Below are 72,089 nucleotides of genomic sequence, written 5' to 3'. Positions count from 1 at the left end.
CATTCCGTATTCCCAATTTCTCCGCCTCCGCCGTATCTGCTCCCAGGAGGACCAGTTCCACCACAGAACACACCAGATGGCCTCCTTCTTTAGAGACCGCAATTTCCCTTCCCACGTGGTTAAAGATGCCCTCCAACGCATCTCGTCCACATCCCGTACCTCCGCCCTCAGACCCCACCCCTCCAACCGTAACAAGGACAGAACGCCCCTGGTGCTCACCTTCCACTCTACAAACCTTCGCATCAACCAAATCATCCGCTGACATTTCCGCCACCTCCAAAAGACCCCACCACCAGGGATATATTTCCCTCCCCACCCCTTTCCGCCTTCCGCAAAGACCGTTCCCTCCATGACTACCTGGTGAGGTCCACACCCCCCTACGATCTACCCTCCCATTCTGGCACTTTCCCCTGCCACCGCAGGAACTGTAAAACCTGTGCCCACACCTCCTCCCTCACCTCTATCCAAGGCCCTAAAGGAGCCTTCCACATCCAAAGTTTCACCTGCACATCCACTAATATCATTTATTGTATCCGTTGCTCCCGATGTGGTCTCCTCTACATTGGGGAGACTGGGCGCCTCCTAGCAGAGCGCTTTAGGGAACATCTCCGAGACACCCGCACCAATCAACCAAACCGCCGCGTGGCCCAACATTTCAACTCCCCCTCCCACTCTGCCGAGGACATGGAGGTCCTGGGCCTCCTTCACCGCCGCTCCCTCACCACCAGACGCCTGGAGGAAGAACGCCTCATCTTCCGCCTCGGAACACTTCAACCCCAGGGCATCAATGTGGACTTCAACAGCTTCCTCGTTTCCCCTTCCCCCACCTCATCCTAGTTTCAAACTTCCAGCTCAGTTACTGTCTCCTTGACTTGTCTGACCTGCCTATCTTCTTGTCTACCTATCCACTCCACCCTCTCCTCCTTGACCTATCACCTTCATCTCCTCCCCACTCACCCATTGTACTCTATGCTACTTTCTCCCCACCCCCACCCTCCTCTAGCTTATCTCTCCACGCTTCAGGCTCACTGCCTTTATTCCTGATGAAGGGCTTTTGCCCGAAACGTTGATTTCGCTGCTCATTGGATGCTGCCTGAAACTGCTGTGCTCTTCCAGCACCACTAATCCAGTATTTGGATTTCAGCATCTGCAGTCATTGTTTTTACCTTGATCTTTGAGGGGCCCTATTCTCTCTCTAGTTACCCTTTTGTCCTTAATATATTTGTAAAAACCCTTTGGACTCTCCTTAATTCTATTTGCCAACGCTATCTCATGCCCCCCCTTTGCCCTCCTGATTTCCCTCTTAAGTATCTCCTACTGCCTTGATACCCTTCTAAGGATTCACTCGATCTATCTTGTCTAAACCTGACATATGCTTCCTTCTTTTTCTTAACCAAACCCTCAATTTCTTTTCGTCATCCAGCATTCCCTATACCTACCAGCCTTCCCTTTCACCCTGACAGGAATATACTTTCTCTGGATTCTTTTTATCTTATTTCTGAAGGCTTCCCATTTTCCAGCCGTCCCTTTACCTGCGAACATCTGCCTCCAATCAGCTTTCAAAAGTCCTTGCCTAATACCGTCAAAATTGGCCTTTCTCCAATTTAGAACTTCAACTTTTAGATCTGGTCTAACCTTTTCCATCACTATTTAAAAACGAATAGAATTATGGTCACTGGCCTCAAAGTGCTCCCCCACTGACACCTCAGTCACCTGCCCTGCCTTATTTCCCAAGAGTAGGTCAAGTTTTGCACCTTCTCTAGTAGGTACATCCACACACTGAATCAGAAAATTGTCTTGTACACACTTAAGAAATTCCTCTCCATCTAAACCTTTAACACTATGGCAGTCTCAGTTGATGTTTGGAAAGTTAAAATCCCCTACCATAACTACCCTATTATTCTTACAGATAGATGAGATCTCCTTACAAGTTTGTTTCTCAATTTCCCTCTGACTATTGGGGGGGGGGGTCTATAATACAATCCCAATAAAGTGACCATCCCTTCCTTATTTCTCAGTTCCACCCAGATAACTTCCCTGGATGTATTTCCGGGAATATCCTCCCTCAGCACAGCTGTAATGCTATCCCTTATCAAAAATGCCACTCCCTCTCCTCTCTTGCCTCCCTTTCTATCCTTCCTGTAGCATTTGTATCCTGGAACATTAAGCTGCCAGTCCTGCCCATCCCTGAGCCATGTTTCCGTAACTGCTATGATATCCCAGTCCCATGTTCCTAACCATGCCCTGAGATCATCTGCCTTTCCTGTTAGGCCCCTTGCATTGAAATAAATGCAGTTTAATTTATTAGTCCTACCTTGTCCCTGCCTGCCCTGACTGTTTGACTCACTTCTGTTCTCAGCTGCACCCGTCTCAGGTCGATCTCTTTCCTCACTATCTCCCTGGGTCCCACCCCCCACCTTACTAGTTTAAATCCTCCCAAGCAGTTCTAGCAAATTTCCCTGCCAGTATATTAGTCCCCTTCCAATTTAGGTCCAATCCGTCCTTTTTGTACAGGTCACTTCTATCCCAAACGAGATTCCGATGATCCAAAAATGTGAATCCTTCTCCCATACACCAGCTCCTCAGCCATGCATTCATCTGCTCTATCCTCCTATTCCTGCCCTCACTAGCTCGTAGCACTGGGAGTAATCCAGATATTACTACCCTTGGGGACCTCCTCTTTAAATTTCTGCCCAACTCTCTGTCATCTCCCTTCAGATTCTCCACGTTTTCCCTTCCAATGTCTTCTTTTTTGTTCAAGGTCTTTATTGAAACGCCATGTTTAAATCCCCTAATCATACTTCTGCCCCTGGCATAGTATCTAAAGAGCTCTTAACATCAGAAATTACATCTTATGTCACTGTAGCAAAGGTATATCTTTGCTCCTCTTCCTTCTTGCCCTGTTTGCTGGCACATCACCCACCTTTGAAGCCTTTTCATATCATTCAGATACGACTGCTCTCACATTCTAATTGCATGTATCATGTGCAATGGCTTCTCGGTGGTGACCCCCAATGGTTTATCTTTGCCCCTTTCCCCGTCCATCCCAGCCCCACCCCCCAAAATCCCCAATGCAGGCTTTCCAGTGGCAACATCTCTGAAAACAAGATATCAGTTTCCATGTGTGCAGTGAATGTAACAAAGTCAGTCAAGTGGACCTCAGAATATGAGTTACCTCATTGGGTTAGTTAATCTGATCCAATCAGGGAGCTCTGGCTGACAGATATAAACAGGAGTGGTTGGGGAAAAATAAGCACTACCGCAGTTAGGCGGTAGTGTGGGGGTTAAATTTACAAAAAGGAAAAATGGTGAGTACAAAGAAAAAAAAGAAAAAAAAGAAAAGAAAGAAGAAGAAAAAAAAAGAACAGGAATGTCTGATCACAAAAGAGAGAGAGAAAAAAATAAATAAATAAACAGGAGTGGTTGGGGAAAAATAAGCACTACTGCAGTTAGGCGGTAGTGTGGGGGTTGGAGAGAAAAAAAAAGAAAAAAAAAGACAAAAAAATATAAAAAGGGGAGTGTCCAAATCTATGTTGATTTAATCCCTACCCTCCCCTTCACCTTTTTGATCACACAGCATTGCCCTTTGGTTTGAAGGGCAGTGCTTGTCACTGACCACTCGGGTGTTTTGCCTATCTTGGGAAGTTGGATCTGTGTGTGTACGTGCAAGGACTCTCCCTGTTGCTGCTTGGGGCCTGCCTCCCTGCTGCTGCCTGGGACTTGCCTTGGGGCCCCTCCCCAGGACCTCCACCACTGCTGCTGCTACTGTTGCCTGAGGAGAGGCCTGTCTCCACTGCTGCTGCTGCTGCCCAAGGCCTGCCTCCACCATCGCTGCCTGGGACTCGCCTTGGGGCCCCTCCCCAGGACCTCCACCTCCACTGTTGCTGCTGTTGCCTGAGGCCCACCTCCACCACTGCTGCCTTGGGCTCGGTTTTGGGGCTGCCTGGGACTTTCCTTGGGGACCCTCCCCAACAGGTCTGCCCCACACCACAGCGACCGAGGGCCTACCTGGGACTCGCCTGAGGCCTGCCTCGACCGCTGTTGTCACCTGAGGCAGGTCTCCACCGTCGCTGCCTGGGACTCTCCCAGCGATCCCCACCACTGCTGCTGCCAGAGGACCGACTCCACCACCAGCAGCAGAGGATGGCGAGCCCGAAGGTCGCGGGGCCCAGCCGCACCTACGCCGGGGTAGCCGCTGCCTTAGGCTTGGCTGGCCCAGCCCCGGCTGCAAACCACACCCCCTTCAGGCAACTGACCAAACGCCTGGGGGTCAAGGCCTATCCCCACCCGAACATGACCATCGAGGCCTGCAGCAAGGCCATGGCTAGTGTGGTCGGCCCACTGGCCATCGTCGCAGCGGCCTGGATGTATGAGAAGGCCGTGTTTTTCCTTAGGACTGAGCAGGCGGTCCACCTGACCGTGGAGAGGGGGCTCGCTGTGGGCGGGACACACTTGCCCGTCGACCCTCTGGAGGTTACGGCCCAGAGGGTCGTGATCTCCAACGTCCCGCCCTTCATTGCCAGCGAGCTCCTTCTCCCCCACCTCACCACCTTGGGGGAGATCCGGTCAGGGATCCAACCGCTCCTGCTTGGTCTGAAGGACCCCGCCCTCCGGCACGTCTACTCCTTCCGTCGCCAGGTGTTTATTTGCCTGGCCCGGGAGGAGGTCACGGAGGGCTCGTTTACCCTCCTCCACGAGAGCGCGGCCTACCGCGCCTTCTGGACGGCGGACGGCGTGCGGTGCCACCTGTGCCACGAGGTGGGGCACATCAGAAAAAACTGCCCCACCCAGAAGGCCGCCCAGCCCTCGCCAACGGCTGACGACGGTGCCGCCGCACCCACTCCCCCTCCCCCAAAGTCAACACCACAGGCCCCGGCACCGGAGCCTGAGCCAGAGGCTTCCGATCCTCCAGCCTCCGGCAGGGAGGGGGGTGAGCGTCCAGCCGGCCGGAAGGCGCTCAGGAAGGCGCGACGCGTCAGGCCCGCCCACGGGGAGACCACCCCATCCCCATCCCCATCCCCATCCCCATCCCCATCCCCGACACCCAGCCCACGACCTGCCCCGCCCCGGCACGACAATGCCCTTGCGGCTGTGCCAGCGTCGCCCCAGCGCGGGAACCCTGACCCCCAAACCCCCGAACCCGTACCCGTACCCGTACCCGACCCTGACCCCACAGACCCCACATCTACCCCCCACCCCGATGGAGAAACCCCTGGGGCTGCGACGCCTGCCCCAGGCCCTGCAACACCTGGCCCCGGGGAGCCCGAGCCCGAGCCCGAGCCCCACCCTGGCACTAACCTGGGGGGGACCACCGCTGCCCGACCTCCCGCGGCGACCGTCTCTCCGGGCCCCGGAGAGGGAACTGGGCCCCTGCCCTGCCCTGCCCTGCCCTGCCCTGCCCGCCGTCACCTGATAGACCAGGGGCGGGGCAGGAAGTGACACGGCTGACCCTCCCCACCCTGGCCACGCCCCCTGCCTTCCCCCAGCCAATCGTATTCTGGGAAAGGCTGGGGGGTGGGGCCTCAGGCCCCATGACCACCAAGGCGGGCGGGGAGGAAAAGGCCCATAAATCCCCCCCTGTCTCTCTGGGGAAGAGGGGCTGGCCCTTGGGAGGGGAGAGACAGTCCTGCAGCGCGCCGGCGGCGCTGCCCCTCTCCGGGGGACGGGCCCACGGGACCCCCCAACGATCCCGCACCGCGGCCTGGCCTGGCCTGCCCAATACCAACGACGAGGGCCGCGGTGCGGGCGTCGACACAGGACCCTTTACTGGGTCGCCGAGCAGCGGAGGGGAGGTAGGTGTTATCCCCGCTCCTCCCTCCCAGACTGTTTTTCCGGGAGCCTTGGCCCTGGGGGATGACCTTTTCCCCGAGGAGCCAGGCGTCCCGGTGTCGGGAGGAGAGCAGGGCCCCGAGCCTCCGCCGCCCGACGACCCGAACTCGGGGCGTTCCGGGACGGGGTGCGCCGAGGAAGGTACCGCCGGTGACCCTGGGGGTGGGGTCGCCGGGGGTTCGAGGCCTGTTGGCGGCGCCGGACCAGCCCCCATCCTCTCGGTGGGGGAGGGGTCGGCGACCGAGGGCGACCTCCCGGAGGGGGGTTCGGGATCGGTGGCGGACACCGGGGACGACGCGGACTCCGTCTGCAGTGACGTTTTTGAGTCCCGGGTGCCCCCCCGCCGATCTCCCCCTCATCCCCCTCGAGGAACTCCGGGAATTTGTCGAGGAAACTCGAGGTCGCCGGGATAGAGCCCAGCTGGCTCTCGACCGCTGGAGCTCTTATGAAAAAGTTTATTGGTCGGCCCACGCTGCTCGCCAGGCGCCTGGGCTCGACGTCAACGAGCGAAAGCGAGTCAGGAACTTCCTGGGGGCACTCCTGGTGAGGGCGAGGGACTCCTGTGCCCCTCCCTCGTCCTCCAAGTAATTGTATTTGTTTTTAAACTGTACTGGTGGTGGTAGCACAACGCTTCCGACATGGAGACAACTATAGCCAGCCTCAACATCAATGGCAGCAGGGAGTCACAGCGCAGATTCCAGACCCTCTCGGTCCTTCGGGACGGGAGGTATGCGGTGTGCTTCCAGCAAGAAACCCACACTACCCCGGGAGACGAAGCCACCTGGCTCCTGGAGTGGCGAGGGGGGGTCTACATGAGTCACCTCACCCGCAGATCTGGCGGGGTGGCATCCTGTTGGCCCCGCATTTTCAGCAGGAGATCTTGGGGGTCAGGGAGCCAGTGCCAGGCCGTTTGCTTCACCTGACGGTTCGGCTGGGGGGCGCGGTGCTTCACTTGGTGAACGTATACGCTCCCCGGGCCGAGGCAAGCGAGCTTCTTTCAAGAACTGTCCGCTCATCTGGCTTCCATCGACGAGAACCAGTGCGTCGTCCTCGGGGGAGATTTTAACTGCGTCCTCGAGGGCAGGGACCACGGCGGTGCCCGCACTGGCTGTGCGTCGGGGAAGAGGTTGGGGGACTTGGTCGAGTCCTTCGACCTGGTGGACGTCTGGCGGAATCTCCATCCCGACTCCATCGCCTTCACCTTTGTGAGGCCTGGGGTCGGAGCGTCCAGAATCGACCGCCTGTACGTTTCGCGGGCGTACGCCTCCTGTTTTCCGAAGGCCTCCACGCGGCAGGTGTCGTGCACGGACCATCACCTGGTGTGGGCGGAACTCCTTCCGTTCGGCGCCAGGCTCGGCTCCGCGTACTGGCACTTTAACAACCTGCTGCTGGAGGACGAGCGGTTCCGGGACTCGTTTCGTTGTTTCTGGGCCGGCTGGAGAAGGAAGCGGGGAAGCTTCCCCTCCCTGAGGCTATGGTGGGACGTGGGCAAGGCTCACGTCCGCGTCTTCTGTCAGGAGTACGCGAGGGGGTCGACCAAGAGGCGGAAATCCAGGATCGTGGAGTTGGAGAGGGAGATGCTCGACCTGGAGTCACGCCTCGGTCAGCCCGACGCGGACCCGGCCCTGCGCGGGGTGTACGAAGAGAAGAAGGCCGCGCTCCGGGACCTGCAGCTCGTCGGGGCTCGGGGCGCGTACGTGAGGTCGCGGATCCAGCTCCTTCAGGACCTGGACCGCGGCTCCCCCTTCTTCTACTCGCTGGAAAAAAGGCGCGGCACCCGTCAGCAGCTCCTTGTGCTGCTGGCTGACGACGGGTCCCTCGTCTCGGATCCGGAGGGCGTCAGGGCCCACGTCCGAAACTATTACACGGCTCTGTTCTCTCCGGATCCGTCCAGCGAGGACGCTCGCAGAGTTCTGTGGGAGGACCTGCCGCAGCTCAGCCCGGAGGACGCCGGAAGGCTCGACGCTCCCGTCACTTTAGAGGAGCTGACCGTCGCTCTCGAGGGGCAAAACCCCGGGGCTGGACGGGCTGACTGTGGAGTTCTTCAGGGCGTTCTGGGGCGTCCTGGGGAACGACTACGCACAGGTCCTGGCGGAGTGTCTAAATGCCGGACAGCTGCCCCTTTCTTGGCGCAGGGCGGTCATCGTCCTGCTGCCGAAGAAAGGGGACCTTCGTTCCTTAAAGAACTGGCGTCCGGTCTCCCTCCTCAGCACGGACTACAAAATCTTCGCCAGGGTGTTGTCTTCTCGCCTGGCCTCCGTGCTGGCCCACATGATTCACCCGGACCAGTCCTACACGGTCCCGGGCCGGAGGATACACGACAACGTCCACCTGGTCCGGGACCTGATCCATTTCTGTCGACGGGCTGGTCTGCCGAGCGCCTTCCTGTCTCTCGACCAGGAGAAGGCGTTCGACAGGGTCGATCACGAGTACCTGCTTGGGACTCTGCGGGCGTTCGGGTTCGGGACGCGGTTCGTCGCCCGGATCCGACATTTGTACGCCGCCGCAGAGTGTCTGGTTAAAGTTAACGGGTCCCTGACGGCGCCCCTTCGCTTCGGGAGAGGAGTGCGTCAAGGTTGCCCCCTGTCCGGCCAGCTGTATTCCCTGTGCGTGGAGCCTTTCCTGCGTCTCTTGCGGAGGAGGTTGTCGGGGCTGGTTCTGCGCAGCACGGGCACGGGGGTGGTCCTCTCGGCCTACGCCGACGACGTGCTCCTCACTTTCACCGACCCGGCTGACCTGGGGAGGATGCGCGAGTGCCAGGCCGTGTACTCTGCGGCGTCTTCCGCCAGGATCAACTGGGCCAAGTGTTCCGGACTACTGGTCGGTCCGTGGCGGGTGGACTCTCTGCCGGAGGAGTTACGGGGGTTCAGCTGGAGCACCACCCATCTCCTCTACCTGGGGGTCTACCTCAGCCCGGCTGAGGAATCCTGGCCGGCCAACTGGCAGGAGCTGGAGGCCAAAGTCTCGGCTCGCCTAGGCCGCTGGACAGGACTGCTCCGAGTGCTATCTTACAGGAGTCGAGTGCTGGTCATAAACCAGCTGGTGACCGCCATGCTGTGGTACCGGCTGGTCACTTTGGTCCCTCCTCCTGGCTTTGTCGCTGACATCCAGAGAACGTTGGTCGACTTCTTCTGGGACAAAAAGATGCACTGGGTCGCCGCGCAGGTTCTGAGTCTCCCTATCGAGGAGGGCGGTCAGTCGCTGGTGTGCGTCCGCACCCAGGTCGCGACGTTCCGCCTTCAGACCTTGCGGCGATACCTTTACGTCGAGCCTCCTCCTAGGTGGTGCGCCCTGGCGACGTATTTTTTTCCACCAGGTGCGTAACCTCAACTACGACACGCAGCTCTTGTTCGTCGACTGTGACGGTTTGGAGGTCGCCCTCAAGGTGCTGCCTGTCTTTTACCAGGACCTGATCACTGTCTGGAACATGGTCGAATCGCGTCGCGCCTACCCTCCGGCTGGAGTAGCGGCTGTCGTCAGGGAGCCGTTGCTCAGGAATCCGCACCTCCGTACTCGCGGGTTCGAGTGGCTGTCGGAGGGGAGGGCCGTGGCGGCGAGGGCGACCAGGGTCGGGGACGTGCTGGGTGCCGGGGGCCTGGGCTGGACGCTGCCGCAGGACATAGCGAGCAGGGCAGCGGTAGACGTCCGGTACGTGGCCACCGCCATCCGACGCCTTAAAACGGCGGTGCTCGGACCCGACGTAGTGCACCGGTTGGAGGACGCTCAGGTGTGCGGTGGGATCCCGTCCGCGCTCACCCCGGCCCGGACGGAATTTCACATTGGCCCCAAGGTCCCGTACTTCCCGCGGGAGCCTGTGCCCCACAACCTGAGCCGCCTCCGGAATTTTAATTTTGTTTCTTTTAAGGATATTAAAAGGAAGACCCTGTATCGACTGCTGCTGCACACCGTCCACCTCTTCTCCCTCATCCACCGTCCGGACACACCTTGGCGTGCCCATTTGCCACCGGGCGGTGGGGATCCCCAGTGGAGGGCTCTCTACGCGGGAGTCCTCCCCCTTTCTCTCGGGGATCTGGGGTGGAGGGTGCTGCACGCAGCAGTCCCCTGCAACCGCAGATTGCGGTGGTTCACGGACTCCCAGCCCAACTGCTTGTTCTGTGGCGCTGTGGAGTCCGTAGACCATGTATATATTGGGTGTGGGCGTTTGCACTCCCTTTTTGATTTTCTTAAAAAACCTTCTCCTCTGTTTCTGGCTGCACTTCAGTCCCACGCTCCTGATCTTCGGGCACCCGGTACGGAGGAGGGAGGGCAGATCCGAAGACCTCCTCGTGGGTCTGCTCCTGGGCCTGGCCAAACTGGCCATCAACAGGTCCAGGCAGCGGGCCGTGGAGGGGGTCGTTAGGGCCGACTGCCTGCCCCTCTTCTGCGGTTACGTTAGAGCCCGGGTGTCTCTGGAGAAGGAGCACGCGGTGTCCACCAACACCCTGGAGTTGTTCAGGGAGAGGTGGGTGCCGTAGGGAGTGGAGTGTATTATTTCCCTGTCCAATTGTATTTTGATTTAAACCCTGCCCTCCCCTTCACTGTTTGATCACACAGCATTGCCCACTGCCTGTCACTGGCGACTTGGGTGTTTCTTTTCTTCCTGGTGCTGGAAATTGAATAAAGATTCGTACACTTTGTGTCTTTCCCTGTGTCTCACGCCTGCACACATTCACCATTTTTAAAAAAAAGAGGAGAAAAAAAAAAGCACTACTGCAGTTAGGCAGTAGTGTGGGGGTTTTAAAAAAGCAGGAGCACCAGAGGTTCTGTTCACTTTATTTATAAAAAACAAACAGGAGTGTCAGTTCTCCTGTTACTCTGAGAGCTGGCTCTGAGAGAGCTGGATCAGTGTCAAGGACTTGCCATATGTAAATAAAGGGTAACTTGATGATGGCATCCTGGCCTCTGCGGAGTCATTTCGATAAGAATCCTGTGTCATCTCAAACTCGACAAAGCATTACAAAATATTGAAACTCCTGCCAAAACCAAAGTGTTCCTTTCAAAAAAAAAAGGAGTGTCTGACATTCTGAGAGCTGGCTCTGAGGGAACTGGATCAGTGCCCATGACACTCCACATGCAAATAAAGGGTGATGTGGTGATGGGATACCAACCTTTGTGGAATCATTTCAATGAAAATGAGAGTGGATTTGCTCTTGAAGAAATTTGCTCACGACAGTGAGGTGGAGTAAGCATTTCTGACGTCATACTGCTATTGGGGAGACTTGACTTATTCGATCCTGCATTCAAAGACTGGGCCCAGTATGTGGAAGAAATGCATTTTTTTCAGGCAAATGGCATTGGAGCAGACAAAAAGCAACAAGTAATTTTCCTGACAGGTTTTTCAGTTATTAGGTGCCAGCATTCAAGTGGTGTTCCCCAAGCTCATATACTAAAACCTTCCAAGAGTTGACAGATTTAGTGAAGGAACATTGTGACCTCAAGCCTCCTCGAATTCTGAGATGCAATTGGTTTTACTCGACAATTTGAGAAGCAGGGAATCTCTATTGGGATTTTTGACTTGGTTAAAATGATTGGCAGAAACATGTGACTTTGGTTTAAACCTAAATGAGATACTGAGAGACTGTTTGGTATGTGGGATTAAAGATGGGACCATGCAAAAGCACCTACCAACTGAAGCCCAAATGGATTTCAAACAGGCACTACAAATGGCTTTATTATTGGTAAATGCAGCAAGTGGAGTATGTGAGTTGCAGGGTATCCTGATGGAAGTGGACACCTTCACCAGTCCGACTGAGCTTGGGGAACACCACTTGAATGAAGGTAATTACATATCCTGAACAGAGGGACTCCAGGTCAGCTCACAGCAAAACCTCAAAACAAAGCCAAGCCTCAAACTGTTAAAATTTTCTTCAGGAGCTGGGCCATTGCAGCTGCTGCAAGTGTGCAGACTTGAGACAATAAAAGAATCCCACTAGATCTAAATTGAGAAAGAGAACTCATAGGCTGGTATCCAGGAGAGTGCACATCCTAGAATGTCCGCCTGCATCTGGTTTGGAACAGTTGCATTGCTTAGCAACATTCAGATTGGAACCAATCAAAATAAATGTCTAGTGGAATGGTCACCTGGTTCTAATAGATGTTGATACTCACGAGGGAGAAAGTGAGGACTGCAGATACTAGAGATCAGAGTAGAGAGTGTGGCATTGGAAAGGCACAGCAGGTCAGGCAGCATCCAAGATGGCTGTTTCAGTGATTACAGAACCAGTCTTTAATAAAATTCGCTCTGGACTCCAACCCTTAAGTTTGCGCAAGACCTCAGCTAAACTGAGTGCCTGAGTAACCTTTATATATTAAAGACATAACTTAGGTTCCAGAGTCTTATGAGAAGCAGCTGGTTCAGTTACCACTGAGCGTAACTGAAGGGACAAAATTGGTTGAGAAAGATTCACCTAGACTGGCTCAACATTTCTCGATTAGAAAATAGCTGCCTGAGTGAAGTCCTAATTAAATATCTGGACATTTCTCAGGAAGGTAGAGGAACTATCAAAGGAGCCAAGGTCACCTTGCAAGTTGATCAGGAAGCAATTCCACGATTCTGCAAGGCCTGCCCAGTGCTATTTGCATCACGGGCAAAATTTAAGACAGAAATCAGAAGACTGGAAAGCAAAGGGATCATCAAATCAGTCCAGTTTGTGGAATAGACAGCACCAATCATATTGATTGTGAAGCCCGATAGGTCAGTTCACCTTTATGGGGATTTTAAACAAACAGTAGCTGCTTTTCACAGCTGGATAAATATCCAATCCCTCACATAAAGGACTTATAAGCTGGCAGGGGAGCTGTCCTTGATGAAGCTGGACATAAGCCATGTGGACCTGCAATTACGGTTAGACAAGGATTCTCAGAAGTATACTACAATTAATATCCATAAGGGTTTGTACCAATATACGAGGGTGCCATTGGGGTATCGTCAGTCTGTGCAATGTTTCAGCAGATGATGGAGAACATTTTACAAGGCCAACACTAGGTCACCATTTATCTAGATGGCGTGCTAATAACAGAGAGGACCAATAAGTAGCACTTAGAGTGCCTGATATAGTCCTCAGATATTTTTCTCAGACAGGCATGCACCTTGGGGAAAAATGTGTGTTCTAGATACCCCAAGTCACCTACTTGGGCGACAGTGTCAATACGACTGGGTTACACCCATTGGAAGATAAACTGAGACTGATCAAAGGTGACCCAGTTCTCACATCTGTACCAGAACTCAGGTCCTTCCTTGAGCTGGAGATTTATTAAAGAAAGTTCATACATAACCTGGCCTCCATCCTGACATCACAACCATTCTCTTCCAATAGCAGCTTGACAGTCTGGACACTCCTCCATGTGCCAACCAATCAGCTTTCAAAGCAGATTCTCTTTTCATGACTCAAGGATGGAACACAATCTCAAGGAGGACAGAGAGAATGTTTAAAGGAAACTCTGAAGGCCTTGTTGAAAAGGGCATAAATTGACATTGATGACTGAGAGAACCTTGCTGCAAACTCTACCAAGTGTTCGCTCCTCATGCAACAAGCTATAATCCAGTCAGACACTAAACTGTGATGCAAGAAAGTGACAAAATCGGGTGGAGAGAGGTCAGAACCCCGTGTTGAGAAGCCCACCTTCCTCAGGACTGCTCATGCCCTCCATGACCAAAGGGCTGTGGTTCAGGGAATGTTGAAATATGTCATCCTTGTTTAGGGGGCCTGATGATGATTGTGACAGAGAATTAATATTTCAGTGAAATCACTTTTTTTGGGAAACAATGAATATTTGAACAGTAACTGCTGTTAACAGAAATAAGATTATTGGTAACTTCAGTTTTGTTTCGGTGGTGCTGATTTTGTGGAGGATTGCTGCTCACTAGTTGATGTCTCCAAACTGTCCCTTGAATAAATAATTCATTGAGATCTTGAATGTTCTGTAAACAGATAAACATTACTTTGATGTAACAGTTTTGACTAATGGGTAATATTCTGTCTTTAGAATCGAGCCCAATCCAGAGGCCCACTCAATGTCCATGTTGACACTGCAGTGCAATACCAACTGTCAAAGACACTGTTTTTCCAATGAGTTCTTAAAACAAGGGGCCATCGACCCTCTCAGTTGAAAGCAAATGATTCCATGGCCCTATCAATGAAGGGGAAGGGAGTTCACTCCAATGTGTTGGTCGATAAACATCCCTCAGTAAAATTCATTAAACAAATAACTGATCGTTATTGCTTTGCTGGTTGCGGGGCATTGCCAGGCAAATTGTTCACCATGTTTCCCCTACACTTCAAAGTACCTCGTTGGCTATAAAGTGTATTCTGACATCCTGAAGCTGTGAAAGATGGTACACAAACTAAATTCTTCCTATTCAAGGTGGAGGGTTGACACTCTTGAGGATCTTACATAGACCCTATGCCTGGACTATGCCAATGACTGATTCCAAATCATAACCTTCTAACCCAAGTGGAGCTTTATTCTGCATTGACTCAATGCTATAACTGACCTGGAATTGATCGATGCAAAATCCTCCAATACATTTGCTTACTAATCATCTGCCTTTCAATTTATGTTAACAACGAGGCAAGTTGCAAGGTTAGTTTGATAAAAAGTAGTGTTTGCAGATTTGATTATAATTTGATGTGTGTATTTTACAAGATGCCTAACAGAAACTGATTAAAATAAACTATTGCATGTTAAGCAGCATGGTTAGAGTCCAATATTGAAGGGAATGTCAAAACTTTCAACTAAGACACCAAGGACAATTTTGGGGATCTCCTGTATTTGTCCATTGCCAGTGGAAGGATGTTCTTTGCTCTTTTTTGCAAGGTTTATGAAGATTTGTAGCTCAGGTTGAGGTTTAGGGTGTAGGTTTGCTCGCTGAGCTGTAGGTTTGATATCCAGACGTTTCATTACCTGCCTAGGTAACATCATCAGTGGTTACCTCCAAGTGAAGTGAAGCTGTTGTCTCCTGTTATCCTTTCTTTCAACTGTGACGTCCAGGAATGCGAGTTTGCTGTCAGTTTCTTCCTCGGTGAACGTTATGCCTGTGAGGGTGTTGTTGATGATGTTAAATGTCCCTTCTATCTTGTTTCGTTTTGTGATGACAAAGGTGTCATCTACGTAGCGGACCCAGATATTTGGTTTGATGGTTGGTAGGGCTGTTTGTTCTAGTCTTTGCATTACCGCTTCTGCTGTGAATCCTGATAGCGGAGATCCCATGGGTGTGCCATTGGTTTGTTTGTAGATTATGTTGTTGTAGGTGAAGTGCGTGGTGAGGCACAGGTCCACTAGCTTCATGATGTTTTCGTTGGTAACGTGATTGATGGTGGTTGGGGTGTGTGTCATCACAAAACGAAACAAGATAGAAGAGACATTTAACATCATCAACAACACCCTCACAGGCATAAAGTTCACCAAGGAGGAAGAAACCGACAACAACTCGCATTCCTGGATGTCACAGTCGAAAGAAAGGACAACGGACAACTACAAACCTGCGTATACAGAAAACCGACAAACACTGACCAAATACTTAACTACACCAGCAATCGTCCCAACACACGCAAATGAAGCTGCATCAGAACACTATTCCAATGAGCCACCACACACTGCAGCACAGACGAACTTCGGAAAACAGAGGAGAACCACCTAGACAACGTATTCAAGAAGAACGGATACTCAAAAAATACAGTGCGCAGATTCCTCAGGAACAAACCACGACAAGCAGACCAAACACAACCAGAAACCCTAACCACCTTACCATACATCAAAGAAGTTTCAGAAATGACAGCCAGACTACTAAGACCCCTCAGAATCCTAGTAGCACACAAACCCACCAACACTCTCAAACAAAAACTAACAAACTTAAAAGATCCAGTACAACCCATGGACAAAACCAACGTCATCTACAAAGTTCCATGCAAGGACTGCCACAAACACCACGTAGGACAAACAGGAAGAAAGTTAGCCACCAGGATACACGAACACCAGTTAGCCACAAAAAGACACGACCCTCTCTCCCTCGTAGCCCTACACACAGATGAAAAAAACACCATTTTGACTGGGACAACACATCTATCCTGGGACAGGCGAAGCAAAGACATGCCAGAGAATTCCTAGAGGCCTGGCACTCCAACCACAACGCCATAAACAAACACATAGATCTAGATGCCATCTATCAACCCCTCAGAAAACGAACAGGAAATGACATCACCACAAACCCCAGGAACCCCATCCAGGACAGACATAAATAAAAGCAGGAGACAACAGCTTCAGTGGAGGTCGCCACTGATGATGTTACCTAGCCAGGTAATGAAACATTTGGATATCAAACCTACAGCTCAGCGAGCAAACCTACACCCTATACTTAGCTCTCCTAGCGGTGTGTGCAGTGCCACCCAATCTCACCGATGAAGAAGTATATTGTCAACAGTGGGCCTTTTCGCGCGTTTACAATCAATTAATGGTTACAGCACAGAAAGAGGCCATTCAGCCTGTCATGTGCATGCTGCTCCCTGTGAAAGCAACTCAGTTACTCTCACACTCCCCACCTTTCCTTGTAGAGTTACAAACATCTTCTCTTCAGATATTTATCCAAAGTTCTAAAAATCACAATTGCATCTGAATTTTCTTCGGCTTTGGTTTCTGAATTGCCAACTGCTCCTGTGGACCTGGCCCAAATATCATAGAATCCCCACAGTGTGGAAGCAGGCCATTTGATCCATCAAATCCACACTGACTCTCTGATGAGCATCCCATCTCCCTCCCCTATCCCTGCATTTTCCATGGCTAATCCAACTAACTATGAGACAGTGGCACTAGCCCACTGAGCCATTGTGCCGCCTAGGAACACTAATGTTATCAACAGCCTGGTTCCGACCAAGATCATGGTCTGTCAGACAACTCTCTACTGAATCCATTGATAAGAGCTTCGTTTTTCATCCTCTTCAGAAGCTTGAAGTCTTTTTTATTTGAGAGATGATAACTTTCTTCAGATTCAGAAATCTTGTGTAAATTGTGCATACTGTTCAAATACTGGTAATGCACTAACAGGAAATCATTCTCTTTCAAATAGAGAAGGTTTACACCTCAGGCTAGGAAAGGAGAATGAAGTGTCAATGATTGATGACTGTAATGATGTAATAATACCACAGTTATATACACCTAGGAATGAGTCACATCTCTAATTTACTTGCCTCATAGTGCAAAATATAAAAACAATGATTATTATAACACTAATTATATTGAAGCAATAGCTATTTTTTCAATATATTTCAAAATATGATATTCTGCAATAGCGCAATCAAAGCTTCTGTGCTCAACTTGGCACTGTTGTTTTTCTTGTTTATCACTAGCCAGCATCTTTGAGATGATTTTGGACTGTACTATTACCAAAATAAAATAAGTGACTTTTTTGTGATATAAGATGGTACAATGAAGCAAAATTTTCAGTTTGCTATGGGGGAGTTGTCATCGATATGCAATATCAGCCACTCCTTGTAAATCCTGTGACTGAAGGAAAAGATTAGTGACATTAGTGACAGTCATTGTTCCAGCCACCACACCACAACTGAGTGAATCTAAGTGCTACCATCTGTAGTGACTGTAACAAGGTCAGCCAGATGGACCTCTTAGTATATGAGTTCCCTGATTGGGGCTGTTAGTCTGGTTATATTAGGGTTATATGTGGCACAGGGCTGGCCTATTCCCAGAACTTGTGCCGTCGCAGTCACCTGGGCCATCTTCTATTTTATATGGAGATCAAAGATGGACCAGGTCCAAAGAGACTCAATGTATAAAGATCTGGGCAACGGGGGAAAAAACACACCCAATGCCACCCTCACCCTGATGGCCACCTTTGTGTGCGGCTGCATCAAGCTGTGCGTGGATCCCCGGTACACAAACACCAAGTACTGAGATTCTACCTGTCCCCCAAGTAGTTGGACAGTTCTGTATCACCTGTCCTTCGTGGAGAAGTTTATGAAGAAAAACACCTTTGACCACAAGTCCATCAGGAAGTGGTCAGCACGTAGTGTCCTTGAGACCCTTTGGGAAAAGGAGAAGGCGGATCCTATCGAGCGGTTCCCTGAGCAGACTGTCAAAGCCATTTGGCAGAATGCCTCATCGCCAGAACTTTCCAACAAGCACCAAGACATAGCTTGGCTGGTGGTGAGAAGGGCTCTGCCTGTGAGATCCTTTATGCATGCACAGACTCTCTGCCGCACCCAACGCTGCCCTTGAAGCAGCTGCGGAGGGGACGAGACTGTCATACGCCTCCTTCTGGAATGTGCCTACGCAAAGGAAATCTGGAGACGAATGCAGTGGTGTTTGTCGAGGTTTGGCCCGAGCAGCTCCGTGACACGGGACTCCGTGCTCTACAGTCTGTTCCCTGGGACGCACACCTAGACGAACATCAACTGTGACTGGGGTATCATCAACTCAGTCAAAGATGCTCTTTGATCTGTCCAAAGCCTGTTGATCTTCCAGCTGAAGGAGCTGTCCCTGACTGAGTGTTGCGGACTGGCACATTCCAAGGTCCAAGACTACGTGTTGAGGAATGTGTTGAAGCTTGGGGCAGCTGCCGCCAAGGCACGGTGGGGAAAGACCAGCATATAATGTCTGCCTGCCAAAGAAGAACAGGGGGCCCACTCAGTAAGTGGGCTCCGCTGAAGCCTCAGCTAAATATATGGATAGTAAACATACAGACCTGTAAACATACAACCTTTTGCATGAAAAGGTTGCCCCTTAGGTCCCTTTTGAATTTTTCCCCTCTCACCCTAAACTATGACCTCTAGCTCTGAACTCCCCCTACCCCAGGGAAAAGACTTTGTCTATTTACCCTATCCATGCCCCTCATGATTTTATAAACCTCTATAAGGTCACCCCTCAGCCTCCGATGCTTCAGGGAAAACAGCCCCAGCCTGTTCAGCCTCTCCCTATAGCTCAAATCCTCCAACCCTTCCCTCAGGTCCTAAGCTTTTCTGCTAATGGAAACATTTTCCCAATGCCCAATCTGTCCAGTCCGTTCAGTATTCTGTAAGTTTCAGTTAGATCCCCCCTCATCCTTCTAAATTCCACTGGGTATAGACCCAGAGTCCTCAAATGTTCCTTATATGTTAAGTCTTTCATTCCTGGGATCATTCTTGTGAACCTTCTCTGGACCCACTTCAGGGCCCATACATCCTTCCTGAGGTATAGGGCTCAAATTGCTCACAATATTCTACATGTGGTCTGATCAGAGCCTTATAAAGCCTCAGAAATACGTCCCTGATTTTATATTCTAGTCCTCTCGAAATAAATGCCAACATTGTATTTGCTTTCCTAAGTACCAAATAAACCTGCAAGTTTACTTAAGGAGACTAGGACTCCCAAGTTGCTTTACTCTTCAGATTTCTGAATTTTCTCCCCATTTAGAAAATAGCCCATGCCTCTATTCTTCCTACCAAAATGCATGACTTCACACTTTTCCACATTGTACTCCAGCTGCCACTTCTTTGCCCACTCTCCTAACCTGTCTAAATGCTTCTGCAGCCTCCCTGCCTCCTCAATACTACCTGACCCTCCACCTCTCTTTGTATCATCTGCAAATTTAGCCAGAATGCCTTCAGTTCCTTCATCTACATCATTAATGTATAAAGTGAAAAGTTATGATCCCAACACTGATCCTTGCGGAACCACTAGTCACTTGCTGTTATCCTGAGAAGGACCGTCTTTCTTTTAACCTGAGGATTTACCGGCAGCATCTGACAATTCAAACTGAAGCTGTCTCCCCTCTGAACACTTGCAAATGTTTAGAGTTCAGTTTCCTTTTATGTAAAGAATGTGTCTTATTGTGATGTAGCAATGATAATTTCCATCATCCTTTCCTTATTCATCAACAGTTACAAGAAGAATATCAAGAGTGCAAATTGAGAATACCATTTCATGCACAATTCCAGAATATCACACTTTGTAAAGTATTCAACTAATAGCTATTGTTTCCAGCAGCATTTGCACCGTAATCATTGTTATTCTTCTGATTCATACTTTAATCTGTACTGATGGATGGGAGTCCTTCTTAGCAGTTTATATCAAAAATATTATGGCTGAAAAATGTGTTGCTGGAAAAGTGCAGCAGGTCAGGCAGCATCCAAGGAGCAGGGGAATCGACGTTTCGGGAATAAGCCCTTCTTCAGGAATGGAACTAAAATATTACGTCTCATTACAATTATAAATAATTGAAATTTCAACATGAACTTGCTTTTGCCTGGGGTGTAACACTTCTATATTAAAAGGAGAGTGAGGCTCTGCTAATGCATTTGAACAGCTTGTGCAGTGTACACAGGATCAGTGGCTCCTACTAACTTAAAACAAGAAAAGTTCAAACATCTAATGAGAATGAAACAGCAAGTTTTGACTGATGTAATCAACAGAGATATTTCTGACAGGCCACTATCTCCAGCTGAACCAGATAGCTAGCAATGAGGCAGAAATGGGTACTGCAGATGCTGGAGATTTGAGTCAAGATTAGAGTGGTGCTGGAAAAGCACAGCAGGTCAGGCAGCATCTGAGGAGCAGGAAGGGCTTTTGCCCAAAACATTGATTTTCCTGCTCCGAAGATGCTGCCTGACCTGCTGTGCTTTCTCAGCACCACTCTGATCTTGACAGATAGCTAGCAATATCAGGGCTCTATTTTCTCCTGAACTGAACTCTTAATTTCATTCCCTCTCCATCAAACGTTACCTATTTCTATCACCATATTATCATCCATCTTTTACCTGAATTCATCTGTAACTGAAACCCTCATTAAGCTTTTGTTGTTAATAGCCTTGACTATTCCAATGCATTCATGATTACCTAACCATCTTCCAACCTCCACAAATTTGACATTACCTATAACTGCTGTCCATGTCCTCACTCACACCAATTCTACTTAGCTCCCAGCTATATGGCAACTGATCTACATTGGCTCCTGGTACCCTAAAACATCAAATTAAAAATTTTTGATTACCTTTGTGTTCAGGTTTGCCCTGGCAAAACTGGAATCAATGGGTATCAGGGGGCAAACACTCCGCTGGTTAGAGTCATACCTGGCACAAAGGAAGATGCTTGTGGCTGTTGGAAGTCAGTCATCTCAGCTCCAGGACATCTCTGTAGGAGTCCCTCAGGGTTGCATCCTCGGCCCAACAATTTTCAGCTACTTCATCAAAGACCTTCCCTCTGTCATTTGGTCAGAAGTCGGGATGTTCACTGCTGATTGCAGTGTTCAGCACCATTCACTCCTCCTCAGATACTGAAGCAGTCTGTGCTCACATGCAACAAGATCTGGACAATATTCAGGCTTGGGCTGACAAGTGGCAAGTAACATTCGCACCACACAAATGCCAGACAATGACCATCACCAATAAGAGACACTCCAACCACTGTCCCTTGACATTCAACGGTATTACGATCAATGAATCCCCCATTGTCAACACCCTTGGGGTTACTATTGACCAGAAACTCAACTGGATTCACCACATAAACACAGTGGCTACAAGAGCAGGTCAGAGACTAGGGATATTGTGGCAAGTAACTCACGTCCTGACACCCCAAAGTCTATCCACCAGCTACAAGGTACAAGTCAGGAGTGTGATGGAATGTTTGTAGCTGTGGTGCCAATCAAGTGGGTTGCTTTGTCCTGGATGATGTCAAGCTTCTTGAGTTTTGTTGGAGCTGCACCCATCCAGGCTATCAATGCTGGCCAGCCAGCAATACCTAAGTCCCTCCATTAGCTACCTCATATATATATGTATCCCTATCTCATTGTAACTATAAAAAAACTATAATCTTTTCCCCTTCAGACTCAATAGTAACACCAGTGCTGGAGCCCGCAATACCATTCTGGAAGGTCATTGTTGACCATAAACTGAATGGGACCAGCCAAGCTACAAGAGCAGGTCAGGGACAGTGTAGTCTTTAGTAACTCTTGATTCCTCCAATCTTTTCAGTTATCTACAAGGCACAGGTCAAGACTGTGATGGAATAATCTCCAATTGTTTGGATGAATGCAGTTCTAACATTCAAGAGATTCATGGTGATCCAGGCTGAAGTAGCAAACTTTCCTAGCACCTAATCCAGTTCCTTAGAAAGGTAAAGAGTACAGGCACATTGGAACAACTCCATTTCCAAGTTACACAACATCCAAACTTGAAATCATATTTTTGTGCTTCCTCATTGTTCCTGTGTTAAAACTGTATACTGAGCATATTGTACCTTCAATACAAGAAAGGATGAGATGCCTTTTGAGAATGTGCAGAAAAGATTGAACAGAATATCTCCAGGGATGAGGAATTTGAGATGCAAGGTTCATTTGGAGAAGCTGGGTTGTTTTTGGAGTATAGGACATTGAGCAGAATTTGAAAGAAGTGTTTTGATAAAGTAAACATGTTAATGTTGTTACAATTAGCTAATGGTATAAGGACCAGGGGACGCAGCGTGAGAGGTTTTGGCAAGAGATGCAGGTGGGATCTGAGAAAAACCTTTTTGGAGTTATAAGTGCTAATAGCCCAGAACTCGCTGCCTGAGGGAAATAAATCTGCAGGGCGACTGGGATAGAGCAGGGAATGGGAATGACTGGATTGCTTAATAGAAAACCATCCAGATTCAATGAGTCAAACTTCCTCTTCCTTTGCCATATTGACTCTGTAGATTACAGTGGTTCATGAAAGAGGCTCATCACGATCTTGTTGAGGCCATTTAGAGCTGGAAAATAAACATTGCCCTTGCCAGTGATGTCTACATACTATGACTGAATTCAACAGAAATAAACAGTAAAAGATTGAAACTTAATTTAGTCAAAGGTCTTCTTGCAGTATTACAAGGAATGGAAGCAACTATTTATTCCAGTTATCATCTTATTGAATAGTTTAAGCAAAACCTACAGGGTCCTTGTCAGATATTATGATTTGCTTTTCTGAAGAGTTTGTACATTCCAGGGACAATAACTTTGGAGTCAGTCAATACAGGTCACTGAACTTAGGTTCAGTTTGTACCAGGAATTGTAAGGATCTGTTTGTTAGTTTGTCTTTGTTTTCATCTGTGCTTTAGGCAGCTAGTGAATAATTTAGTTACTCAGGGAGTTTTGGCACAAAACAATCCATACATCTATACAAGGTATTTATGTGTTTGACTTTACATCAGGAATATGAGTCTCTCTTTATGTTGAGAATTTCTTATATGTAGTCAGTACTTGATGCCCGCATCAATGGGTGAATCCATCAGGCCCAAAGGCTGCTACAACCACACACATGGAAAAGAAAAACTAGGAAAGATCTGCCTGAGTGACAAATCCTCCTACCCCTCATTGCTGATTGAATAGATACTATTAAGACCCAGGCCTGAACATTTTCTTTTTAAATTGGACTCAGTTCAAATTAATCAATGGTCTCAGGTGACTGACCCAAATCTCCAGTCTCCACATGTGAATCTAGACAATGAGTAGTGGCAGGTTATTCCCTCATGAAAGACTGCAAATGATTTATATTGGATCGCGTCTTTGGTATTCATGAGACAAGAGGGAGCTTTGTTTCCAAATGTAGTTATTTATAATAAAAGAATCTGCAGTTGAAGGAGAATTGTTTAAAATGTAATGATTCTTCTTTCTAAATAGTTGCATAGTGACTAAAACATTGGTATACAATAAGAGCAACACCAGGCTCTGTGGTGCGGGTTAAATGCGAATTGTATTCTCTCGTGGACATCCGAGAATATTCTAAAAGTTCACACTTTCTCAAGTATTTTGAAGTGTTTACCAAACTCCTTTTGAGATGTGCCCATCAATAATCTGATCTACTTCTTGTCTCCAATTTAATTAAGTTGTCTGAAAGTAAGTTTAAGGCATAACAGGATAACTCGACTATGTGGAATGCCTATCCTGTGTCATGGGGGGAGTTGTGGAAGTTTCAATGTGGTCTAGACAATCACATGTACGGGAAGTGATTCCAGCAAGAACTTGAGCTCTAGATTTTTGAACTCAAGCAGAGGTAGAATCACTGGGGCATATATGAAGTGTGTTTAACAAAATGGTCACATTGCAGATTTAGAGTAACCAGGCAAAAAAGGAACAGATAAATGCTTAGCAGTTTAAGAAGACCAGGCACGTAGTATTGGAGTACCATGAATCTATATGTCTCTAATTGGTTTTCACCCCTGGATGCTGGTGTGGGTAATGGCACATCAGAGGAATGCATCAAGAGCTAACCTTGTGACACCAGAAGAGGTTCAGCTGCACAGATGAGGACTGCAAAGACAATAGGAGTGGGTGATTTGACTGGGGTGTTTATTTAGCTGTAGACATGACTTCAGGATTGTATGTTGCCTTCTTGGTTCCAGAACCAAGATGAGATTAGCTTTTTTTAGGGCAGTGAAAAACCAGAGACTGTGGTTCATAGATTCACACAGCAGAGAAGCAGACTCTTCGGTCCAACTACTCCACACCGACTATGTTTCCAATATAAACTAGTCCCATCTGTCTGCATTTGGCCCATATCCCTCTAAATCCTCCGCAAATCGCTTATATGTTTTGCAACAGGGGTTCCAGCACTGATTCCTGCAAACACCACTGGTCACAAATCTCCAGTCAGGAAAAAAACCCTTCCACCATGACTCTCTGTCCTCATGGGTAAGTCAGTTCTGTATCCATCTTACCAATCCACTGATGACTCAATGTGACTTCAAGCCCCCATAATTTTTGTAATACCTTTCTTACATGCCTTTTCTATCTCCTGATTTATTTTCTTCCCCACATCCATAACGTACAAGAAACAATAACAAGAGGGCATAGACTTCAAGTGATGTGCAAACAAGACTGATGTGAGAAAAAAAATTTCACACAGTTGTTAAAAGTATGGAATGCACCAGCTGGAGTCGGTTCAACTGAGACATTCAAGAGGGCATTGGATTTTTCTTTGGATAGAAATGGCATATGGGAAGATGGGAACAGGCAGGAGATTGACATTAGATAATACAGACCAACTAGATAGTAGAACCGGTGCAGGCATGATGAGCCAAATGGCCTCCTTCTGCACCCATAATAATTGATACTGTCATCCTCACCTGGTCTAGCTACGTGAGATTCTAGGCCCACAGCAATGTAGTTGACTCTCAACTGTCCGCTGCAAAGACCTCGCAAGCCAGTCAGTTCAAGTGCAACTAGAGATGAGCAATAAATGCTGGACCAGCTCAATGCCCGCATTCCATTAACAAATTAAAAACAAAGTATAAAGATTAAATTCTCCCATAACTGCTACATTACCTCTGTTACAAGCTGTGATAATTTTTTGTTTAATGCACTGTCCAATGCATAACTACTGTTGGTGGAAAATAAACTACTCCCACCAGTGTTTTCTGAGTCTTACTACTCTTAATCCCCATTCATAATGATTCTGCTTCCTCATTTTCTGAACCAATATTCTTTTCCATTAATCTCCATCCTTTATTATTAGGCTTACACAACCTCTTTTTCCATTCTGCCAGTCATTTTGAAATGTTGCATACACTGGAATATTTGTTTCCCATCTTTGGTCACTTTGTTCTTACATCTAGTGATGACAATTAGATCTAAACCATATCTTTCTCATTTTTTCCCCCACAGGTTCATCTGTCTTATTGCAGATTCTCTGCACATCCAGACAAAGTATCCTCAATTTTATTTTTACAACAGTTCTCGGAAGCACTATTGCCACTAAACTCTGCTGCTTCTGGTCCCATCAGCATGTACTTACCCACATTGATAGGCATCACTCTTATCTCAACGTTTCTATTTGGATTTGGATTTGGACATATCTCTTCACCTGAAAATCTTCCCTATCGCTGTAGTTTAAAACCATTTGTCCCTATTCTGGTCATAGTAGTCTATGCACTATTGTGCTTTGATATTCTGTTCCCTTTCTGTCATACTCTACTATTACTTGTACTGCAATTCTGGACTACTACCTTGTATTTTGTCTTTAACTTGCATTTTGGAAGAAGAAACATAGACAGACAATACAAACTCAAAGGCACAACTTTGAGGGGAGTACAGGAGCAGAGGAAACGTGGAGTTCAACTGCATGATTCTCCAAAGGTGGCCAGGCAAATTGAAAGAGTTGTTATGAAGATTTATAGGATCCTTGGGTTTATAAATAGAGATAGAGTATAAAACAAGGAAGCGACGCTACATCTCATTGTTCAGACCTTATTTGGAGTATTATGTTCAGTTCAAGGTGCTTTATTTAGGAAAAGATGTGGGGGTTTGGGTAAGGACAAGGGAAAAGATGCCTCAAGCTCTAAAATTGTTGAACTTGATATTGAATCCAGAAGGCTATAGAGTTGCCTGCCACTTCAATACACCACTTTGTTCCCTGGCCAACATCTCTGACTCAGATCTGTTGCAGTGCTCCAGCATAGTTCAGCACAAGCTGGAAGTACAGCATCTCATTTCCTGCATGGGGTCTAACCTTCTGGAGTCAATATTAAATTTCACAATTTCAGGGCTTGAGGCACCTTCTCCTAAGTCCTTACCCTAACCCCCACACATCAGGCTTTGATATCACATGGTCTGTTATTACATACAACCCACTGTTAGACACTAATCATCCCCATTAGCAGTCATTCATTCTCCGAGGGTGCTCATTATTCACTCTTTTGTCTGTCCAACTGTTCTTCTTTCTGTTTGGGCTCTATCTCTTTGTTTTGTTTTGTATTTCAGGCATCTGCAATTCTTTCGGTTTGTTTGCCCCAGAACATCAGCTGAGTTTCTGGATTAATAGTCTTGCAATAATAGCACTAGGCCTCCGCCATCTCATTACCCAATGTCTGATCCTCAAAGTTTCTGCAACAATATCATATGAATTGAACAGGTAACTAGTTGCAAAAATTGTATTGTGGTAACTAGATTTCTAATTAGACCAGAAAGTGGTTTTCCTTGGCCACATGAATCAAGCCGACCCTATTAGATGTTTAGAGATTTGTGGCAACAACCTTCATCATAAGCAGCATGGGTATAGGTTAGAGTGGTGCTGGAAAAGCACAATAGGCCAGGCAGCATCTGAGGAGTAGGAAAATCGACGTTTCAGGCAGGAGCCCTTTCTGCTGAAGGGCTCCTGTCCGTAATGTTAATTTTCGTACTCCTCGGATGCTGCCTGACCTGCTGTGCTTTTCCAGCACCACTCTAATCTTGTCTCTGGTCTCCAGCATCTGCAGTCCTCACTTTTGCCTTTGAGCAGCTGGTATGGTATAGTATAGTGTAGTGTAGTGTAGTGACTTGACATGCTCATAGAAGGACTGGTTTCAGGAGTGTGCTTTTCGTGTCAGTTGCTCCAATGTGATGCAGATTTACTGATCAGCACCAAGAATAAGCTCAAACTTCTGACTGTATCTGTATACGTTGAAAATTAGCATGACTGCAAATACTCCATGCTCTTGTGGATACATAGATCCTGAGAATCCATGCCTTCATAGTTTTGTGCTGCTGATTTTCTTCTATTTTAGAACACATTGCAAAGATAGATAATTATTACGGCCAGTTTTTCCCATTGCCAGCATGTGTGATAAAGCCATTGATAAATCTAACTTTGTCAGTGCCTATAGTTCAATAGTGATTGCTGTTGTGACATTGAACCATATCCTGAACTGTCCTTAGAGTCTGAACCAGCAAAAAGTTCGATATTCCCATGCTGCACTCCTGTTGCGTTGACTGATATTTATATAAATGTTACATAAATGGGGAAAGGTAGCCCAACAGTAACACAAACATAGCAAGAGATTTGATGGAAGGGGAGAAGTGGGGTGACAAAAAAAATTGAGAGAGAGATTTCTAGTGAAGATACAGCATATTGGAGTCAACATGCAAGACCTGAGTTGGTGCATAAACAATATAGGTGGGATGAGAGTTTCAGTTTACAGAAGTAGTAGGTTGGTTACGGGTAGTTTGCAGGGATAGGGATAAGGCAGGAGGGGATTTCTATTCAAAAGCAAGGTTTATTATGGTAATAGCGTCTGGTTTTAATTTTAATTTTCTTTATACATCAAATAGACTTCATAAAATGGAATCTTCTTCCAGGGTACAGGAATCACTGACAAAAGGTCTGAATCCCATACTTCAAATTGTTACAGCATTCTGTGACAGATGACACGGAGAAACCCACAACCGGATGTTGCTATTTAGTGATCTGTAAAAGCAGTTTTTAAATCTTTGTACATTGAAAAGAACCAAAAAAATTCTACATACATAAAAATAATTATATGTGCACTCTCTTTAATTTATGGGACACTGAAGAGTTTTAGCAGCTGGTCTCTGTTCAGGTTCAACTTCTCATCACAGCCTGCAAATCACTTTCTCCTCAGCCATCTGTGTCAATCCTGTGTGCTGTGGAGGGAATCAGAGGAAACAGTTATTTTGCAGGAATAACCAAATCTTCAAAACAAAGAAGCTGATGAGACAGCCTTATTACTGAAGAACTTCAACTGAAAAGTTAATGGGTTACATTTTCAGATTTAACTCAAGGTTCAAATGAATCAAACATTTCCATCACTTTCATAAAGGCAAAAACACTGAAAGCAAACAAAATCCTAGTTTGCAGCAGTAACAAACTTTTAAATTGGACAAAAATGCTGATTGCAACAGATTTATTCTGTGTGGGTTGGGAGACGATGAAAAGTCCTCAATGACATGGTGAGCTCCTATTCCCAGTTCTCTAGATACAAATTTCACTTCCATACAGTTACCTTCTCCACTGAGATTTTACATTTCTGTCATTAATATGGAACATTTCCAAAAACTTTCTGAAGTGATACGGTCAGTAATACCTTGGGCTTGGGGTGGATAAAAATATAGCAAGACAATTAAACCTTTATTCAATTGAACCTTGCTTGAATTCATATTAACTGTCCTTTCTATTTAAGTGCTTGCATGATGTCTTGCAAAATAAATTTCATTCCCCCCAAATTATGTTTAGCTTTGATTTCCATTTGCAACTCTTCAGATAATGTAGCAGTCAATATACAAAAGCAATCTAACCTACAAAAAGTTCAGGCTTGGGCTTTAACAGGAAAGTAACTCATTTCCCACACAAGTGTCAGACATTAACCATTTCCGACAATTTCCCCTGACAATCAATGTGGTGTAAATGAGCCAGCAAGTTCTCAAAATACAGGTCTCTCAATCTCCTGCACTCATTGATGGACTAGTGTCTGTTTAACATAGTTATTTTTCCTGCAAGATCCAGTTCACGATCTCATTTATTAATAAACTGATGGCCAACAGGAATGGCGTGGATGTAATTTTGAATATAACTCACATTGCTTTGGTATCCTGAGGGATTCATTATCTGCTGTCATGACCTGGTGCAGAACCCCTCGGAACAAATAGATCACTTTTAGGCTCTTTTCCTCTCCGACACATGGGTCATAGAATCCTGGTACACTAATCTGTAATAAACATATAGTTTGTGAATGATTATACAAATGGAACACACAACCGAATTCAGTAGGAAGAATCTGGCAACGTACACTATAACAGGTCGTCAAGGAAATTAAAACTTTGCTCTCCCCATTTAATTACAACTTTATTTTGGAACTTTAACTTACCTCACTGGTATGTAGCAGCTTAACTCAACTGGCAGCACATTGAACTTTGAGACAAGTAATTGCAGGCTCAAACCCTGTTGCAGTATTTGACTATACAATTCGGACTAACAGACCAATGCAGTAATGTGGAAATACTGCACTCAGATGAAATATTAAATTGAGATTATTTTAGCTGGGTGTATTAGAGCAGGTTCTCCAAGTTACCTGGTCAACAATTATCCTAAACAATATCAGAACTGAACAGCATTGCTATTTGTGAAAGGTTCTGTGTGCAAATGGACTACGTGTTTCCTTATATTGCAACAATTACTGTACTTCAACTGTACAAGACATGTTCTGAGATGTACTAAGGTCACAAAAACATTTTAAATTAAAGTTCATTCTTTGTTTAATAGAACATATCTACGTTCAATGTTGAGAAACTACCCGAAGAATTATGAACCGGGTTCAAGGTTCCTGAGTAAAGGGAATGAATGGGCAGCATAGTGATTAAACACTTTGACCAAGTGGTATATTATAAGGATCTTTTTGATGGCCACGACAGAGCACAGAGGTGGAGAGATTTGAAAAGAGAACGAAAGAGCTGGACATTATAGTATGGGATGTTACATCACTGCTTGGATCAAATTCCCACATCATAACACTCAATAGTTTGCAGTCACCTCAGGTCAGCAGGTTACACGTTACAGGCCCTCTCCAGAAACTTGAGCAAATATTGTAGGCAAGCAGCACTTAGGAGCAGCAGCACCACTGAAATGCCACCTCTCAGATAAGCTGTAAACTAGAGCCCTGTCTGTTGCCTCAGGTGGATATAAAATACCCCGTGGCACTATTGCAAAGAAAAGAGTAGGGGAGTGGTTCACAATGTGTAAATATAACCTTGGTATTTAAAAAAGGGAGGGAATCAAAGGCCATTAGTAATAGGTAAAAATGCTAGAATCCATTATTCAGGATGCAGTAACTGGGCACTTGGGAAAATCACTATGAGTAGGAAGAAATCATGGTTTACCTTTTTGAAGGTGTAATAGTAGGTAAAGGGAAACCAGAGAAATGTAGTATATTTGGATTTTCAGAAAGCATTCAGCAAGGCACTAGAGGAAATTGCTGCACAAAATTATGTCCATGGGATTGGGGAAAAATACGTTAGTTCAGATAGGCTAATGGACAGAAAACAGGATGTATAAATGGACTGGCAGTTTTCCAGATAGCAACGTGTAACTAATGTTGTGTTGGGAGGATCAATGTAAAGAGCAGTAGCTCAAGCAATCTAGATCGAGATTTGGATGACTGGACCGAATGTAATGTAAAAAAAGTTTGCTGACAATGCAAAGTTAGGGGAGAAAAGAAACTGAGGAGCTTGCAACGAGTATGCAAAGGAACACAGTCGGGCTAAGTAGATGGATATGAACTGGCAGATGGAATGTAAAGAGTATAAGTATGAAATTCATTCCTGATGAAGGGCTTTTACCCAAAATGTCGATTTTCCTGCTCCTTGAACAATGCCTGACCTGCTGTGCTTTTCCAGCACTACTCTAATCTAGACTTTTGCCATAAGTATGAAATTATCCACAATGGTGGGAAGTATGGAAAAGAGGAATAGTCTCAAAAGATAAAGCATTATTAAAATGCTGGTAATAAGAATTTGGATTCCTCTGCACTTGAATCACAGAAGTAAAATGATCTCTGGTGCTCTGGTTTCTTCCCACGACCCAAAGATGTGCGGATTAGGTGAATTGGCCATGCTAAATTGCCCATAGTACATCAGGGAGGTGTCGTTAGTTGCATTAGTCAGGGGTAAAATGTGGAGTAATAGGGTAGGGGAATGGGTTTGGGTGGGTTGCTCTTCAGAGGGTCGGTGTGGACTTGTTGGGCCGAAGGGCCTGTTTCCATACTGTAGGGATTCTATGATTAGAAAGGCAAATTGTACATTAGCTTTTACTGCAAAAGAATTGAAGAACGTACAAGAATAAGAAAGTCTTGATACAAGACTTTGGTAAGATCACAGTAGAAGACTGCAGAAGGATGGATGTACTTACTTTAGAGGAATTGCAACAAAGGATTACTAGGATGGATTCTTGGAATGAGGCTGCTGCCCTATAAGAACAGAGTCGAGTGGACCCATGGTTTCTCAATGTCAGAAGAATGAGAGGTGATCTGACTGAAAAGCATAAAATTCTAGGACAGCTTGGCAGGTTGGATTTTCAAGAAAAATGCTCCCTTTGCTCCTGAATTAGGGGCATAGATTCAGGATAACTAGATTGTCACTTAGGAATGAGATAAAGGGAAATTCTTTCACTCGAAAGATTGGAACCTTCAGAATTCTCTGCTCCAGAGTACTGTGATGCCAGTTAATGAGTATATTCAATACTGTGATCCAGATATTTTTGGTCAATAAGTTAGGATAGAGGAGCTGATGTGGCATTTCAACCATGATCTCACTGAAAGTTGAAGGAGGTTTGAAAGACTGAATAGCTATTTCTACTCCCATTTCTTAGCTAATGTGTGTCTTAGCCAATAAGTATCTCCCAATCAACATCTTAAAACAGATTATTGCATCATTGTCACATTGTTATTCGTAGGAGCTCAGTCTGTATAAATTGGCTTCTGTGTTACTTTAATTACAATAGTAACAACACCTCAGAAGTACTTAAATGGCTGTAATGTGCTTCAGGAAGTTGAGGCTATGAAACGGTTGCATAAATGCAAATACGTCTTTGTTTATCTTCTTGATCACTGCTGAGATAGACTTGGGAGCCACACTTCTGCAGGTCAGAAGAAACCTTGACGAGAGATTGAATAAGAGGAAGCAGGTACGGCAGGTAGTTGAAAAGATAGAGAAAGGGAAAAAAAAAATTCTCTTGGTCCAGAATGAGAGCAGTGAAAGCAATACAGTGTTGGCAAACCAATGCAAAGGGCAACTTTTTATCAAATAAATATTTAGCCTCACCTTACAGGCTTCAGTAAGAATGAGTTTTGACTCCTTTACCAGACACTGAAGAGGAACTGTCACATCAATCACCTTGGCCCTCTCATTCTTCCCACTGCTGTCAGTCACAAACTTTCCATACCAAGCATTGGTAATAATTAAGCCTGAGGAGACAAGTAGATATTTACACACGTTCAGCAATATCATATTCACACAGACATGACCAGTACTGCTGTACAAAGCAGTGGGGGTCTAAAACAGAGGTTCTCAATACGAAGTTCATGAACAGAACGATTCTTAAGGATTGTGATGAAAGCTTGGGGGTCAGTGGATTCCTGTCTTTGTCGGGTCTGGCACAGCGTGGCTATATTTGTTAATTTGGTCTGGGTTTATCTGAATTATAATATTCAAGATATGAAACATCCATAGCAATTATTGATTAGCTTTGGCTTTCTTTCCATTCCCATTCTGCGCTTTGCCATTTAGTACAGAGGGGATTCCAGGATTGTGTGAATATTGGACTCAGGGACCCCCTCGAATGTTCATAGACTCTTGAAGAATGAGGCTATGGATCAGACGAGAGAATTTCTCTCTGAAACGACATAAATATTAGCAGAAGGCAGATACATAGAGAGGACTGGAAACATGGCTATCATCATCTTCTCACATTATATTCAGAATCTAAGGATGATGATGTTGAGAAGTGCAATTTCTCCGCAGACATAAGCCACAGATTTCTCTCCTCCTCTTTCGTGAACATATGGGTCCAAACTGGCTTACATTTTTTCATTATCTTCAGCCATGATATTCACTATTTTGGGAGAAAGTGAGGACTGCAGATGCTGGAGATCAGAGCTGAAAATGTGTTGCTGGAAAAGCGCAGCAGGTCAGGCAGCATCCAAGGAGCAGGAGAATCAACGTTTCGGGCATGAGCCCTTCTTCAGGTATAAGAAGGGCTCATGCCCGAAACGTCGATTCTCCTGCTCATTGGATGCTGCCTGACCTGCTGCGCTTTTCCAGCAACACATTTTCAACTCTTATTCACTATTTTGCTCAGGTAGACATTACAAAGTAAATTAATCTCTCAGCTTTGCATTAATTCAGAGGAAGAATTTCATTTTTCAATAAACTTTCCGATGTTTTTCACTACGGTTTTGTAGCTCAAGCCACTTTACAGTCAATGGCTGGCTGATGCAGCATTAATGGGTGAGAAGAAAATGCAGCAAACAAATACCTGACAGATGATTGAAATTGAAATCCAGATAAGCAATATTAAGTTCTGACCTAGTTTGGACTCTTCTATTTCTATTATCCTCCTCACAGACTCCTGCATCAAGCGGACCTTAAAATTAAAAGCAAAAACTATTAAAGAAAGTCTTAGTACTTTTAATAGATTACTCCCTACTCTAAACGATGTACATGCAATGAATTAACTTTCCTACTCGATACAGAAAATAAACATTTGTGAATTTCTCATGGCCAATTTTTGTAACTCAAACCCTCCATTCCTGACAACATCTTGGCAAATCTTTTCTGAACTCTCTCCAGAATAACAAGATCCTTCCTAAATAGGGCAATCAGAACCGCACACATTATTTCAGAAGAGGCCTCATCAAGTTACTGTACAACCTCAACATGATGTCCCAACTCCGATATTCAAAGGTCTGAGAAAATTAGGGCAAGTGTGCCAAGTGCCTTCTTAACCACCCTGTTTACCTGTGATGCAAGTTTCAAAGAATTATGTGCCTGAACCCTTACCTCTCTGTTCTACAGCACTAGCCAGGGCTTTACCATTAATTGTGTAAACCCTGCCCTTGTTTGTTTCACCAAAATGCAATACCTCACATTTATCCAAATTAATCTCTGTCTGCCATTTCTTAACCCATTGACCAAATTGATCAAGATGTCTTTGTAATCTTAGAGAACCTTCTTTGCTGTCCACTATACCACCAATTTTGGAATCACCTGCAAAATTACTGACCACGTTTCCTATATTCTCATCCAAAGCATTTATAGAAATGACAGAGTGGACCCAATACCAACCCCTGTGAAACAGCACTAGTTATAGGCCTCCAGACCAAAAACAACCCTCCATCACCACCCTGTCTCTTACTGTAAAGAGAATTTTGCATCCAATTGGTAAACTCACCCTGAATCCCGTGTGATCTAATTTTATTAATTAGTCTATCCATGCTTTCGGATTAAAGCTCCTAAGTCTAGCTGCAGTCTGAAACCATGTGATCCAACCCAAAAACTAGAACCAGGAGGAGGCAAGTTAAGAGACATTTCTTCAGGTAAAAGATGGTAGAAGTGTCAAACTCTCTCCCACCTAAGTAGTTGAAGCTAACTCAATTAATAGCTTTAGGATTTCTTTTTGCTAGCTAAGGTTATCTAGAGACATGAAGCCAAGATAACACAACAGAATTACGATACAGGTCAGTCATGAACTTAGTGAACAGTGCAACAGGCTATATGAGTTGAATGATTATTTATTCCTACGTAACTGCTGTGAAGAATGTTGCTGTCACATATAAGCAGATGAATGAGCAGCAGTAGGCTACTCAGCTCCTTGAGCTTGCTCTGCAATTCAATAAGGTCACGGCTAATCTAATTGTAACATTAAATTAGCATTCCCACCTACCCCTAACAATCTTTCAGCTCCTTCCTTAACAGAATTGACCTACCTCTGCCTTTAAAGTTCTGTTTCACCTTTTTAGGAAGGGAGCTCCAGACTCACGCCATCATCTTGGGTGGGGAACTCTGATTTTAAAACAAGTAATCCCTCTCTCAGATTATATGAGATTTATACCATTTCCTCTCCTTGTTTCAACGATTGCACTTACCGCTGCCTCAGCCTCTTGTTTCTTCAATGCTATAGTACTCGATGAACTTTCTCTTTGTTTCTCTAATTCTCTGTAACATATGCACACAAAACAAAACAGCAGGTTATTTAAGTGACCACCAGAAGTCTCAAATTTTTACACCCAGTAAAACAAAAAAATAGTATTAAAAGGATTTCCTAACAAAGTAGGAGAAATACAGGGAAAAACAGCTGAAAATAAACAACCTGAGCTACAAATCTTCTCAAAACTCGCTATGAGCAATCTAATAGGGTTTCATTGATTTAGTTATTTTTAAATCAACCTGTTTGGACTCATTATGACTCACCTCTTGGGTTAGTGAGAGTTGAACTTGGTCCAATTAGCTCAAACGTAGAGACATTACCACATTGCAACAAAAGCCCAAGCCTACTGTATAGTGTAGCCATAAAGAGCTATAAAGTTATACAGCATGGAAACAGACTCTTTGGTCCACCTAGTCCACGCTGACCATGTTCCCAAACCAAACTAATCCCACTTGTCTGCGTTTGGCCCATATCCCTTCAAATATTTCCTGTTCATGAACGTATCCAAATGTCTTCTAAACAATGTAACTGTGCTAGCATCCACGACTTCATCGGCAGTTCATTCCACACACAAATCACTCTCTGCGTAAAATAGTTTCCCCTCGTGTCCTTTTTAAATCTTTCTCCTCTCACCTTAAAAATATGCCCCTAGTTTTTGAACTCCCCCACTCTAGGGAAAAGACCTTTTCTAGTCACCTTATCTGTGCACCTCACAATTTTATAAACCTCTGAAGTCACCCCTCAGCCTCAACGGCTCTAGGTATAAGGACCCCCAGCTGTCGGCATTAATTTGAGTTTGAATGGCTCCAATACAGAAGATGATATTTTACCAACATAGTGTACTCTATTAATTTATTGCAATCTCCGTAAGCTTTGATGGAAACCTAAACGGACTGTCACAGTTAATAAACAAAGTTAAATTATGTAGTTATATCATTTCAAATCTTTACAATTTTGGTAATTAGATATATAATTTATTCAATATTGAAGTTAGGAGGTAATAATACTGATTTAATTATAACCTCGTAAATCAATGAGAATAAAGTTTGGCGTACATGTTATTGGTGTCAAGGTCTTCCTTTCTGTGAAAAAATATTCTCGGGTGATCCTTCATCTAAATACTAAGCAAGTCTTAGCTTCTGAGACGAGCCATTTTCAGTCTAATAAAGGTCATAGGCAAAAATTACCTCACAGAAAGAGAACAAATTCATTTCAGCTAGTGCTGTTGACAGCCAATTGATAACTACATTTCTCTACCAGATTGTTGTGGAGTTGAGACACATCAGAAACTTTCTCTTGTGCCACCCAGTGGCCTGTACCATGATAGCTGTCACAGCAAACTTTAAATGGGAAATATTGACATAGAAATTTACAATAGCAAAGATTGCAATGAAAATTCATATTTAGGAAAGAAATCTGAACTGGAGAAAAATAATTAAGATTTGCATGCAAAATATTTAAAATACTTCATGCAATGGATTGAAGATAAAGTTGTAGGTAAAAATCTAACAAATATGTGTCATTTATATAAACTAAATGGTAAAGATCGAAGAACAGACTATCCACCAGGTTCTAAAAGATTGCATTGGAAAATTTAGAAATTGAATAGTGGACACTTTGGATCAGCTACAGGCAAGTGACAAACCAAGGGTATCAGACAGTTTATAAATAGAACAACACCATTGGCTTAAAATAGTGCCTAACCGATCCAAGAATCTAATAGCCAGTTTGCAAAAACTGAGATAGTACTCACATTCTCTTACTAGGTTATACCAGAGTATTTAGTAATCATCATAAATTTCTAAGTGCACAATGGATTTCAATATCAAATAGCATTAGTTTGCTTTTCCTCTTTGGATGCCTGGGGCTTTCTGCTCTCTATGGTTCAGTAGAGAAGAAGGTAGTAGTACATTATCGTGAATGAACAACTGATCAGTTGCAAGTGGAGAATGAAAAATACAGAAGGAATAGAGAAGAAAAACCTAGACAGTTTGACAGCCAGGCAAAAGCACACTCACTTTTCTTTCTGCATTCGGAGGTAGGGCTTGATGATAAGCCGGTGCATGGCAAAATAGAACACTAGAGGTCCAACTGTAGCATAGAAGATGGCACTGGGCAAGAGTTGGTCTGTTAGATGAATAGGGAAGAAGTAAGTCTGGCTGGCTCGATTTAACCTGGAGCAAAAGAAAGGTTTAAAAACAAAATTCAGGAAGGAAAAGTAAAAACCATGAACACAGGTTATTCTACTGATTAAAGGATTCCAGTCCACTAGACAATCCTTAGGCATTATAATAAGGCACTGCGGCAGTTTTATTTGCTCATGATATACTGATTCAGCAGCTGGACACCCACTTCTAATTGTTGGGATGAGGCTTGTACAATAATTCGATATCATAAAATGTCCAAAAAAGCATTATAAAACAAAGTATGACAAAGTTATATAAGGAGATTTAGGTCAGATGACCAAAACCTTGAGAAGGGTTAAGGAATACCTCAAAAAAGTGGAAAGCAAGGCACAAACATGCAGGAATGGTACTAGTTAGAACCTTGACAAGAGAAGGTGGTAAAGCAAAAGAAAAATCAGAGAAAACAAGAGGCCAGAATTAGAGCAACAGAGATTTCATAGAAGCCTGGAGTCTGGAGAAGATTACGGAGATGGGTAAGGCAATGCTATGGAAGGATTTGAAAAATAAGGTAAACATTTTAAAACCAAGACATTGTTTGACTGGGAGTCAATGGTGATTAGCAAGCACAAAGCTGATAGGGATCAGGACTTGGTGCAAGATCAAACTCAGACAGGGAAGATTTAGATGACCTCAAGTTTATGGAATGACAAAGACTAGAGACCATCTGGGAATGCATTGGAATTGTCAAATATAAAGACTTGGCTGCGGATTTTAGTAAGACATCAGTTGATGCAGGGGCAGAGGCAGGCAACGTTTCAGGGTTGGAAATAGGCAATCTTAGTATTGGCATATGAATTTGGGATCACAGGCAACACCAAGGTTACAAACAGTCTGGCTTCATCAATGGCCTTTGCCAGGGAGAGGGATTGTGTCAGGTAATTAGGGAATGAAAATAGGAGGAGGGACCAAAAAAAACATGCCTTCAGTATAGGCCCACTCTGCATGTGCAAAGAGTTTCAGAAGGCTTTTCTATTGCTAATGCATCAGTTGAGATTCACCTAAAGCAACACAGCCCTGAAAATGAACCTTTAATTTTACTACTCTGAGCAGTGCCTCTGCTCACTAACCTAAGGAGGAACACAAAAAGAATCAACAGCTTGCTTTTGATAAAGAAAAGTCACTCCCGTTTGTGAATACTTGTTGCCATAGTCACTGGATGCAGCTTCTACCTATCACGTGCTATTAAGATGATCATATTCTGGAAGGGACTGAGGAAATGCCAAGGAAGGAACAATCTCTCAAGATTAAAAAAATGAATAATTACGTACGAAGTGTTTCACAGTCTGTAGGATGGTCCCAATGACTCTTAAGAATCGGATAAGCTCGTTTACGTCCTTGAGCCTGTGTCAACTTTATTTAGATAGTGACTGATCTGTATTCCATCCACCTGCTGTGTTCCGTATCTCTCACTACAGTGATAAAAGTCATACAGCATGGAAAGAGCCTTCAGTCTAACTCGTCCATACCAGACGTTCCAATCTGACCGAGTCCCATTTGCCAGCATTTGGTCCGTTTCCCTCTGGATGGTGTCGTGGATAGTGAAGAAGATAATCTCAAGAGTACAGGGACCTTGATCAGATAGGCAAATGGGCCGGGGGTGGCAAATAGAGTTTAATTTAGATTCATGCGGGGTGTTCATTTTGATAAGGCAAACTGAGGTAGGACTTATACAATTAATGGTAGTGCTTTGGGAAGTGTTGCCGAACAAAGAAGCCTCGGAGTGCAAATACATAGTTCCTTAAACTTGGAGTCACAGGTAAACAGGATGGTGAAGGCAGTGTTTGGACCATGTCTTCATTGGACATAACACGGAGTATAAAAGTTTGGATGTCATGTTGACTTTAGTGAAGCTACCTTTGCGTACAATTCTGGTTCGAGTTAAAAAGCATGGAAAAGCACAGTAGGTCAGGGAGCATCCAAGGAGTGAGAGATTCAATGCTTTGGACATAAGCTCTTCATCAGGAATTCCGGTTGCTCTTCTACAGGAAGGTTATCATTAAAAACTTGAGACAGTGCAGAAAAGAGTTACAAGGATGTTATTGGCACTGGAGGGTTTGATTTATAGGGAGGCGCTGAATAGGCGGTGGCTTTTGTCCCTGGAGCATCAGAGGCTGAGAGGTGACCTTATAGAGGTTTATAAAATCATGAGGAGCATGGATAGGATGGGGGAAGTCCAAAAGTAGAAGACATCGGTTTAAGATGAGAGGGGAAAGATTTAAAATGGTCCCCAAAGATAACATTTTTACACAGAGTTGTGTGTATGGAACAAACTGCCAGAGGAAGTGGTGGAGGTGGGTACAATTACAACATTTAAAAGGAATCTGGTTGCGATATGATTAGGAAGGATATCTTCACATAATAAAATTCTACTGGAGAGGAAAAATAGCAACACAACAACATCTTTTCGGTGCCTTGTTAAAAACAAGAAGGTATAAATATTTTTCATAAAATTTAAACTGCAAAGCTATTTCTGTCCCTGCTCTCTTGGTACAATCAGACAGAGACAGCCAGATAATCCACTTTCAATCTTTGCCAAGCTCTCTCATTAATGAGCTGGTTCAAGCAAATGAGGAGGAAGAAGTTGAACCCCAACTTGTGTAATTTCTTATTTGGCTCTCTAATGGAAAAGTCTTCAGAAATCTTTGTAATTCCCCGTGAGAAACCTATTTGTGGGAGATTGTAAAGACTACATCCTTTTATCTTACTTTGTTTAGGATTGTGGATTGCATTGTATAAAAGGAGTGGCTGTACTTTTAAAATGTAAGGTACTGAAACCCATTGTGGGGTTACAGTATTGCTTTGCAACCAGTGGAGCAAGGAGGTAAACAGAAGGCCTAGCAACAGGGTGTGTCTACAAAAGTGAGCTCTGGACAGCAACAAGGAGCTGACCGGTTTGTGGGTACCGAAGGTTAGCAGCTTAATGATAACTTTCTGACTTGTTACTGGATAGCTGTACAGCTTGTCAGTATGAACAATATTGAAAAACCTCCAGATCTTTGGAACTGGAAACGCTGCTGTCTTTCTCACTCCGTAAAATATTTGAAGCTAAAGAAAGCATGTTGTTTTCTCCCATTAGTAGCTGCAAGCTGTTGCTTTTAGCTAATAAGTCACTTTCATTTGTTAATCAGTCACTATGAGCTTACTGTGAGTAAGTGAAAGAACCTGAAGGAAAAGATCAAAAGAACTTGGCAACTAAAAGAAACACCCATGCAAATTGTGTGGTCTGGTGCTATAGAACTGCTTTCCTCATAGTTTATTCATTCCACCAAAACACCAGTTTTCTTTGTCCACCTGTGTCTGTTTGAATGTGTATGTAACCTGGGGCAGGAGTTTAGAAGTAGGTTAGAATCTATTTATTTGCAATAAATAATTGTTCAGTGCAGAAACTTGGTCAGTATTTTCTGTTAACCTGAATCTATCAGACAGGTAAATTGGGGGGATTTGCATACTTTGAAATTTAAAAAAAAGCTTCTGTGACAACTCCAGGAACAACTCATTTGATTTCCGGTGTGTTACAACAGTGAGACATAGCAAGACCTGCAGGGTTAAAGAGAAGGACTGAAACTACTCTATGTCACTAAGTAGCACAGCAATTACACACAGCACCTGAAAAATGGTAAACTTGCAACAAATCCCTCAAGTCAACAACTCTGGCTTCCTAACTTGGACAAAGAAAATTATCTTGAGAATAAGCCACGTGATCTTCAGTACATACTTAATTTTGAGGGACACTCCCTGAGGCACTCCGATACTGACGGTTGCTCCTAGGATGCTGTGTCTGGAGATCTTCCTCTCGGCACCGTATTCAACCAAAGTGCCGAAGAATCCAGTCCTGCAGGCAGAACCACACCAGACCCATTCAAACATTGTTACCTCTGTGCAGTTTTCATTCCTAGTTATCTATTATAATTTTCCAGCCTGTAGCTCACCGTTAATTATAATTAAATTTTACGTATGAACACCCAATACTTTGGTGAGATCCCTGTCTGTGGCTTATTTTCAACTGTGTGCTATTCTCTATATAAATCACCTGAACCTTGATTCACTTCCAGTCTGGCAACACAAGCCTTCATTCTACATAGGAACAGCCTGAAACTCTTAGCGTTTCATCCTGTAATTCACTTCTACACATTTATTCTTAGAAACACTTGAAACCATTAACCTTCTAATTATTATTAAAGTTACCTTGCTTTAATAAATATTTAATATTGTACGCTGTGCATTAGAATTGCCTGTTTCTTATACAGTCTAAATAATTTATATTTAAAATTACAACAAAAAAAAGCTTACTTGATTGTCCCCTTTATTCTGGTTTGATCATCATCCTGGAACTTGTATTGGTAGCTGATTAGCATAAATGAATGAGGAATTCCGAGCTGTAAACAAATCAGCAAAATTAGTATGTGGAAAAATGTGAAACAGACTGAAGCAGCGTATTGTTTTAATGTAGAAAAATCACAGAACTTGGAGGTACACAGGGATCTGGGTGTCTTGCTATATGAATCATAAGAAGTCAGTACACAGGTACAGCAAGTAATGAAGGGTGTAATGCTGTTGTTTATTGCGAAAAGAACGGAATATGAGAAGGGATGTTTTATAAATATTGTATAAAATGTAGATGAGGTCTAACTTTGGAGTACTGTTTACAGTTTTGTTCTCCTTACTTACGAAAGGATCTAATGTAATGGATTATGAGCGATTTGGATGGGGATTACTCAGTGATATTAAGGATTGGTAGTGGGGTACGGGGTGACTCATCAGATTTACTTTAAGGGATCTGGTTTAAACCCTTACCAGGCTGATCGGATAGAAGTATCTACTATGTACAAGCTACAGAAGGCCAATGTAAGATGGATTTGGAAAGCATTAATGCAACGCCCTAAGTATCAAGCCACATTAAATAACATACTTTTAACTGGACACAAGCTGCTAATCTGTTAATCAAAGATGTAGAAGTGACAGATGTAAATGTTACTTGGGCATGGTTGAACTTACAACGGTGTAAAATGAACTATTTCCAACCCATACTGAACTTGTACTGTGACCATCATGAATGGAGCTAAGATTTTGAGCTCTGCTCAACTCGGTCACAGAATCAGTTACCTAATTATCAGAACTCCTAGGTCAAGTGCTACATGGGTTCGATATAATATAAACTCTCTCCACACTACTCCTGACAGTGTTTGATAGGACAATGTGGAGGAAGCTTAAATATGATTGCGACATTGGTTAAATGTCTTGAGAGTATTTGATGGAACAGCATGGAGTGATCTTTACTCTGTACTTAACCAGTGTAGTAGCTATCCTGACAGAGTTTCTAATGGAAATGTGTCGAAAGCCTTTGTAGCATCCAGTGCCTTTAATCAGTTCTTGATATCACACGAAGTGAATCAAACTAACTGATGACTTCCATCTGTGATACTGGAGACCTCAGGAAGAGGTGGAGATGGATTTGCTGCTTGACACTTCTGGCTGAAACACTTGCAAACACAAACATTGCTGCCTTATCTTTTGCACAGATATGCTGAGCTCCCCATCATTTGTAGCCTCTTCCTCTTGTGAGTTGTTTTAATTGTCCATTACTATTCACAACTGGATGCAGATAGAACTGCATCCACTGGTTGAGGAATTGCTTAGCTCTGTCTATCACATGCTGCTTTTGCTATTGGCATATAAGTATTTGTGTGCAGCGGTTTCACCAGGTAGACACCCATTTTTAGGTATGTTTGATTCTTCACTGAACCAAGGTTCAACACTGCCTTAATGGTAGTGGTAGAATGGGGGATATGCCAGTCCACGACATTGTAGACGGTGTTACAATTATGTACAATTCTGCTGCCAATGCCCCACATTGCGTTATGGATGCTCATTCTTGTGCTCCGAGATTTATTCCAAATCTATCCTATTTAGTTACAGTGATAGCATGACATAACACCATGAGGAGTATCCTCAAAGTGAAAATGGGACTTTTTCTCCACAAGAACTATTCCTACTGACTCTATCGTGGACAGATGCACCTGCAGCAGGCAGATTGGTGTGGATGATATCAAGTATGTTTTGCCTTCTTGTTGATTCCCTCAACACTTGCTGCAGACCCCATCTTGCAGCTATTTAAAAAACCCTTTAATTCATTCATGGGATGTGGGCGTTGATGACTAAGCCAGCATTTATTGCTCATCCCAGAAGGGCACTTAAGACTAACCCACATTGCTCTGGCCTTGCAGTCACATGTAGTCCACAATATGAGTGAACCAGGTGTGTTTATTTGACAATTAGCAATGGTTTCATGGTCATCGTCAGAATCTTAATTCCAGAGTTTTGTAAATTGAATTCAAATTCCAGGATTCGAAGCAGAATTCTACCTGGGTTTCTGGATTAACAGTCCAGTGATAATACCACTTGGCCGTTGCCTCCCCTTAGGACTTCATCAGCTCAGTCAGTAGTGGTGCTGTTGAGCAACTCTTGGAGATGGACACTGACCTTGAATATTTCCTCCAAAGTGGTGTTCCACATGGAGAAGATTTGATTAATGAGCTGAGGTGTGTCTGGTAATCAGAAGGAGGTTTCCTTGTCTGACTGGATGCCATGAGACTTTGAGTGATCTGGACCAAGGGAAACTCTCTCTCCCTAGTGTGTATATCTCTGTGCTGTCACCTTTGCTGGGTCTCTTGTTCTGGTGAGACAGGACATACTCAGGGATGGTGTTAATGGTACATGGGACATGACTTGCAAATTATGATTCCAAGAATATGACAATGTCAGGCTATGGTTTCACTAGTGGATGGCACAGCAGTTAGCACTGCTGCCTCACAGCACCAGAGACCCGGGTTCAATTCCCGCCTCAGACGACTGACTGTGTGGAGTTTGCACATTCTCCCAGAGTCTGCGTGGGTTTCCTCCCACAGTCCAAAAATGTGCAGGTTAGGTGAATTGGCCATGTTAAATTGCCCGTAGTGTTACGTGCAGGGGTAAGTGTAGGGGAATGGGTCTGGGTGGGTTGTGCTTCAGCGGGTCGGTGTGGACTTGTAGGGCTGAAGTAGGGCTGTAGTAATCTAACCTAATGTAATCTAGTCTCGCCTAGTGATAGGTCAATTAAACCAAGAAAGACTGGCAGATTTCCTTGACCAAAGGACATTAGTGAACCAGTCGTTTCTTTTTACAACAACTGACAATGATTTCAATCATCATTACATTTTCTATTCTAGATTTTTTGAATTTGAATTTTATCTTCTAACATGATGGGATTCAAGCTCAGATCTCCAGATCATTACCTGGGTTTCTAGATTACTAGTTGTGTAACAGTATCACTGCGTTTCATTGCCTTCTCAAATTACCAGGAGGAAGGAAAAGATACACATAACATTCAGTTCAAAGTATGATGGATACAAGAGACAATAGTACAGGTTTTAAATTGCTTAAATTTACATTACCTGTAAGGCTAATGTAAGGTGACTGGTCTTAGTGTCTCTTACTAGACTGGTATTCATGGCAGACTGACTACCCCAGCGCCACTGCAGGTAGCCCATTGTGTTTTTGTCCAGGTTTCGTGCTAGAACTGTGGTCAAGCCGGGACGGATTCCACGAGATGAAAACTGTAACCCACAATGAGTGGTGATAAAACTGTATCGGGTCGAGGAAAAGAGAAAACATTTGTCAGTGAAGGCTGCTGTTCTGTTTAAACAAAAAGTTGATTGTTCCTAATTTTCCACCTTCTTAGGTTGCCAGAGTAGCTGTTGATCATGTGTAAACTCAAATATAGGTTCTAAATCAGTCAAGCCAGACCTTGCCCATACCCAAATAATTTTCACAAGTGCCAGAAAATGACAGAAGGTAGGGTTAACCAATGGCAGTGGTTAGGTATGGAAATCCTACCTGACTTGTCCCTTCCTAAGCCATGTAGTTACTAGTAGTACTCAATGGAGATCAGATAAATCAGCAACTGGCTAGAGATCGTGTCCAGTCCTTCTGGATAGTATGGTTCCATAATCGGTTAGCTGCATATTTACTTACCCATTATCTGGCAAAGGTGAATCAAACTTTTGAGAACAGGTTAATTTAATATTCTCAGCTAATAAGGGAATTTTCCCCCAACAAGGCTCTGTTGCAGTAGGTTTGCTTTGCTGCTTGACCTTGATTGCTGTATGACTCAACTCTAAATTGTATGGCCACATGATCAGTTGCTCTACTCCAGAAAACAGCATGAACGCTGGATGGAGGGGAACAGTCATCATTAACTAAGTTTCTATTGAATTTGAAACAAAATGTTCATGGAGCTCAATTTCCACAATCTGGAATGGCCAATTGGCTAACCTGCCTCCAGGAAATCCATGGTAATGGAGAACTCTGAAAATCATGGGTCTAAACTAATTTTTGCTAGAGCATACACCACTCAAGATGTCGTGTGTCAAATTACTGACATACTTCATCCCCAATTATCATTTGCTGAAATAAGTGTTTCTAATTTGTATTGAGATGAATCAATACAAATTGTGCCATCGCCCGGTGGTGCGGGATCTACAGACTGGTCACTTTGTTACTGAAATAGTGTTCCTCTAGATTAGTTTTGAATTTACTACATTAAAATGTGCAGGTTGTGTTCTTGTAGTTCTTTTGTTCTGGACAGTGTAAAACAGCTGGCCATGTCCTATTTTATGGAGTTCCTTTACAATGCTAAAGATGAGATCACCTTCTTTATTCTAGTGAAGACATAATCAGTCCTCATAATCCAAACTCTCTATCCTTTCAATCATTGCTGTCTTCTGTAGCTTTACGATCACCTACTTCCTTTGGTACAGTGGTGACCAGAACTATACATGGCAACGATTTACAATGTTGCTGGATTACGTCACCATTTCTGCTCAATATCAATTCTATAAAAATGTCCCCCACATCTGATTTGTTTTACTTAACTATCACTGAACATTTTTTTTTCAATTTGTCAATCATGATCCCAGGAGTTTAATTTTCTATTTTTTTCATACAAAAGATCAGTCATTTCCTAATAGGGAGAATTGTGGAGAATGGCCACTACTCGGCTGCTTTTGCTGCTGTCTGACCATCTGCCAGAATTGGCAAGAATCTAGCCAGATGTCCACGTATTTCCCAACTATCAATCAAGGATTATGGAACAAGTATTATGAAGAGGAGCCAGCTGAAGTTACACTGTATCAGCATCAACACATGGAGCACATTTTTAGACTTTTAATTTTAAGCAGTGCAGTGCCTGCAGCTCAAGAAAGATTTGCAGCTGTACAGGACATCGGTTAGGCCACTTTTGCAAAATTGTGTGCAATTCTGGTCTCCTTCCTATCAGGACGATCATGTGAAACTTGAAAGGGGTCAGAAAAGATTTACAAGGATGTTGCCAGGGTTGGAGGGTTTGAGCTATAGGGAGAGGCTGAACAGGCTGGGGCTGTTTTCTCTGGAGTGTCAGAAGCTAAGGGGTGACCTTATAGAAGTTTATAAAATCATGAGGGGCATGGATAGGATAAATAGACAAAGTCTTTTCCCTGGGTTGGAGGAGTCCAGAACTAAAGGATATAGGTTTAGGATGAGGGGGGATAAATTCAAAAGGGACCTAATGGGGAACTTTTTCATGCAGAGGATGGTGCGTGTATGGAATGAGCTGCCAGAGGAAGTAGTGGAAACTGGTGCAATTACAGCATTTAAAAGGCATCTGAATGGTTAGATGAATAGGAAGGGTTTGGAAGGATATGGGTCAAGTGCTGGCAAATGGGACTAGATTAGGTTAGGATATTTGGTCAGCATGGACGAATTGGACTTAAGGGTCTGTTTCCATGCTGTCCATCTCTCTGACTCTACTGGCTTTAAAACGAGGTACATTGCCTATTCATGAACTGTGTATAAATACAATAATGAAGACAGGTTGCGCAATCTTAGGCGTATTCCCCTTGAGCTTAAAATATTGGAAGGGCAATTGGGATATTGACATGATTGAGGGATCACAGAATCCTTACAGTGTGGAAGCAGGCCATTCGGCCCATCGCGTTCATGCCGATCCTCTGAACTGCATCCTCCCTAGACCCATCCCCAAAGAGCACCCCACCAAGACCCACTTCCTATCATATCCCCGTAGCCCTGCACTTCTCATGGCTAATCTACCTAATCTACACATCTTTGGATGAAGAATCCAAAAACCTATATCCTTTAGTTCTGGACTCCTCCAACCCAGGGAAAAGACTTTGTCTTTGGATTGTGGGAGGAAATCGAAGGACATGGAGGAAACCCATGCAGACATGGAGATTGTGTAAACTCCACACAAACAGTTGCCTAAGGTTGGAATCGAACTCAGGCCCCTGGTGCTGTGAGGCAGCAGTGCTAACCACTGAGCCACCATGCCACCCTAAGGATTTCAAAGGGTAGATGTGGAGGTAGAGATCCAAAACAAGGAGGGAGCATTTGACAGTCCAAGAGAAAAATCAAAAAGTTCATATTCACACAAAGGATAATGGAGATCTAGAACATAGCAATTTCTAGTGAATACAGAGCAAAATACTAATAGCAATGTTCAAGTCTACTTGAAATTAAAATTGGAACTTGCTTATGTCACCTACCTTTGCGAAGTGATGTTTCTAAATATTTTCATCCCAAATAAAGGCCCTTGAATATCTCCTGCTCCAAACTCCAACTGTCAAACATAAAATGAGAGTAATCAAGATTTAATGGAAAAATCCAGACTCTTGTTAACTTTATGACAGCTTTAATATCAGGGTTTTATATTGTTCGTTTTGATTTGATTTATTGTTGTCACATCTGCCGAGATGCAGTGAAATGCTGTTTTGCACGTTCTACATGCAGATTGCAAGTGCATTAGGTCGTGGAACATAGTGCAGAAGAATGTGGAAGAGAGTATAATTGGGAGGGGAGGGGTCCTTGATTACTTTCCCATGGTAGTAGGAAGTATAGATAAAGCTAATGGATGGAATGCTGGCTTGCATGATGGACTGGGCTGTGTTCATTACTCTCTGTAGTTTCTTGTGGTTTTGAGAACAGCAGTTGCTAAACCATGCTGTGAAGCATCCAGCTAGAATGCTTTCATGGTGCACTTATAAAAATTGGTAAGAGTCGTTGTGGACATGGCTAATTTCCTTTGCCTCCTGAGAAAGTAGAGGTGTTGTTGGACTTTCTTGACATGGATGGACCAGGACAGATTGTTGGTGATCATCACTCCCCGGAGCTTGACGTTCTGGACCATCTCTATCTCAGCACCACTGGTGCAGACAGGGGCGTTCCCTCCACTCTGCTTCCTGAAGTCAATGACCAGCTCCTTCGTTTGCTGTCATTGATGGAGAGATTGTTGTCTTTACACCATGCTACTGGGCACTCAGTCTCTTCCCTGTACTCTGTCTTGTCATTGTTGGAGATCCAACCTACAACGGCAGCGTGTTCATCAAACTTGTAAATGGAGCAGAGGTGAAATTTGGCCACCCAGTTGAGAGAGTATAAGGAGTGCTACAGTATAGGGCTGAATACGCAGCCTTGCGGGGCGCTGGTGTTGAGGATTATGGTGGAGGAGATGTTATCACCAATTCTTACTGATTTGTTGTGCCAGTAGTTTTCTTGCAACTGAATTGAGAACGGGGGGGTTCAGGCACCACTTCAGACTTGATTATACAAGTTCACTTGAAGGTGAAATGCAAATACAGAGGTGAACATAAAAAATTTCAGGACACTTAAGAACAGAGAGATCCCCCTGTACCTTGGATAACATGCTCTCTTTAAAACAAACGAAAAAGAACAACAGCTCATTCATTTCATTTCCAGTTGTGTTTTTGTGTGGTTGTACAAATGGCTTTGATGCTCAGTCAAACAGTAGTCATTGCTTTTCAAAGAAATTCAGTGCTTTAAAACATTCCGGTGAAATGTAATGAGGAATAGTAGAAATACAAAACTTATAGCTGCTTATTATTCAGACTACGGAACACAAATCTTGACCCACAAACATTTTATGTCTAAACTCCATTCCCAGAGATTTATATTGGTGTGGTGAAGGCAAGATCATGTGCAATTTTTGAAAAAAAAACCTGTTGCTGCATGATCCTATTCTCAAACTGACAGCAACAACATGGATACACCAGCTGAAGTTCTTGGGCAGGTATCTGACAGGCACTACTAGTGGAGAATGCTACACAGCACTCCATCTTTAGCAATACAAAGAGATACACGGGAATCAGCTAAGTGGAGCAATGTATTGGGCATTACTTGGGGTGGTGATGGCAAATACTTCCCAAACTAAAACAACCACATCTGCTGATTAAGGATGAAAAGGAAGGGTTATGTATTTCAACACATGAAATCTGGAGTTTGATAGCATGCCATTTCCATGTGAACTGCCACATTAGGTTGCTGCAGCATCACACAAGCAACCTGTTTGCATTCTTCTGTGAATCATAGCCTGGCAGAACATACAACACTCAAATAAAAATAATCGTAAAACACAAATTTACAGGCGACAAAAAATAAATTCATGTATATATCTGGAAAAATCACAATGGATCAAACACTTATTCAATTCATCAACAAGGCAGACTTTGTTTGGAGTAACTAAATGGTCTGTGGAGCAACCATGTACAAACTAACAACTTTGTGCAACTTTTTTTTATATGCAAGCACAATCCAAGTTCAACTTCAAAACTTCTGAGCAAACTCATCCTGAATTGGGAGTGATATTGCAAACAATAATTGCAAAGGAATTTCAAGAAGTACCAAGTATACTGTTACTGCAAGGAGTAAAAGTTCAGCCCTTACCTCACCCCATCCTTTTGCAGAGGTTACCCGCCTCAATGCAATATTGATTGAGCCACCGCCATTGCCATTCTGCGTTGATAGGCTCCCTGCTAGAACAGCTGTGTCTGTCGTGGTCAATGGAGCCTGTGAGAAAAACATCAACCTCGTGATTAACTTCACCTTTCTTACTCTTCTGAAGATGAACAATGGGGTGCATACCATAATGACAGCAGTCCTGCTGTATATCATGCAAGTGGAAATTTTGTTTTTGTCAGCTGGACAGTGCAACTTAAATAAAATATTTGACTATGGAGGGGATTATAGTCAACCCAAAGCATACACAATCACACTCTTACCACTACCAGGTAGTGATCAACAGCAGTAATGCAGCTACCTTCCCCATCTATTAATTTCTCAATATATAGTTTCTGCATGTCTTAAACTTCATAATAGGGCCTAATCTGTAGCAAGTATTGGGCAGTATAACCACACCTTGAAATTACAATGAAACAAGATAATGGAGCAGTAGAAAATTATATGTTCCTGTCAGTGCTCGGTTCTCAGTCCTGTCAGTACATGTAGTCTGCCACTGAATATGATTATAGTTGCCCCCTGCCTCAACTCTACTCTCCCACCTACGCCTCATATTCCTAGGTTTCCTGCACTAGTCTCAAAACGCTGACAAAACAGCTGGATTACTGAAAGCAAAGAACAACTGGTCAGTGCATATTATTTGAAGAGCTTAACAGACGGTGCCTATCCAATGTGCAGCATCTACAGTCCATTAGGTAACTGCAGTTTTACACTGTTGCCCCAACCAAGACCATTTATCTAACACATACTTTCCTGGTCTGCAAGGCTTCATACTCCAAAACCAGAACAGAATCTGGAGGTGTCACTTGATCTTGAACCATCAATTGGGAGTACACAATGTTGGTAGGAAGAACAGCATTTGGAAATGCTCAGCATTTGTTTTAACTCTTAATATTTATATTTGGCATTTAAGAAGTCATCAAGAAAGGGTTACTGTACAGTTTCAAAAGTTATCCCTTTTATGAACTTTAGTGACAGGTTTTGAAATACCTACTTCAATAGATTGTGATATGTGCATTTTATTAATTTCAATCTGAGGAAACCGACTGCCTGGCTCTTCAAACTCCTCATCATAGCGGTCAAAGAGGTCAGTGGCATCCACACCAACACTTATCGTACCCTGCAAGAAAATTAAATAAGTCATGACTCAGTTATGAGAATGCACTATTCTAACATGACAGTGCAACTCATGCATGTTGCTCTTGGAACAATTCAAAAGAAGAACTTCAGTCTTAAGCTGATATGTATAGTAAGCCATCTCTTATGGTGGTGCACAAGGAGTCAAAACCAAGTCCGATTTTCAGAGGAAGTAGGCTTAGGGGAACAATTCTGTATTTTTATATGTTACCATTATAAATTGCTATGTCCTTATTTGGAAAGGAAACCAGACATACTCTTATTCTCTAATCGCATTAATTGTGGCATTGTAGCACTCGACTGATGGGAGTGTGCAATTAGAATGTGAAAAATTTAGAATAGTATATTTTTTAACTGCAGACAAAAGGATTTATAATGGAAACTATTTACAGCAACTCATTTTCAAAAATACCAAGGATACAGACTCAGGTATACATGCACATTTTGAAACAATTTCATGTTTTCACCTCTGAATCTGTTTCAAGTTTCAAGTTTTAAAGTCACCAAGTGTATGACAATATAATGAATAATACAATGCGATCATTCGGAGACCTTAGTTCCAAATGATTAAGCAGACCCTTGTGTACCTTGGGATTTGTTCTTTGTTGTAATCGCCTTTCTTCCCTTTCTCGTTGTAGCCTCTCAAATTCTTCACGTATTTCAGCTGCCGCTTTCTTTCTTTCCACTACCTGTGAAAACAGAACAAAACAGCAATTCACAAATTACAGCATTAGCCAGATAAGTCACAGACAATAGTTGCAGTTTATTGTATAATACAGGGTCGAAGGACTAAATCTTCTACACAAGTCAAAAAAAAAAGCAGCCCTGTAAAACCTAACTTTCACTACTTGGAACAGGTAAACTGCCTCTGATGGCTCAGCTGGTTAAGACAGAGAGTGTTATCTGGACCCAACTTGAAACGTCTTAAGTTTTACATTCTATTGTGTATTTAATGGATCTCAGCGAGGTTGGGGGCTGTAATTTAACTCTGTTGGGAAGCATGCACACATGTAGATGTCACATGAGGACAAATCATGCCAGAAAAGCGCAGCAGGTCAGACAGCATCCAAGGAACAGGAGAATCGACGTTTTGGGCATAAGCCCTTCTTCAGGAATGAGAAAAGTGTGCCAAGCAGGCTAAGATAAAAGGTAGGGAGGAGGGACTTGGGGAGGGGCGTTGGAAATGCGATAGGTGGAAGGAGGTCAAGGTGAGGGTGATAGGCCGGAGTAGGGTGGGGGCGGAAAGGTCAGGAAGAAGATTGCAGGTTAGGAAGGCGGTGCTGAGTTCGAGGGATTTGACTGACACAAGGTGGGGGGAGGGGAAATGAGGAAACTGGAGAAATCTGAGTTCATCCCTTGTGGTTGGAGGGTTCCTAGGCGGAAGATGAGGCGCTCTTCCTCCAACCGTCGTGTTGCTATGGTCTGGCGATGGAGGAGTCCAAGGACCTGCATGTCCTTGGTGGAGTGGGAGGGGGAGTTGAAGTGTTGAGCTACGGGGTGGTTGGGTTGGTTGGTCCGGGTGTCCCAGAGGTGTTCTCTGAAATGTTCCGCAAGTAGGCGGCCTGTCTCCCCAATATAGAGGAGGCCACATCGGGTGCAGCGGATGCAATAGATGATGTGTGTGGAGATGCAGGTGAATTTGTGGCGGATATGGAAGTATCCCTTGGGGCCTTGGAGGGAAGTAAGGGGGAAGGTGTGGGCGCAAGTTTTGTATTTCTTGCAGTTGCAGGGGAAGGTGCCGGGAGTGGAGGTTGTGGACCTGATGAGGGAGTCACTGAGGGAGTGGTCTTTTCGGAATGCTGATAGGGGAGGGAAGGGAAATATAACACTGGTGGTGGGGTCCGTTTGGAGGTGGCAGAAATGACGGCGGATGATATGCTGTACATGGAGGTTGGTGGGGTGGAAGGTGAGGACCAGTGGGGTTCTGTCCTGGTGGCGGTTGGAGGGGCGGGGCTCAAGGGCGGAGGAGCAGGAATTGGAAGAGATGCGGTAGAGGGCATCGTCGACCACGTCTGGGGAGAAATTGCAGTCCTTGAAGAAGGAGGCCATCTGGGTTGTACGGTTTTGGAACTGGTCCTCCTGGGAGCAGATGCGGCAGAGACGAAGGAATTGGGAATATGGGATGGCGTTTTTACAGGGGGCAGGGTGGGAGGAGGTGTAGTCTAGGTACCTAGACTACACCTCCTCCCACCCCACCCTTTGTGGGGTGAGTGTTGAGAATAGAATAATGGCTTACCTCCCATCCTTCCATTTCCAGGCCCTTTTTACCGTAGATGTCATAGATGGCTCTGCTCTGGGGATCACTAAGTACTGTTAAGGAAAAAAAATAGAAAAATAACAAGGATTCAGAAAAAACTGATCTTTGAAAATCAGAAGAGTCATGATGCACAAGGGACACAATACATGATTCTATATTCAAATAGTTGTAGCCCAGGTTGTAGGAGGAGTTTGAGAGACAGAGAGGGCGAGAGAGAAAGAGACAAAGACGAAGAATATGAGAAACAGGGAGGGGAAGGGGGAAGAGGATGAAGGTGAAAGAGAAAAGTAAAAGCAAGCAAGGAGAACAAAAGGGAGCAAACAGAACAGGAGGGCATTATACAAAAGACTATAAGATACAAGCGGTAATTAAGGGACATTTTATTTTTCTTTTTGCCTTCAGAAGGGTGATCTGCAACCTGCTTCCTGTTTGCAAAGGGAAGATGGGAAATTGATGTGCCACACTGTGAATTGGTCCACAACTCCCGCAGCTACTATGGAAAAAAATAATTTGGGATTGTTACAAATGCAATGTACTAACTGAGTAAAGTTACTGGTGAAGTGGGGGGTTGGCACAGGGCATGCTGACATGGGGCACACAGACACAAGATGGCCACTGAGCAATAAATTGGTCACGTAGCACACAAGATGGCTGCTGAGCCATTACATGGAAAAATACAGCCAAACATATACAGATACTGCCTAAGGCTAACAGGATACCAGCACAATAGACATAGAGCATAGATGATTAGTTTAAGGTAATGGCTACTGCTGCCAAAGTGTCTGAGTCCAGCCACCACCTTCAATAGAAATGTTAACTACCTGACACTGCTTGTAAAGAAGTGTTCATGCTTCAGATCTGCAGTAATGGAAAATGATCTTCCTTCTCAGGAAGAACGATCACGACCACTGAAACTGACACTAATTTTGTAACGTTTTCTGTAAACAAACCATGTTGTACAAAGACTTGATACTTAAATAATTGTACCACAAAAGGTATAAAATATCATGACATGTGCTCAGAGAGTGAGACGAGGCCCACAGCTGACAGCCATGTCGACGAACGTCTCTCCCTCCCTGGAGCTCCAGCTTCTTTGTACAATAAACTTTGTTGTTGGATCCCGATTCTGACTCCGAGACTGGTGATTTTTCCCATAACACTGGCAAAATAGTTTTTCAATGACCCAAGGTACTTGCCTTCATATGCCTGATGTACAAGATTGAAGAGAGTCTCTGCTTGTTGTTTCAGTTCAGGATCTCGGTGCTTGTCTGGGTGATACAGCATACACAACCGGCGATAGGCAGCCTTCAGTTCATCTTGTGTGGCCTGCAAAATTATATTAAAAAAACAGAAAGTGTTGTTTCAAAGTAACCTGATAGAGTCAAGATGATAGTGGTGCTACTTGATCCAAAAAAACATAATTTTAGCCATTTATACTTTTTTTGGAAAATTCACTCAATTTTCTGTTTAGTCTACATATGAAGCACTGGGGTTGTTGGCATCCAAGATGACAGGGACAGCCATTCTGACACTGTCTACCTCATTGAAAAGCTGAGAGCTAAATTACGAACTTCTCATTTACTCTTTAGGGCTCATCAGATTGACTTAACAAGTTAAGTGGTACACAGTCATACAGATGAAAACTATCATGATTTCAGTACCTTCAAACTCCCTCTCAGCTTCTCTCTCACTCACACAATCATGATCATCTTTTGAAAGAATAGCCAGAACATTTATTACACGTCAAGTGGATGCGGCAAATCTATTCTTAGTTCTACAGGGAGACTGAGGTACATAATTCGAAGCACTGAAAACCTGAAATTAAATGCAATGTCAGAAGTTGTTTTCTCATACTTTTGTCAACTTTTTGTTGGCAATTTCATTTCTACTTCCATTAAGTCACTGTTCCACAGGGAACAAATGTCTTTTGGAATTTCAACCAAGTGGTCATTCTTCATACAAGGGTCTGGACAAAAAAAGACTTGCTGGATGAAAAATAAATCCTGGTCAATCTAATTCACCTCCTATCATACCAGTAGTTGCCTGATATAACAGTGATGAGGTTGTTGACAAATCATAGCAATCAATCTTCTGCAATGAGTCAAGAATAAATGCAGATATTTGTTAACATTTAGTCAAGCACCATCCTTACATAATTATACACACTAAATAATACCTTACCATCAATATATCAGACACCACTAACACCAAAACTCCTGTTATGCCATGTCCAGCAGCAGCACAGATCTAGAGGTGACAGCACAGTGGTATGCAGTCGGATGGGATTTGCCTCTGATATTGACTCTGGACCACATGATGTCTCAAGCAAAGGAATCTCCTGCTGATTACCTATTGCTTTCATTTGCTATTGGTCTGTGGTACAACTCTCTCAATGTTGGAATTGAGAGTGGATAGTAAGAAGGACTCTGTAGAGTCAACAGGGCCATTTAAGAGTTGACCATTACTGTGGGTCAGGAGTCACATCCAGGCCAGGACTGGATAGCAGGTTTCCTTCCCTAAACAATGTTAGTGAACAAAATTGGTATTTACAATCAATGCTAGTTTCATTGTCATTATTAATGAGTAAAGATTTTAATTCTAGATTTACTAATTATCATTTTAAATTTGTACCTACTGCCCTCCTTCAGCTGGTGAATCAATACTCCTCTATGTTAACATCAATTGGAAGAAGCACCGAGGACGGCAAAGGTATGCAGAATGCACTGTGGGTGGAGATTTAAAGGTCGATCAAGTGTGGCTTGAGGCACAAATACTGACCAAATTGAATGAGTCCTGAAGGACATAACTGCTAGATTTGGTCTGCAGCAGGCTGTGAGGAGACCAACAAGAGGGAAAACTTACTTTACCTTTTACTCCCCAATTTACCAGAGGTCACCAGCATCATGGATGCCAGTCATCAGTTAATTTGACTTACTTTATAAGAAACTGAACACATATGGATACTGCCAAGAAAATGGGCCCTAACAACATTCTGGTAGTAGCACTGAAGACTTATACACCAGAACTATTCCAATCAAGCTGTTCCAATATAACTAGGTTAGGTGGATTGGCCATGCTAAATTGTCCTGCGTGTCCAGGGATGTGTAGATTATGTGGATTAGCAGGGTAATGGGGCTAGGGTACAGGGAGGGGTGGGGGGATGGTGGTGGTCTGGATAGGATGCTCTTTGAAGGGTTGGTGTGGACTGGATGGGCTGAATGGCTTAGGTTCTATGATTCTATGAATTACAACAATAGCATCTATCCATCAACATGGAAACTTGCCCTGGTTAGTCCTGTCCACAAACAAAAGTCAAATCCAACTCAGCCAATTGTTTCCCTAGTCTACTCTCGATCAAAGTGAGGGGTCACTGAAGTGCAACAAAAGCATTTACCCAGAAACAACTTGATCAATTATACACAGTTTGGGTTCTATCAAGACCATTCATTACAGCCATGGTCTAGAACTTGACAAAAGACCTGAATCTAAGAAGTGAGATGAGAGTGACCTCCCATGACGTCAAGGCAGCATTTGAATAAAGGTGGTATCAAGAAACTCTAGCAAAATTGAAGTCAGCAGGCGATGGGAAAAAAAACTTTGCCTTAATTAAAGTCATATCTAGCAAAAGGAATGGTAGTAGATTTTGGAAGCCAGTCATCTGAGCCATAGGATATCCTCAGGGTAGTGTCCTTTATCGAAACACCAACAGCTTTAGTTGCATTCATGATCTCACCTCCATCAAAAAGTTGAGACGTTTGCTGATGATTGCACAACATTCAATAATATTCACAACTGCTCAGATAGTGAAGTGTACATGGTTGTATACAGACGAGGACTGATAAATGGCAAGCAACATTCATGCTGAATCCTTCAATTTCAAAATCTTGTGGTTACTGATGAGGAACTTAACTGCACCAGCCATAAATACAACGAGCAAGTCAGAGGCTGAGAATTCTGCAGCAAGTAACTTATCTCCTGACTTCCTAATGTCTGTCCACCATCTAAAGCACATCAAGAGTGTAATGAAATACTCTCCACTTGCTGAGATGAATCCAACATCACCTAAGGAACTCAGTACTATACAGTACAAGACAGCTTGTTTAATTGGCATGCCAGCCACCATTTTAAAGATTAACTTCTTCCACCAGGGGGAGAGAGCAGCAACAGTTGATATCATCTGCAAGATGAACTCACCAAGCACGTTCAAAAGCATCTTTGTAACCTGCAATCTCTACAAACTAGAACGACAAGGGCAGCAGAACTAAAATACCTCTAAGTAATGCACAGCCACTTCAAGGTTCCATGCACAGTGATTAGTGTTGGCTCATTGATTGTGGCGTTAACTTCCAGATTCAGAAGCCGCTGATACACATGAGCCATGGAGGCCTGCATAGCCAGGGAGGAAACTAAACAGAGGGTTGATAGAGTCCCAACACCTTGCAAGTTTCTCTCCAAGTCACACATCACCTTGACTGAGAACTATGTTGCCATTGCCTCTCTGCCATTAGGTCAAACTTCTTCTCAACATTACATGGACTCTAGTAGTTTAAGAAAGCAGCTCACCATCACCTTCTCAGGGGCTACTAAAGATGGATAACAAATGTTTGCCAGCAAAGCCCACATCTTTTGAAAGAATTTTAAGAATCAACTAGAGATAAACAGCCCAGCTTGATCCTACCCTCACATGATGACACTTTAAAGGCAGGAGTCACTAGTTTACAAATTAAGCCCCAATATCTCACTCAAGATTTTTCACCTGGCTCCAGAAACATTCAAATCCACTAAAACACTCTTGATATTTTCACTGCTGTGATCAGCAAGCACAGCAAAAGTAGGAACTGGGGATCTTCCTAGCTTGGATAGTCATGTTTCTCACTCAATAGAACTTAAAAGCCATCAAAACAAGCATTAGGAAGTTAAACAACAAAGGTAATCACCTTTGACTAAAATAGTCAAAAAGGAAGATGACAGGCTCCAAAAGCTGTGAGAAACAGTCATTAACATATACTTTCTGCAGTCAGTATTAGTTTGGAATCATTTGCAACAAATTTTCCTTGTGAATGTTTTGGAAAGTGGAACTTGTTGGTAGAATTAGTAGTTTAAAACTCATGAGCTCAAGAGACAAACTGTTCTTCTACCACTTTTCTCTTGGAGGCGTGTTTCAGCAGGATCATTAATTTTCTGAACACTGCTTTCTTGATCCTCCACAGCAATACCCATTAACAATAAAACCAAGGAAAGGAACTAGGTTTAGAATTTATTGCCTTTCTTGACCTCACCCAGTGGTCATCCTTCATATGTTAACCTGGAGTAAATGTTAGTGGGATGCTCAAATATGGAAGAATATCAGTCCTGAACAATTCTGCCACAATCATTCATGCAATTACTCACTGGCCAACTCATCCATAACTTTGTTCAAAATTCTTTAAGCTGTGAACTAATAAAGATCAAGAGTATTTGAGACCTGCCTTATCTACAGCTTTCAGATCACTTATTGCTCTGTGCCTTTGGGTTCCATTGTCTTGCTCCCCAGCTGTGATACAGTGACTGCAGCAAGATACAGTACTGCTACTTCTCCTTAAACCTCACTAGTTAAAAGGTAATATTCCCAAGGAGCCAGAACATTCTAATTTAAAGGACTTTTATGGTACAGTCTTAGTGTACCTACCACTGAGCCAGGGAACCCAAATCTAATCAATCTGTTCCAAAGGTCTAGTCTGAACAGATCGATTGGAAAATATTTAACCTAAGTTTAAACCCCACTTGAGACAGCAATAGCAAGTGAACATCAGAATCAGTGGTTAAATTTTTGGGTCAATGTCCAACATTGTGAATGTGTTGTTAGTGCTCCCCTCATTAAATGGGTTGTGGGACTCTATCCAGTAAGACCCCAACAATTAGGATAAAAAGAGTTGTAGCCCAAGAACCAGTGTTCATGTTACAGCAGGTCAGACTGTTAAACAGCCTGCAAAACTTCATATTATTGTGAAAGTGTGATGACATGTAAACCACATTGTGCTCCAGCAAAAATAATCTCGTAGTCAAGATTATCCCAGCTATTACGCAGTGCTCTGATAGATCAAAGCATCTTAAAGTATTTCAAAAGAAAATTTCTATATTCTGTTACCATCAATGTATCATGGAGAACAGAGTTGTTATCTCTGGTTTGTTACCTGTGCCACCTGATAGCAAGGCAAGGAATGGGGAGAGAGATCAGCTGAACATGTGGCTGCAGAAGGGAGGGTATCAGCTACATGGAAAATTGGGGGTCATTCTGGGGAAGGTGGGACCTCTACAAACAGGACAGTCTTCGCTTGAACTTCACTCCTGCTTCGGGTAGGAGTGAAAGTAAGAGGGTGGTCATTATGGGGGAACTCTAACTTCCCCAACATTGACTGGAAATGCTATAACTCTAGTACGTAGGATGGATCAGTTTTTGTCCAATGGGATACCTGGTAGGCATGAACGAGTTGGACCGACCGGTCTGTTTCCATGCTGTACACCTCTATGACACCATGACTCTCTGTGTGCAGGAGGGTTTCCTGGCACATTATGTTGAAGGGCCAACAAGAAAGGAGGCTACACTGGATCTTGTGCATGGTAATGAACCAGGCCAGGTGTTTGATTTAGTGATAGGTGAGCACTTTGGAGAGAGTGACCATAATTCTATTATGTTTGGTTTAGCAATGGAAAGGGATAGGTACATGCCACAGAGCAAGAGTTATAGATGGGGGAAGGGCAATTATAATGTGATTAGGCAAGATTTAGGATGCATAGAATGGGGTAACAAATTGCAGGGGATGGGGACAATCAAAATGTGGAGGTGGTTTAAGGAACAGATATTGTGTGCCCCTGTCAGGTAGGCAGGAAGTGATAAGGGAAGGGAACCGTGATTTACTGAAGAAATTGCATCTCTTGTTAAGCAGAAGTAGGAGGCTTATGTGACTTTAAGACGAGATAGTTCAGAAGATCAAGGAGAGGACTTGAGCAGTCTTTAGCAGGTAGAATAAAGGAGAACCCTAAATCTTTCTACAGATTCTATACTGAGGAACAAAAGGATGACTAGGGTAGGAATAGGGTTAGTCAAAGACAGAAGTGGAAATTGTGTGTGGATCCTATGGAGGTCAGAGAGGTTTTAAATGAATATTTTTCAATTGGTTTTCACTCAGAAAAAGCAGAATATTGTAGAGGAGAAGAATGATATAGAAGATATTAGAGTAGAAAGGATCAAGGTTAGTAAGGAAGAGCTGACAATTCTAGAAGGAGTGAAAGTAGACAAGTCCCCTGGGCCAGATGGGATTTATCTGAGGATTCTCTGGGAAGCGAGGGAGGAGATGTTGGAGCCTTTGGCCTTGATCTTTGAGTCATCATTGTCTATAGGTTTAGTACCAGAGGACTGGAGGATTGCAAATATTGTGCCCTTGTTCAAGAAGGGCAGTAGAGATCACCCAGATAATTATAGAGCAGTGAGTGTTACATCTGTTGTAGGAAAAGTTTTGGAAAGGATTATGAGAGATAGGATTTATAATCATCTTGCATGCAATCATTTGATTGCAGATAGTCAACATGGTTTCATCAAGGGCAGGTCATGTCTCACAAACCTCACTGAGTTTTTTTGAGAAGGTGACCAAGCATGTGGATGAGGGTAGGGCAGTTGACGTGGTGTACATGGACTTCAGTAAAGCCTTTGATAAGCTTCCACATGGTAGGCATTTGGAGAAAATGAGGTCTAGATTAGAGTTGTGCTGGAAAAGCACAGCAGTTCAGGCAGCATCCGAGGAGCAGTAAAATCAACGTTTTGGGCAAAAGCCCTTCATCAGGAATATAGGCAGAGAGCCTGAAGGGTGGAGAAAATGCAGAGGCATGGGATGGAGGAGGATTTAGCAGTCTGGATTAGAAACTAGCTTTCTGTAAAAAGGCAGTGAGTGGTGTTTGATGGAAAACATTCAGCCTGGAGTCTGGTTACTAGTGCTGTGCCACAAGGATTTGATTTGGGACCACCGCTATTTGTCATTTTTATAAATGACTTGGACACAGGCATAGGTAGATGGATTAGTAAGTTTGCAGATGACACTAAACTTGGTGGAGTAGTGGATGTGTGGAAGAATGTTGCAGATTGCAGAGGGACTTGGATAAACTGCAGAATTGGGCTGAGAGGTGGCAAATGGAGTTCAATGCAGATAAATGTGAGGTGATTCACTTTGGGAAGAATAATAGGATGGCACTGGGTCAATGGAAAGATTCTTGGTAGTGTGGATGTGCAGAAGGATATTGGAGTCCATGTACTTAGATCCTTGAAAGTTGCCACCCAGGTTGATAGTGCTGTTAAGAAGGCACACGGTGTGTTAGGTTTTATTGGTAGAGGGATTGAGTTCCGGAGCCATAATGTCATGCTGCAACTATACAAAACGCTAGTGCAGTCACACTTGGAATATTGTGTACAGTTCTGGTTGCCCCATTACAGGAGGGATGTGGAAGCATTGGAAAAAGTGCAGAGGAGATTTACCAGAATGTTGCCTGGTCTAGGGAGAAGATCTTATGAGGAAAGGCTGAGAGACTTGGGTCTGTTCTCATTGGAGAAAAGAAGGCTCAGAGGGGATTTGATAGAACCATACAATATGATCAGAGGATTAGATAGGGTAGACAGTGAATGTCTCTTTCTTAGGATGATGATGTCAGCTTGTACGAGGAGGGCATAGCTACAAATGGAGGGGGATAGATTTAAGACAGATGTCAGAGGAAGATTCTTTACTCAGAGAGTGGCAAAGACATGGAATGCCCTGCCTGCCAATGTAGTTAACTCAGCCACATTAGTGATATTTAAACAATCCTTGGATATGATGGGATAGTGTAGGGGGATGGGCTTAGATTAGTTCACGGGTCGGCATAACATCGAGGGCCAAAGGGCCTGTCTGTGCTGTTATGTTCTATGTATAAACAAAGTACAATGCCTTTTTCCTCAATAAGACAATCCAGCCAAGACATATATTTGGCACTGGGGTAGGGGTGAAGAGAGACAGGGCCAGCCATTAGAGGCATCATTTATTATAATCAGGATCGAATCCAGTTATTTACCAATCTCAGTTTTCAAATATTAGTGCTTGTATAATTGTGGCAGGCACCCAAAATAATTTATAGTGATTAGATATCAAAAGCAAAAAAGAACCCCAGAGATTGTTCACACTATATTTTTGAGTGACAAATAATATATTTTCTAAAACCTGAGAAACAATATATCCATTCTTCAAAGGCTGTTTTTACTTGATAGAATGATCTCAAGAGATACAATCGGTCAACAAACTAGGGTTTTTCAAATTACTTGTCTCCAGAATGAGTAGTGAAGTTTCAAATGTGAAGGAGTTGATATATCAAATCATAGAATGGTTACAGCACAATTAGAGACAGTTTAGTCCATCGTGCCCATGCAGGCTTTCTGAGCATCTCAGCAAATCTCACTTCCTTACACTTGCCCCAAAGTCCTGAAAATCTTTTCAAGAGCTTATTCAAATATTTCAAAACTCCTAACTTTATCTGCTTCAATACACTCAGGTGTTGCATTCCAGACTGTTGTTTTATTAATTCAGGAAATGTGGGCATCACTGGCTAGCCAGAATTTACTGTCAATCCCTGATTGCCTGCAGGGCAGTTAAAAGTCAACCATATTGTTCCAGATCTGGAGTAAATATAGGCCAGGCCAGATAAAGACGGCAGATTTCCTTCTCTTTAGGACAGTGAACCAAATGCTTTTTTCCCCCACAACATTCAACATTGGTTTCATGGTCATCATTAGACTCTTAGTTCCACCATTAGCCATGGCAAGATTTGAACCCATGTCTTCAGAACACGACAGTGTCTCTGGATTAATAGTCCAGCAACAATATCATCAAGCCAAATTTAAACTGATAACATCATATTATTATGTAAAATGCTTTTCCTCAGAACCCCATTTGCTTTCTTGCCAATCATCTAAACTCAGTGTCCTTTGGTTCTCACTACTTCTGCCAACAGGAATAGCTTCTCTTAAGTTTACTTTGTCAAGACCCTTCACTATTCAAGAGTTCAGATCTTGCTTACAAACAAATTTGATCAATAGTTTTAGCCCAGTGCAAAACATTTTCTGTATCTCAAATGTAACAGGAAAACTAATGAGCAGTGTCAGTGGTGCATCATTCCACGGTAAAACTAACTACAGTATTAGACTTCTGGTACACCATTTCAATCAATACATACATGTTCAGCATGTTTGCTAAGAGGCATCAGGGATTTGCTTCCAGAAACTTGTGTTCTGACAAAAAGACAGTTAAGAGTTGGGAAGCAGCCAGAACCTCAACAGTAAGTGAAGGGGCCACGTGAAAACAGGAGTATTTAATTGAACAATTCACCCAGAATTTTGCTTTCTTCCAGTCTAAAGCAGCAGGACCTCCAGCAACAAATAAAATCAGGAATTCAAGGTGTGGAGAGACACGGGTGCTGATCTATTTACACTGCAGTTCACTGCATTCCAATGGGCAAACTTTCAGCAAGACATTGGTTGAGACTTTAACTTTGACCACAAGGTTCTTCAATGAAGCCTTATCAAAGGATAGGTAGGAATTTTTTTCCAAAGCTTTATTTTTGTAAACATTATTCAAAACCATATTTTTAAAAAAAGGTCCAATGGCATTAAGTAGCATTTTGTAAAATAAAGCTGAAACTGGAATCACTGGAAGCAGGGTGCAAGATAGATCTTTTCCAATTTGAACAAAAGATAAATCTTTATCTAATGATGTTTAAATGACCAGGAATTACAGTTTATCTTAGAAAGATAATTCATTGTTTGGGAAACTACAATATTCCCAGCCCATTTAGTCAGGACTACAAAGCACATGAAAGCAGTCTGCATCTGGATCAACTCGACCAATTAGCCTTCAGAACGACGGCCTTTTCTTCATGTACCCTACTAAAAATGAAAGCCACATTATCAGCCACACCAAGAAAGGCCAGAATACGATGCACCATTTTAGAGCAATCTTGATGATATGCATCAATACTAATACTGCAATGAAAAATCTGTCAATTAATTCTGACAGCTTGGGAAAAAAGCTAACCTATACCCATCACCTGACAAAAGAAAGCCAAAATAGACAAGAAACATGACAGGGAATCAAAGTCTAAATATAAAATATTGTTCGAACCTTTGATCCATACAATCATATTACATACAGTTATTAATATAAAACTAAATTAGAAGTGAAGATCCCTGAATAGGCACTTCACGAATGACCTTCTCTCCCTAGTTATTTGACAAATTATTTAATAATCTATTGATTATATGATATAAGTGAACAGTTTCATTTCTTGTGAATATTGAATTCATTGAGACAGCAGATTGAATCATCCATCACAGCTGAGTCCTTAAGGTCAGATGTTCAACATTTGATGAATGACAACTTACGTCTGTAGTGGTTATACAGGGCAAGGTACCATCACCACCCAGATCATAACAAGCTACATCTGTCAATCCCACACTGTCAGTGTGTTATCAATAGAATATATTGGAGGGTGAATGAAATTTGTTTCCTTCCTCCTCCTCCCACCTACCTTCTCCTTCCCTCCAACTTTCATCTGGATTTGAGACCAATAGTCAACAAAGCAGCACTTCTTTGAATGAGCTGGTTCATCTGAAGGAAACACTTCAGCCAAGTGCTTTCCTGTCCTCACTTGACATCATAGCATTCAGCTGGATAGCAACCAGGAGCTGTAACTCGAGTGGATATCCTCCTTCCTCAAACAGCAGGAGCAAGACTATTGGAGCACACCATCACATCAAGGTGCACTGTCCAGGGATCTCTCTTACCCAAAGCATACAATGCACTTATAAACTGGCCAAATCAGGAAAGCTAAAGAACACATCAATAAGCTTTTACATGCAGTAATTAAGATCCTTTCTTAAAAAAGAGCTCAACAAGACTGCAACAAGGACTCAGAGCCTTGATGCTTCATGTAGCTCCAATCGTCATGTATTACATACAGACCTTCACCAAGCAAGAGGGCTCATTATTAATGGAGCAGATTACTAGGCAATGTCTGACAATAGTCAAAAGTTTGAAATTTGCATAGATGTTTGTTGGAGTCAGGTTGTATAAGAAAAAGTTAAACACAAGATTGTTTGTACAGTGAACATGCAGTGGAGTGGAGATTCTCTCAGTAACCCAACAGCTCAGTGCTGAATTTAACCTAGTTCATCAGACAAAAGCAAAGTTAGTCCTGCAGACATTGTTACTTGCAAGTCTATGTTTCCTTAAGGTACGAAAGAAGGGGCTAAGGATCTGAACCATTCATACCTGATCTAAGAGTATTTTCTTGGACATGTACCCAACTGAAAGCAATCAATTCCAGTTGTTGCAGAGTTTGAAATGTTCCATCTTTAAAATGGTTATAATTCACTTCATCCACAGTATTCAAAGACTGGACAAGATTTCAGAGTAGCTATGATGTAAAAATGTTAACCCAAGAGCTGATCTTCTACTGATGACTAGAAAAACATTTGTTGATAACAAAATGATTTTCAAAACAAAAATAAAAAAGTTTGATTATATGCATACCTAACTCTCAAAACAGCCAAGGAGTTATCAGGCAAAGCAATACCAATATATTTCAAGCATACCATCACTGAATTCAATGACTTGGTACAGATATGCCCTGTCAATATTACCTCGACTGTGATTCTCAACACTTATCCCTTAATTGCCAGAGGCAGGTTTATACTCCCCAATACTTTACTCTAGATTAGAGTGGTGCTGGAAAAGTACAGCAGGTCAGGCAACATCCGAGGAGCAGGAAAATCGACATTTTGGGCAAAAGCCTGGCCTCCAATCGTGATGAAGGGTTTTTGCCCGAAACATTGATTTTCCTGGTCCTCGGATGCTGCCTAACCTGCTGTTACTTTTCCAGCACCCACTCCAATCTAGACTCTGGTTTCCAGCATCTGCAGTCCTCACTTTTGCCTAATACCTTTGCCTATACAAATCAATGTGCTCTTCCAGATGGAGCCGACATTTTTTTCAACTGAATGGATATACACCAGAAGAAACATTTGATGGCTCCACTGCTACACTTTTCTGAGACCTTAGTGCTTGGATTGTACTGGAGCAATTTCAAGTGAAGGGTTAGTAATTGTTTTCAGTGTATTTTCTATATTTGAAGCAAACCATGAAGCTGCATGGGATGCCAATGATTTACAGTGTAACAGTTCCAATTTTTCTACTGAGAATACATTTAGTATTTTAGATTTGCTAAACTGACAATTATCTGTGAAATAATCAAACATTCTCCAAAAGTTCACCATTCACAATTTTTGATCTGGAAATTGCACAGCAATTAAGATTCATTTAGAGATAAAATGTACAGTTGAAAATAGAAGTGAGTCAAACAGTCACGGCAGGCAGGGACAAAGCAGAGAACAAGGTAAGACTGATACATTAAACTGCATTTATTTCAATGCAAAAGGCCTAACAGGGAAGGCAGATGAACTCAGGGCATGGTTAGGAACATGGGACTGGGATATCATAGCAATTACAAAAATATGGCTCAGAGATGGGCAGGACTGGCAGCATAATGTTCCAGGATACAAATGCTACAGGAAAGACAGAAAGGGAGACAAGAGAGGAGAGCGAGTGGCATTTTTGATAAGGGACAGCATTACAGCTGTATTGAGGGAGGATATTCCCGGAAATACAGGCAGGGAAGTTATTTAGGTGGAACTGAGAAATAAGAAAGGGATGATCACCTTACTGGGATTGTATTATAGACCCCCTAATAGTCAGAGGGAAATTGAGAAACAAACTTGTAAGAAGATCTCAGTTATCTGTAAGAATAATATGGTGGTTATGGTAGGGGATTTTAACTTTCTAAACACAGGCTGGGACTGCCATAGTGTTAAAAGTTTATATGGAGAAGAATTTGTTAAGTGCGTACAAGAAAATTTTCTGATTCAGTATGTGGATGTACCCAGTAGAGAAGGTACAAAATTTGACCTACTCTTAGGAAATAAGACAGGGCAGGTGACTGAGGTGTCAGTGGGGGAGCACTTTGGGGCCAGTGACCATAATTCTATTAGATTTTTTAAAGAGTGATGGAAAAGAATAGACCAGATCGAAAAGTTGAAGTTCTAAACCGGAGAAGGGCTAATTTTGACGGTATTAGGCAAGAACTTTCAAAAGCTGACTGGGGGCAGATGTTCGCAGGTAAAGGGATGGCTGGAAATTGGGAAGCCTTCAGAAATGAGATAACGAGAGTCCAGAGACAGTATATTCCTGCCAGGGTGAAAGGGAATGCTGGATGACTAAAGAAATTGAGGGTTTGGTTAAGAAAAACAAAGAAGCATATGTCAGGTATAGACAGGACAGATCGAGTGAGAGTATAAAAGCAGTAGGAGTATACTTAAGAGGGAAATCAGGAGGGTTAAAAAGGGGACATGAGATAGCTTTGGCAAATAGAGTCAAGGAGAATTCAAAGGGTTTTTACAAATACATTAAGGGCAAAAGGATAACTAGGGAGAGAATAGGGCCCCTCAAAGATTAGGAAGGCAGCCTTTGTGTGGGCCGCAGGAGATAGGGGAAGATACTAAACAAGTATTTTGCATCAGTATTTATTGTGGAAAAGGACATGGAAGATATAGAATGTAGGGAAATAGATGGTGACACCTTGAAAAATGTCCATATTACAGAGGAGGAAGTGCTGGATGTTTGAAACGCAGAGAAGTGGATAAATCCCCAGGACCTGATCAGGTATATCCTAGTACTCTGTGGGAAACTAGGGAAGTGATTGATGAGCCTCTTGCTGAGATATTTGTATCATCAATAGTCACAGGGGAGGTGCCGGAAGACTGGAGTTTGGCTAACGTGGTGCCACAGTTTAAGAAGTGTGGTAAGGACAAGCCAGGGAACTATAGACCAGTGAGCTTGAGGTTGGTGGTGGGCAGGTTGTTGGAGGGAATCCTGAAGGACAGGATGTACATATACTTGGAAAGGCAAGGGCTGATTAGGGATAGTCAACATGGCTTTGTGCATGGGAAATCATGTCTCACAAACTTGATTGAGTTTTCTTGGAAGAAGTATCAAAGAGGATTGATGAGGCAGGGCGATAGACATGATCTATATGGACTTCAGCAAGATGTTCAACAAGGTTCCCCATGGGAGACTGGTTGGTAAGGTTAGATCTCATGTAATACAAAGGAGAACTAGCCATTCAGACAAAGAACTGGCTGAAAGGTAGAAGATAGAGAGTGGTGGTGGAGGGTTGTTTTTCAGACTGGAGGCCTGTGACCAGTGGAGTGCCACAAGGATCGGTGCTGGGTCCACTACTTTTCATCATTGATATAAATGACTTGGGTGTGAACATAAGAGGTATAGTTAGTAAGTTTGCAGATGACACCAAAATTGGAGGTGTCGTGGACAGCGAAGGAGGTTACCTCAGATTACAACGGGACCTTGATCAAATAGGCCAATGGGCTGAGAAGTGGCAGATGGATTTTAATTTAGATAAATGTGAGGTGCTCCATTTTGGGAAAGCAACCCTTAGCAGGACTTGTACACTTAATGGTAAGGTCCTAGGGAACGTTGCTGAACAAAGAGACCTTGGAGTGCAGGTTCATAGCTCCTTAAAAGTGGAGTTGCAAGTAGATAGAATAATGAAGAAGGTGTTTGGTATGCTTTCTTTTATTGGTCAGAGTACTGAGTACAGGAGTTGGGAGGTAACGTTGCAGCTGTAGAAATTTATAAAGTCATGAAGAGCCTGGATTGGATAAATAGACAAAGTCTTTTCCATGTGGTGAGGGAGTCCAGAACTAGAGTGCATAGGTTTAGGGTGAGGGGGGAAAAGATATAAAAAAAACCTAAGGGGCAACTTTTTTACGCAGAGAGTGGTACATGTCTGGACTGAGCTGCCAGAGGTGGTGGTGGAGGCAACATTTAAAAGGCATCTGGATGGGTGTATGAATAGGAAAGGTTTGCAGGGATATGGGACAGGTGCTGGCAGGTGGGACTAGATTGGGTTGGGATATCTGGTCGGCATGGTCAAGTTGGACCAAAGGGTGTGCCATGCTGTACATCTCTATGACTACGTAAAACAATGACTTCTACCTTTTCATCCTCTTCTCTATCTCCCAGCAAGCAATCCAATGAAGTCATGAAGTTAGGCTTGTTTCCACTGGGAAATTCACTTGACTCCTACTAGACATCTATGCCTACTCAGTCCAGTTGGGAACTTGTTACTGGAGCATAATTAGAACCTTGCCAAAGTTTACTATGTCAAAATACTACACTTGTATCCAGAAGAACATAACCTTACATTTCCATTCTGTGCAAAAATAGTAGCTTGTAAACTCACCACCTTTTTGGCAGATTACACACCCTGGATTAACACCCATATGAATCTGTGCCAGAGTTACCACTTGCTGACAAGGCTCTCTATTCCAAAAAATGTTGCACTAAGACTATCTACAATATAAACAGGTGCCAAATATGTCTTTTGCTATAGGAATCAATTCCTTCCAAGTATTTCTATGTCACGTGACATGCAGGCTTTAATTATTGAGGCTACTGATTTTTGTCAGCAGCAAAGCAAAGTCTTAAATCACTGCCCCAGTACTTTTTGGATTTGGCAAAAAGCAATAGTTCTTGGGACTGTTTATATCTTCACATCAGTACACTGTGACAACACACTTGTTGTATAATAATTATGCCATTATCAGTAACAAAATTGAAACCTCAATATTTTGGTGAAGTGAAACATATCCAAAAATGGTCACTTTACAGGTACAGCTTATTTCTTCATGTCCACTTCAAACTGGTTGAGCTTCACTCAAAATAATTGCACACTAAATGTGCGCAGCCATCATATAGAAGAGAGTCAATGCTGCTGCCAAGTCAAAAAGGTTAAAGGACAAATTCTTCAGGCACAGCACTCATATCGCTTAGTATACCTTTGAAACCCTTTGTATATAATGCACTTCAATAGTAGATCGGACACATTGGCAACTGAAGGTTTCACTGCCAATGATGGCACAATTAATATTGTGTTTCATACTAGACCAGAATTGGAAGAGGGCAAAAGTCTTGGTAGTTTGTAGAGTTGAAAGGTTTCATAGCTAGCAAAAGGAACAATCTGAGTAGAAGAGAGAGAATCTTAAAAGAGGCATTACCAGATTAGATGCTAATGTAGCTCAAAGTGCAGAACAGATCAGCAAGCAGGAGTTGGTCAGATGGTCTGTCGAGTTTAGGGTGAGCTCAAGTGTTGAGGATGGTACATAGTTGACTGGCGAGTTTGGAGAAGACAACCTTGAATATCAAAAATTTCTGCGGTACACACTTTAATCAAGAGGGAGAATTGGCTGATATTACGGAACTAGAAGTAGTCGATCTTGATGAAGATGTGGACAGGGGTTACAAGCTCAGCTCTGGGTCAACCTGGACAGCAAGGTTACCGACAGCCGGGTTCAGCCTCGGTGGCCAGAAGCAATGGCCGGGGAAACTTAATTAGCCTGAGGTTGCACTGTCCTTAAAATGGACAGATGCCAGTTTGGTTATGTCGTACCTTCACAAGGACAAAGCCCAACTGTCGTGTCTGCCACAAACTGTCGTTTACACACAAATCAAGTGGATTAAGTGTAAAATTTTCAAACAGATCGTGAGATAGTTGGGGAAAAATAAAAAGCCCATGCACTATTGAGTTATTTATAATAATTGAACAGCCTGATTAATAATTAAAATAGTCTTCTATGTTAATATTCAGGTCTGCTCTATACACATATGCATGTGTTGTGTTACACCGCGGATCACACGGTGTTAGTTAAGGCCGTGCCGCACGTTAACTGAAATCCGCCAGACGCCCGCGGTCACCAACGACAAAGCAGCAACTGACAACGAGATTACCATCTCCTCCCCCCGCGACATGCCCTTTACTCAATCAGCCACAAAATAAACCGAGCGCGGTAACGACAACCACCCCCTCACCTCCCTCCTGACGTTCAGAAGTGCGTAAAAGTCATCGTTATTAATCTCTTCATCCACCAAGGCCGCCGCCATTGTCACCTTTCACCCCGTAGCGGGGCACCGGCTTCTCGCCAGGCCCCGGCTGCCGAGGAGGGAACGATTCACCAAGAGATTCCCTCTCCTTTCATCCGGCGCAACTCCTTTTTTGCTGCCCTCTGCTGGCCTGGGAGGACTTTGGTTTGTGGTTGGTGTGGGGGGAACCCAATCAAACAGGAAATGACGTCCCAGAAGCGAGCGTTTGGACGTTTAAGACTTTGTAATGGCAGATCTCAGGTGGTCAAAACACCTCGTCTATCAAATAAACGCTGGAAATGGTCAGTAAGCCTGGCAGCATTTATGGAAGGAGAACTGATTCTGAGGGAAACTAGATGGATTGCCTCCTTAGTTTTACATGCGGCGGTGC

The 72,089-nt window shown here is 43.6% G+C and overlaps 1 protein-coding gene across 1 annotated transcript; it reads right to left on the bottom strand.

Annotated features, from left to right (window-relative positions):
• Positions 1-27,794: 27,794 nt before the first annotated feature.
• On the bottom strand, positions 27,795-71,805 carry LOC140486994 (dnaJ homolog subfamily C member 11). Its single transcript, XM_072586316.1, has 16 exons — positions 71,648-71,805; positions 54,851-54,980; positions 53,634-53,707; positions 51,985-52,086; positions 51,255-51,380; positions 50,189-50,311; positions 47,995-48,068; positions 44,851-45,040; positions 41,711-41,796; positions 41,136-41,252; positions 37,253-37,408; positions 35,173-35,242; positions 33,614-33,671; positions 32,351-32,493; positions 29,115-29,244; positions 27,795-28,183 (listed from the first exon to the last, which is right to left on the bottom strand). The coding sequence occupies exons 1-16, from the start codon at positions 71,717-71,719 to the stop codon at positions 28,158-28,160; spliced, it is 1,677 nt and encodes a 558-aa protein (XP_072442417.1). The 5' UTR covers positions 71,720-71,805; the 3' UTR covers positions 27,795-28,157.
• Positions 71,806-72,089: the final 284 nt, after the last annotated feature.

Source organism: Chiloscyllium punctatum, chromosome 16 (genome assembly GCF_047496795.1).
Source record: "Chiloscyllium punctatum isolate Juve2018m chromosome 16, sChiPun1.3, whole genome shotgun sequence".
Lineage (NCBI taxonomy): Eukaryota > Metazoa > Chordata > Chondrichthyes > Orectolobiformes > Hemiscylliidae > Chiloscyllium > Chiloscyllium punctatum.
Note: the sequence above shows the minus strand (reverse complement) of the source record. Positions and strands in the feature narration are given on the sequence as shown.

Bases quoted from the DNA above. Each gene is read 5' to 3' on its own strand.
- LOC140486994 (XM_072586316.1), bottom strand. From the start codon at position 71,719: ATGGCGGCGGCCTTGGTGGATGAAGAGATTAATAACGATGACTTTTAC. The intron at 50,312-51,254 runs GTAGGTATTTCA...TTTTTCTCACAG, and splicing joins ACATATCACAATCTATTGAA to GCTCCATTGACCACGACAGA. The intron at 33,672-35,172 runs GTAAGTGCAATC...TTTAATTTTAAG, and splicing joins AACAAGAGGCTGAGGCAGCG to GTCCGCTTGATGCAGGAGTC.